Source organism: Crassostrea angulata, chromosome 1 (assembly GCF_025612915.1).
Source record: "Crassostrea angulata isolate pt1a10 chromosome 1, ASM2561291v2, whole genome shotgun sequence".
In the NCBI taxonomy this organism is placed as follows: domain Eukaryota; kingdom Metazoa; phylum Mollusca; class Bivalvia; order Ostreida; family Ostreidae; genus Magallana; species Magallana angulata.
Window position 1 is genome coordinate 38,137,381 of NC_069111.1, and position 60,853 is coordinate 38,198,233.

General features: G+C 33.8%; 1 protein-coding gene and 1 long non-coding RNA gene across 7 annotated transcripts; one reads left to right on the forward strand and one right to left on the reverse strand.

Moving 5' to 3' along the window:
* Window positions 1-2,957: 2,957 nt before the first annotated feature.
* LOC128184818 (beta-1,3-galactosyltransferase brn-like) lies at window positions 2,958-23,841 on the reverse strand. Of its 6 annotated transcripts, none has more exons than XM_052854424.1 (3): window positions 23,682-23,841; window positions 11,687-11,832; window positions 2,958-6,577 (listed from the first exon to the last, which is right to left on the reverse strand). In XM_052854424.1, the coding sequence occupies exons 2-3, from the start codon at window positions 11,779-11,781 to the stop codon at window positions 5,578-5,580; spliced, it is 1,095 nt and encodes a 364-aa protein (XP_052710384.1). In that variant the 5' UTR covers window positions 11,782-11,832; window positions 23,682-23,841; the 3' UTR covers window positions 2,958-5,577. The 6 variants fall into 6 exon arrangements, with proteins under 6 accessions (XP_052710384.1, XP_052710388.1, XP_052710397.1 ...); XM_052854428.1 differs by lacking the exon at window positions 23,682-23,841 and adding an exon at window positions 18,819-18,992; XM_052854437.1 differs by lacking the exon at window positions 23,682-23,841 and adding an exon at window positions 15,998-16,194.
* LOC128184848 (uncharacterized) lies at window positions 19,613-35,135 on the forward strand. The gene is made up of 2 exons (XR_008243782.1): window positions 19,613-19,673; window positions 34,884-35,135. It is a non-coding gene; the product is annotated as an uncharacterized LOC128184848 (long non-coding RNA).
* The last annotated feature ends 25,718 nt before the right edge of the window (window positions 35,136-60,853 follow it).

The window sequence follows — 60,853 nt, forward strand, 5'->3', positions numbered from 1 at the left end:
GTTTATCATTACCCTAAAGTAAAAAAATCAAAGTACTGAAAGTACTGTTAGACGGTTGCGCCGTTTGAAAGTGGCATATTACATGTATGATAATTATTGTTGTCTAAAATCCAAAGCCAGTATCTCATTCATGTACTATTACTTAACACTTACTCCCACAACTGGTCGTGAGTTTCCCACATGGATAATTCTGTGGAAATCGTAGTTGTGATCACAATCCACACTTTACAAATGTTGTGTCTCTTTATCGTCATCTTTTGGGGAAAACCCATAGATTTATCACAGTAGCCTTTGTAGTATAGAAGTTTGTATCTATATGTTTGTATCTATATGTTTGTATCTATATCAGTTGACATTAAAACTCCGTTTTCGGTAATACATGTACTACATGTATGTATTTTGATTGCCCCAGAATGACTCATTAAATAGGTGGGTTGCCACCACATATTGAATGAATAAATCAAATCCAAAGCGATTTCATCACAGTACGCACGAATATTTGATTGTATAAAGAAGGGGATTTTTGGGGGTTTTTTTCCCTTTTGACCTTTGGGTTAACCCCGTAAAGGGGAACAACTTTTGAAAAGTGTGGATTGGATATAATAAATGGATAAAATACTTATCAGGTTTTTACTAATTATTTGGTAGACATGTAGTATCTTTATTGTCCCTCTCGACAGCATTTTCCGTCAATTTCTTCATGGGGAAAAAGTTGCAGTCTTGTGGACCAACACACTTGCTTTTGTCCTCATAGTCAGTTAATACATTTAGGTGTAAAGAAAACGGAATGGTTTACAAGAACCTGTTTGATAAAACTGGTATTGCTTTTGGAATGCACGTCATCATAGAAAAGAGTCAATCAATATTTTATCTTCGACTTTAGTGGATTATTTCCATTTGCTCACAGCGAAAGTGAATAAAAATTTGAAAAAAAATATCATACAATATTCAGTCGCGACAGTTTCATTAATTGTATTAATTAGCTATAGATTCATTTAAATCATTTGAATGGATTTGGGAACGTCACATGTATGTTTTATCGCTTCTCAGTACACTTTAACACGCAGAGTTTACTTGCTACAAATAGCCACGGTCTATTGCTACCGTCCTGACCGGAAGAGTATTTCTCACGGGGACCCTAGCGGATAAGGAACGATAACTCTGTTAGGTATGCAGTGTTACAGACAATGTTTTATCTATGTGTCGATTTCAGTATGAGAACTAATTTTAATCTTATCAGATATTTTAAGCATTATAGCTGCTAATTATTTTCTACAAATATTTAAATAATTTATGAAATTGTGTTTTATTCTAAATTGGCCGTTAGCTTGTCTGCTTACGCTGTATCGATAATTTATGCACCAACTGCCAGTTGTGACGTTAAACTCTGAACTCTGTATCAGGGCTGCATAAACTATATCACTGCGATAATTTGCTAAGAGATCTCAAAATAATCGCTTCTTGGTTTTTTTATGATGTAAACAATTGCCAGAAACACACTATTTAAACAGGTTTGCCATTTCATATTTCAGCAATTTTTCAACGCATTCATTTTAGTTGAGGCAGAATATTTATTTTGTTGTAGCTTATTCCAAAGAATTCACAACAGATAATGACAATGAATATTACATAAATTACATTTTATTAAACTTCAACCGATCAATGGCACTCTTTCCTCTACAAGTGTGCATGTGTTTTCAAACATACAAAAAACTTGAAATTTACGATACAAATGTGTTTAATTTTGGACTGACCTGTGATTTACATGAACCTTATTTTGTAACCCACTCAGTCTGTAGGAACATTAATTTTATTACAGGAACCTCAATATTCATCAGACAATATTTACTACTGAATTTGACGCTTTACTTGCTGCTGACTTTCTCTCAAACACGCTAATCGATCGACCTCGGATTGTAAAATTCACGTGCAAATTGAGTCGCCATTTTACAATTTTATAGTATACCATTATATAGCTTCTGAAGATTTTGAAATGAAAGCGCTTAAGCTATATTGAACGTTTTTCGTGTTTTCTTATTTAATTTTTATCTATATATATATATATATATATATATATATATATATATATATATATATATATATATATATATATATATATATATATATATATATATATATATATATATATAAATATATATATATATATATATATATATATATATATATATGATTCACCTGTAAGTAGGAAAATAGTCACTGCCAATCATAAATAAATAGTGCCTGTTTTGGAGGGTACATGTAGCAGTTGAAATTGACACCCCGAGAAAACCATTGTCAACCGACGCGAAGCGGAGGTTGACAATGGTTTTCGAGGGGTGTCATTTTCAACTGTTATCCTCCCAAACAGGCACTATTTATTTTATTATACTGAATGTCTTAATTTTAGAGAAATTTTTACTGCTTTTGTATAGAAATGACGTGAATTTTACGGCGAACCGTACGCGCATAATTTAAGCGAATGTAACAATTCGTTGTGTTACCTGTTGCCAAGTGTGTTGCTAACGCTAAGGGTATCAGCTGCGTCTAAACCAATCAGATTTCAGCATTTAACATGAAAGTATAATAAAATAAAATGGTGTTTTAGATATTGCTTACAGCCATACGCATAGCAGTCACCTTGTTTGTTTGTCACTGGAAGTATTCAAATCTCGCGCGATCTTGTTGACGAGCTTACAGTCCCTATATGTCTCAAGTTCACTTTGTAATCAAAAGTATTTTTCCTTTGGACATTTATTTTTCAACATTAAAAACTCTTAGTGTCAGGATGTACCTTGCCTACATGAAGCATAAAATACCAGTGGGTATTTATCAGATTTCTTAACAAACCATCAAATCATCTTTTTCGATTGTTTGTAATACCGATATAGGAGAAGAGCTCAGATCAAGAAATGTGATTTCCCCTCGAACATAAAACAACACCAAAAACAAACACAATACACTTGTAGAAAAATTTATTGCACGTAAATTGTTCAATACCATAATTAGGGCCCTTAATATTTGGGACAAAATTAAGACAATCATTGTTAATAATCACATTCTGTACATGAGTACACAAAAGTTGAACTACTCACACGGATCAATACATCCTCATAACAACCGCTTTATTATGCCTAATAACCGTTAGCGTTGAAGCTATCATATTTACGGACAGACCGGTGTTCTTGCATTTCAAACTGGATCTCAGAAAACTGGCTCCCCAGGAATATGTTTTGAAAGATTTCATGCACGTGCAGTTTTCAAACAGACAAAAGTGTCTAAGTACATATTAAAAAAAAATGTTGTCTCAGAATGGATCCCATCTACACAATGTCAGGGTTTTGTGAATTGTGTGGAGTTCCGTAATCACAAAACCTTGACATTGTGTAGATGGAAATGAGTGAATTCCCATTCGATATCTTTTTCGGGGGGGGGGGGGGGGGGGGGGTGGCTAGGTTGGTTGTGCACCAAAACATACATGTTTTCACTCTGTATTATCCATAAAACCTTTACCAATTTTCTTTTCCACAGAGTTCTCAAATGATAAATTGAAACTTTAAAAAACAAGTTTTAAATCCCTTTCATTTGATATTTTGTTTGAATTTATTCTATTAAAAAAGAGATAAGATGGAGGTCGATGAGGAAAGTATGCCAAATAAAAAATTTCAAAATTATTGCAAAACTTAAAATATCTGGACATTTGTTCATGTTTATTTACTTTTTCTTATAGAATATTAGATCTACATCTGTTGGATTTTAAAAAGCAAAAAAAAAAACGTTTTTTATTCCTAGCCAGTGTAAAAAATTAATTATGTTATTTAGATAGAACTGTAACATTATAATTTCATAATCTTTATATGAACAGTTGATGTATAATATATGTAATACTACAATGTTGTATGCATAGATAAAAAAAAACTGTTTTTATTTCTAGCCAGTGTAAAACATTATAAATTATATCATTTAGATAGAATCATATCATTAAAACTTCATAATTTCTATAAGAACAGTAGATGTATAGTTTATGTAGTACTACACAGTTGTATGCATAGACAGAATATTTAGATTTTAAATGCAGTTGGAGATTAAAGTGTTAGACACTCATAATGTACACAGACCCACTTACCTAATGCAATGCAATATTATAAACACAAGATTTAGAATAGTTTTGTGTTCTCTATTACTAATATAATATTATACATTTTCAATGTACGATATTGGGTCTAATGTGTAGTCAACGATGACGTCATCGAGTGCAATAGCTTAATCTGAGCACTTAAAATACGGGCGTAGTTAAAAAGGGATGCAGCTATTAGTATATGGAGGCAAAGAGGCGACATATTTAGAAGATTATTCAACAACCAAAAGAAAACAATTTTTGTTGTTGTCTTCTCAAATCACTCTTTGAACACCAGTAGGAAATGAACTAGGTATGATTTAAGAGTTCCATGAATTAAATATAAAATCAACAAAATGCGATGGTCAATATACTAGCAATAAACCCGAATTGCAGTAACACCGTAAACGTTTATATATATAACAGTCAGGCGTCATGATCATGACGCAATTTCAGACTGAAGTCAAAATTTCCGTCAGTCATAAAATGATTGTTTATCATTATTATGACGATCAAAATTTGTAACTGTAAATTTTGTATCAAGACCCTTGTCATTGCATTTCAATTTTTTCAGTCATTTCAATCAAGAGACATTAAGACAGTTTACAATTTTTGACTTAAGTCTAAGTTTGCTTCATGATCCTGGAAACGAAGGTTCAAATGCCTGAAGCCTTTGAGTATTAAATGGACATACTCTAAAACTTTCAGTGCATTTACAACAACACTGTAACAGAGGACTAATAATAGGACTAATAATTTAGCTACAGACAGCATAAACTATTTGGCAAGTATAAAAGAAGTACATGTATATATATTATTTTTGTAAGAAAAAAAATAAATACAAAAAATATTTGCATGCAGTGTAGTCTCCCGTCATTTTGGTATCGGGGAAAGCAGACAGGCAATTCATGTAATACATATAAAAAATAAATAATAAAAATGTAATAAAAATATATGCAGAGATCTTGTTAGACAATTCATAAACTGCTGTAATAAATATCATCTTCTGAGCTATAAATGCTGTTTATATCACTAACAAGCGAATAATAATTATTAAAGAAATTTAATACAATGGTGTAACATTTCTTTCGCGTATTCAACTTTAAGGAAAAATCCTCATTTGATCTACAATTGTTTTTCTGAGAAACTTTATGTGAGGATTTCCATATTAAAAACTGCCCTTCGTTAAATTATACAATTCACCATCTAGAGAATGTATAGAAATTTGTCACTAAACTAATCATCATTATGATTGCAAACATTTTATGTAACGAATTTTGAATAAAAAACAATGAACAATTGCTTGAAAAAATATTTCACTTCACAAACTTTAGATGTATTGACACGTTTACGTTTATCAATCCACTAGATAGTTAAGTTAAAACCATATATATTATTTTTACAAATAAAACAAGTTTTCTAAAATACCCAAGAAATTCTAATATCTTAAACTATACATGTCGTCACCTAACCTCAATGAATCTATTGTGAGTAACATTATATGCATACATAAAATCTTGTAGAGTTTTAAAATCATGTATTGCTATAAGACACTTCACTTTTTCGCGCGCTGTAAGAGACCTGCTAACATCTAAAGTATTAATATTGGACGGAAAAATGTCTAATTTCTGGGAGACGATACCAAAATAGACATCGTCAAAAGGTAGGGGTGGAATGTACGGAATGATCTTCTGAAACTCTCGAACAGTTCGACTATTCATCAACACATATCCCCCGGCTATATAGGGAGGGAAACAGTCAAACGAATAGTTGCTGGGAGAAATATACCACTTAGATTCAATGACTCTATCTGGGATCGGCTCGCGTATAAGATATCCAGCGTACAGATTGAACCTATCACTTTGTTTCTTGTCCTCAAGAAAGCCAAGAACATTTTGAAAGTTAATGTACATATCGTCGTCCACAATCTGAATAAATTTTGCATGTTTGCAGAAGGTGGTCACCCAGTTAAGCGCTGACGTTACCTTGACAGTGTTGTTGTAATAGTTTTCGTGGAAATCTTGTTGAACAATATCTCCGTGCACTCTATTTTCATATTCTACCATAAACTGGTTATCTACGTCGTATCCTAAAAGAAATAATAATTTAAGTCTCTTTTTCCGAGCGTCGATACCCCATGTTTGACGTATGAAATGCCTCTGTTTGAAATTTCCCGCTGCAGATTTGACAAGAGTGATGACGTAGACTTCCGGGATGTCAGCACAAGTGGATGACGCGTTCGTTATGTATTTATAAGGATGTGGATTAACAACTGTGTCGTTCAAGGGATATCCATACTCTTCATGACATTTGTAGACAAATTGATGAACGTGTAATAAACTTCCCCATACATGAATAGCCAAAAGTAATAGGGCTGAGATTAGGATGGTCAGAAAAAGAGCTCTTTTGGGACTTCTGAAGTATATAGACAACACGCTTTTGATTCCGGGTCTATTCCACGTGCTGAAAGGGAAAAATGAAACTTATTTACAAATCATTTCATTTCAATCACACAAACTTTTAAAAAAGCCTGATATTGAAATATTATCTTCATTGAGTAATTCAATGGCGAAAAGATCTGGGATTTTACAACGATCGTTCTTTTAGAGAAGTCGCTTAAAACTCGATTTGAAGACTTGTTACAAGGAATCATTCTTTGAGTATTATGGGGTGATAATTTCGGTCGGGCGCGGTAAAATCCAGTAAAGCCCGAAGGCCTCTATGATAGATTTGACCACGCTCCGACCGAAATTTTTACCTCATAATATTCAAAGAATGATTCCTTATTACTTATATTTATATTATTTCCAATTTGTACACTTTAAAACAACACTATTTTAAAACCACTATTTTTATGTAGCAAACGTATGTATTACTACGCGGCGCAGCCAATACCGTTCTTCGGTTAGGCTATCAGAACCACGCCCATTTTGTATCACTCATGTTTTTTGAAGTTATTCGGTTTTAGGGTTCAAAATTGATTCGTAATGTTATCACAGACAAAGACAATTGGAAATATAAATATATGCTTGTAAAAGAAGAAGCATCGGACTTAACTTGTTTAAAGGATGTATAGTTCCATAACATTTGCTGTGTCCCGTTTTACAAAATGGGTTATAGGTGATATAAAAACTCCTTCCGTAACACGTGTCTGTATCGGTCAATAACATGATCATTCATTTTTCCATAAAAGGGAAAAAGTCTAATTTGATTTTGTATTTCATTCATAATCTAATTTTTATGCCAACAATAATAATTTTTATTACCTAATCAAAGGGATTTTATTGTTTTATTACAAATTAAATATTTGCGTCTATTTTGAACTGCCGGTCAATAGACTGTGATCTATTAGACCGCCGGTCAATAGATTTCGATCTATTGGACCGCCGGTCAATAGACTGCGATCTATTGGACCGGCAACGTATTTCAGACGCGGGTATGTTAATGTTACATCCTTTCGATAGTTCTCAGGGAATGTATATTCCTTTACATAGACGCTGTTTTTAGTACTTGGTGAAACCAAATACAATGTTATCAAAATGGAGTATCAAATAATCAACAGGTTTAAAGCTTTACATGAGGTAAAAGACTAATTAAAATCTATGGGTTGAAGACTCCCCCTTCTTTAAATAAACTAATATTAAATTGAGATGTTGTAATGCATGCAACAGGCTTTGTGCATGTAAAAGATGAAAAAAAATCTGAGTATATTGAATAATGGCACGAAAACCATCTGCAATATGCAAATTGTAAACCCCGAAAAACTAAAAAAGGAATTAGGTAATAAAACAATTATTTATTTTATTGGCCTCGGGCAATAGATCATACTGAGCTGTTCCCTGCACCTCGGGAAAAATATTCTGGTCTATTGACTGCTCAAGCATTAAATAATTGTATACTATTATTTGTATATGCTTTTTTTGTACTTATTGATAAACAACTTTTGTTGCCAATAATTTTTAAACGTATACAGATCTCTGCAAGTATAGTTAAGTTACTTTATACCTATAATTTGTTTCTACACATATATGTATTTCAAATCTGCATTTGTGAAGAGTGTTTGTTAGCAGTGCTCCTATTCAACGACTTGAACTGTATTGCAGAAGACATATATCACCCAAAATAGGTATTCAACGCACGTCATAAATTTTCAAACAAACATAGACAAAAAATTCATCTTAATTATTGTAAAACATACTTAATGTTAAAGGGGCACATCTAATGCAGTTATTTATTGTGAATTGGGCAGAATGCCTCTGCAATGTATCAGAAAAATACGTATTTTCAGATACTGGATGAAACTTTTATCATCAAAAATTGCATTTTGAATTCATGTTATGTTATGTTAATATGTATAATGGAACTTTAGGTAAAATCAAATGTAAAAACTGGGCTGCGGAGATTAAGAACATGTCAACAAGTATTGGGCTAATAGACTTATGGGAAAATCAACGTTTTGAAAAGCCAGAAATTATTTTAACAATCGCCAAGCAACGTATTTTTGATAATTTTAAACAGTCTCTACTAGCTGACATAAATGCCTCTTCCAAATGTACAATCTATAAATATTTAGTTGATCATTGTACCTTGCAGTCATATCCAACAAAAGAAATTCCTTTACAATATTAGAAACTTATCTGTAAATTAAGGTCTTACCATCGAAACTGGCAGATATAACAATGTTCCATTACAAAGACGTTTATGTCTTCTATGTACTTTAGATATAGAATATGAATATCATTTTTATTGAAATGTCCCTATTACGGGAAAATTCCTTATGAAGTTTTATTATATTAAACCCTCTGTCTTTAAATTAATTCTATTATCGTTAACACAAAATGTAAAGGATTTGTGCAATTTAGGTAAATATATTAAGAATGCTTTTGTTATCAGAAAACTTCGTTTATAAACTTGCCTTTTTCAAGTGACCAGTATATGTATTGTAACATTTGTATATTAATTGTATATGTCTATGAGCTGTACAGCTGTTGACTAATAAACAATGCTACAGTAAGAGGCAGGTCATTAAGATAATTTCATTATACGTGGAATTACTAATATTCAGTAGGAGTATATGTACATAATTTGTACATAATTATGAAGAATAACAATACTTGTATACAGATAAAGGAAATTTCTTTGTTACACATTTGAGTCATTTCTCAACGCAAGCTCTAGGGCTTTAAATGTAATCCTCTGTAAATTGCGCAATTCTTTGATAATATCGACATTTAATAAGTTAAATGCATATTTTTTTTAAATAGACCAACAATAAGCTTTTTATCATAGAAAATATTAGTAATGCACCGTGCAAACAATTTAATACAACGTGCATTATAAAGAAATTTAATAAATTTGCCTTGGTATAGTTCATCACATTGAAATACAATTTCAGATGTACCATTAACCAGTCAAGATTTTCATTGCATGTTATTTCAAATCAAAGTTTGATTAATTTTGCCAATGATATCCTCATCTTCTCCCTCTTGAAATAGAGTGGATGCTCATGGACAGGGATGTTGTTTTAAACAAATGAAGGGTAACCAAGAAGAGTATGCTTATAATTCAAAGTTTCAAAACCTTAACACGGTCCATACATATGGGGGTTTGATGGGCTGAATTGTGTACTTAATACACGGAAAAAAAATCTACTCTTGGTGCAAGGTAATAATCCCTACAAAAAAATTCCTTTTGATCAGTGTCAAACTTTGATGTCATATTTAATTCCAGGTGCCTGGTGCTCGAGAATGTATAGTGCGATGACAAACATTCCGTTCAATGCGCCAAACCTATTGAAAAAGGGAGATTCGGGAAGGAAAACTAGATCTCAATTGGAAGATTACGTCCAATACAAAACGTCAAAACCAGATGCCAAATAAAATGGCGCATTCTGTGGACCAAATGCGTTAAGTTTATCGGGTTTTGGATGCCATTTTGATTGGTGATTTCCTCTTATAGATCAACTGCGAGTGTCAACATGTACTTGGTATTATTATTTGTTTTACAGAATAAAATGTTTATAAGATTCTTTGACGGTCTGTGGAAAAATTTAGAAAGTACACAAGGCATGAAATTGTCGTTACCTTTCCTTACTTTTATTTTGTGTGTGCTTCCACTTTCTTTTCATTTGGAATTCACAAAGATTTATCAACAAAAAATATTAATTCAAAATTTAACTTTGTGTCATAGAATATCAAATGTGGGGGAAATCTAAAGCATGAGAAATCTTTCAATACCTGGTTTATCGATGTCCATATCTTTACTTTATTTATTTACATGTATTTAAGGTATCCGATCCATAATAGCCTCAGATTCAATGAATCTGGGTGCATAACAGATTTGTATGGGCTTAATGCTTAGTATACTTGGGTATAATTTCCCTATTTTAGTATCAATATGTAAGTGTGGAATGTGTCCTAATCAATGACCTTTTTCTTTTTTTGAAGAGGTGTCCCCCTTTGTTTTTATTCTATAAAAATTAATTCTAAAAAAATCTACACGGTATAAAATTTATTTTCAATAGTTTTGTATTCTTAAAGGGACTTGGACATAATTTGAGATAAAAAAAATTATTTTTATTTTTTATGTCCAAAATGGTTTACTGGTGCATTTTAAATGATTGATTAAATATTGAATGTTAAAATTAAGTTACAAACGAGATACAGAGGTAAGAATTGATTGTTATGTAAAAAAAGCTCAAGTCTTATAGCTGTTAACAAAAAATGTAATGTAGAGAATTACCATTTCTTAGACAAAATGACATGTAAAAACAATTTAAACTAATTCAATATCTTCATAAATACTATTATCAACAAAAGAAATATACATTTGATTGAAACTTACACCAATACAACACATATGTAAAAAATGACAATATTCGAGCTTTGTTTACAGAACAAAGAATTATGACCCCTGTATCTTGCTTATAACTTGGTATTTGGCTTTCAATTTTTACGTAGCATTATAAACTTTTATATTTATCAGTATAAACATTGAAAATGGAAAAATAAATTTTGAAAAAGTCCCTTTAATGATAAAATACATCTTTCCACTAAAGCAATTTTCGATATTCCTAGTAATTACTTTTTTATCTTAAAAAAATGTGCTTGTCTCCATAGACCTTAATCCAGTCTTCATTAATTAATTACTGCTTAGTGAACATTACCATCGGTTAATCTTTTTATACTCTTAAATGCTTTAAATAAAAATCAAAGTATTAAATACATGATGGATATTTAAGGTTAGAAAAATTTGATCCTAATATGGATCGGATAGCTTACCTTGTTATCATTTTTTATGCATGTAGTGCACCTATATTTATCTATGTTCATTTTGAATTGCATTTGTCTCTACACTATGCTTGATGTCAATTTGTGAAAATAAATTCATTATTGTCATTCCATCTACATAAACACAAATGCACGATGATGACAACAACCATGACACAATCAATGATTGTATTAATACAATTTACGATGAAATTGGACATGCTAAAGTCAGTGATGATAATCGTGATGAAGCTATTGTGATGACAGTGATAATAATGTCACTGATGGGAGTCTTTTGAATTACCTTTTATGCCAGAGACTAGACGTGTACAGTTCCATACTCCCTACAGTCCATGCAGCTCGGTCCGAAAATTTCCCAGCGTTCGTCAACATGGACATTCACGGACAGACCTTGGACATGTCCGTCTTGATTCCACCCCAACTGTAGTTCTGTATGGAGAGAAAAACCAAAACATTTAACCTGATTACGAGAAATATGTCAATTTACAGGTTGATCTAGTCGGAAGGGGCTTGTAGTTGTAGCCTAAACTTAATACAAACAGTGGAAGTGTAGACAAGACGTTTTTTAAACTAGCATCGTGACTGGGTAGACCAACTGTTGGTTTAACTTAACTTTTCAGTACTTAATAAAGGTTTTATGTAAATATTTATCTACATTTATTCAAAACACGAGGTGTTTTAAGAAACATACATGAAGGGTTGTCGGCATGTAAACCTCTGACTTCTAATTAAAATTTTTCGGTCAAGTATATATCAATTTGTCCTCATTGTGTCTTACCGCTCTCTCTCTCTCTCTCTCTCTCTCTCTCTCTCTCTCTCCACTGGCGTCGGAAGCAAATTGAAAGTGGGGGGGGGGGGGGGGGGGGCTAGACTGATCCTCAGAAATATTGAGAGAAAAAACCTATAATTCCCAAAATCATGAAAATCCTTATCCGTGGGGGGGGGGGGGGGGGGGGGGGGGGGGGGGAGTAATCCTATACATCCAAAAAAATCTTTCCGGCCATAACATTTTTTTCCCAAATCATGAAAATCCTAATCCGGGGGGGGGGGGGGGGGGGGCTTTGACTCCAACTTCTCAATCTTTCAAACGTACAATATGGAACAATTACGTTTCATGCGAAAAAAAAGTGGGGGGCTGAACCCTCTATTCTGCTATGTGCCTAATGGTTCGGTCTAACTTAGCAAAAACAGTGGGGCCTCACTGTAACCATTACAGCAATGTTTAACAGAACAATCTGGGTGTTTTTTTTGGTATATATATATATTCTTTATGTCAATAGGATTTACTTCATAATTCTTGAATTTGACTGATAAATTGTTGAGTGTTGACTTTCATTTAAACGGCACGAAGTTTTCCTCAAATTCATGTCAATACAAGCTTCATTATGGTATATGTACTGAAATCTCAAGTAGAAGAAATAAAAGGAACTCTTTAGTAAGAGGAGACCTGATAAGGACCCACAGTCACCCGCTAATGGGTAAACATAGTTTAAATGTCTTCGAATGCTATCCATGTGAAAGTCTCATTTAACGTCAAGCTCGAATGACATAGATATTATTTGACTGCTAAAAAAAATTTATTTTTCATTTATCTCTAGCTCCGATTAAAGAATGTCATATGATAATTTTTCTCCACATTTCCCATTAAACTAAATCATTCTTTAATTTTTTATGTGGTGCCTTTAAATGCGCTCAGACAGCCATCTGAAGATAATTGCTAGGCAGTTTATAAATATTTTTCTGCATCAAAACGCTTTGTATCATAGCAATTTTATCACAAATTATATACCGTCTATCTTTTTTTGAAACCTTAAAAGAGAGAGAGAGAGAGAGAGAGAGAGAGAGAGAGAGAGAGAGAGAGAAGAGAGAGAGAGAGAGAGAGAGAGATTATAACTTAACAAATTATCAGACTCTTAATCCTTTTTTTAAACACCTTACCTTCAGTCAGTCAAAAGATGTTTATTAATTAAAAGTACATTGGACATGTATCATCTAATTAAATTCTTTTGTCTTTTCACGCCCTTATAGTTACCATAGTTACGTATGTACACTATTTTATGAATGTATACCTTCTGTCCAGGTAATGGACATCTGCGACCTTTTATTAGTTATCTTAAAATAATAATGGACTCTACCTAAAGACGTATGAATTTTAAGTATATTATCATAAAATCCTGATCTACTGAAAATTAAACAAAGCACGAGGTAAAAATTCTTTGTTAGACGACATGCTAATAACATATTGAAAAAATTCTCCGGTCTTCAATTGAAACTGTTTCCAGTTTGTCCAAGATAAATGTTGATATTTACATATTTCTCCGTCAAAAAGTTTCCCTATGAAACCGAAGAATAGGAAGAGGACCATGTTTATAAAAATCTCATTTAAATTGACACTGGAGGAGGGATGTTCATTAACTTTTTGAACGCATGCTTGTTTCAATTTAAAAAAAAACTATTTTATAAACAAGAGTTCCAAGAGCGGTTACATAACATGACAGTAATTGGTATTTTAAAACGAAACATGGTTATTGATTAATCAATAAAGTACACAGTACTATTTTTAACCCTAGAGTACGTCAATCAATGTCACGCAAAACAATTTGCATCCGGCAACACAGACGACGTTACATAACAAATATTTATTTTTGAAGATAATTCGATTAGGGTAGAGTAGACTGTTATCTTTTTTCTACTTCAACAAAATGGCTTCTGACAGTAAATTTTGAATTCTTTCAAGTATTATATGATAACTCTTTAGAAATTAAAAGAAGAAAAGAAAAATAATATATATCATCCATTCATATCTTGTGATAAAAAAAAGAATTACATTGAAGCAATTCATATGAAACCTTCAACATTCTTCTTGAACAGACATATCGGGCGCCAGGCTTTCATTGCAGAATGCACGATTTGCAAACACGTGTAGTAGTTTTATATATTCATTAATCAGTAAAAATAAAGTTGGTATGTGCGCTAAGCTAGGCTTAAAAAGGGGTTCCAAGATAGAATACCAGGTTTTGGCAAAGAGAGAGAGAGAGAGAGAGAGAGAGAGAGAGAGAGAGAGAGAGAGAGAGAGAGTCTTATTCGCCATAACAAACTACGAATTGCATAACATAAACGGCGTCTTGAAACATTCCGAGCATACCTTGATACCACGATTAAAGCTGTAGGCCCACACAGCACAGAATGCCATGTAGCATTATTACAAGCATGTTACATCCTTCTCAATCCGATCGGAGGTGTTATAACATCAGGACGCTTGTGTACGTAATCAACTGTACTCGTACAAAGTGAAAGCAAAAGGAGTTGGTCCTTGTGCAAGTGGAGGTGGGGTGGGGGGGGGGGGGGAGTTTGGTCAATATCAATGATCGATTGTGCACAAACTACTAATATACTAATATAAAAATCCCCAAAGTATACCGAATATTCCCATTACCACGTAGAACTGAAAATCCTATGCAGAAACACTAATGATGAATGTACAAAGAACATGCTATCGACAGATTATATATTGGATAATGCTACTGCTGTCAACATGGTCAAAGGCATATACAAGGAGAATGACGAAAAAAAACTAGGGTCGTAAATTGTGATGAATATATATGGTAATTAATTATACATAGACATATTAAATCCACAGGCTAGTAAAAAAAATGACATATCATTCTTGTTTTCAAATTATTTTGTTCAATAACAGCCTTCGGAAAGCGCTAGACCAGACAACAAATCCTCGACAAAGCGATAATTAATGGCTGTGGTTGCCGAGAAATCAACATTGCTTTAGGTGTGCACGCCTTAGCTGGAAAGCTTAATTACCGTCTTTAGAGGAATTTCCTTCCTTCTAGTTTTTAGTCTCCATTCATTTGCACATCGACCATATGCCGTCGCCATGCATACATTCAACTCACCTTGTATACAAAGCAACAAATTTTAAACTACACAACTCAACAACCAAACAACTTACAAGGAATCACACACACACACACACACACTGTGTCCGTTGTCTAAGTTATCACACATGTTGCCTTCCATCGATTTCCCTCCATACAGTACAATGTACCTCCGAACCATATATATTACACAGTGTATCGCATTCAGTTCAAGGGTTGCAATAAGGCAACGCTTCACTAAAAATGAATGCTTTGCTTTTTTGCCAGATGATAGCATGCCACCTGATAGCATGGTTTGTCATCTGTATTCATGGTTTAAGCATGAACAAGAAGGGATACGGTTTGAGGTAAATAAAAAATATACAAACATGGTGATATCGTGCCAAAAATTTTGACCATGTTAAACAAACTAAACGTTGATTTCTTCAATATTCAATTTTTTACTGGCTCATACATTAATTACCATATTTACGAGATGAGCGGTTTTTCAAAATCACTGAATGGGTTTCACAAATCAATGAATCGCCGATACGTTTTGAATCATCGTCTAGCATTAACTGCAACAATATCAACATATCGAAGAAAAATATTAAAAAAAGAAAATAAAATTTGGAGGATGTAATAACCAGGATCAAGAGTTGGCGAGATAAATGATTATCAAATGCCATTAAATGTAATCAGAATATACTGTAGCTTATCCTTACCTGACAAACGCTGTGTTAACTTTCTTGAACTACGATATTTGACGAGCACCTGTCACACTTGTAGTCCTTATATATATATACACGTTCCACACACGCGCACACACATGACTCGCGCAATGAGTGTCAACCTGAGAGACTAGTCTAATGGCCACGGCCATCGATTGAGGACATAGCTAATTCAGCTCGGGCAAAGAAGAAAAAAGGACATTTGATGAGACGCGCTCATTGATCCTGGTTTACTGCGGATTTGGCGCTTCCGTCTAGAAGATCATCCCTGGGACCTGTATTAATCTTTTTTTTTTTGGCGTTTGGGGGGGGGGGCGTTGAAGGAGGGGGAGGGTTTGTGATAGGGGTAGTAGCGATGGGATATGGCGTAGGGATGTAGCTATCACAGAGGTTAGTGTTGTTTAAGGTACAAAATCTAAGTTTATGTTATAGATTGTTCTATCCTTGAATTGCATTATATCCTGTTTGTTGCAGTTGTTAAGTAAACTTTACCAAAACATTCAAGCAAAACATCAACTACAAGGGCATGATCAATGCCCCTATCTCAAATGAAGATCCTTCCTTTCACCATGGCGTCTCCAGTTTTAGCGTAGATAATGTGCATTTAACCTGAATATTGGATTAAAATTAAATTTTCAAATCATCTCAGACAGAATCGAATTAAAGTCTGCAGAAATTGATCGATTGATGTATCCAAGTCGGAACACCTTGATGCTGCCTTTAGAATGCGTTTTCTGTTGTACAAGACTAACTGTCCATTTCTTATTTGATGTCAATATTTATCCCAAAACGCTTTTTGAGACAAAAATTACTGAATGCCAGTTCTTGTGTGGATATACTAAAATCATTATATTTCACCAAAATCTATATTGATGAATTTTTCATTTTAAAATTGCATTTAATTTGGAGGGAGGCGATGTTTGACGCTGATTCTTTGTTTGAATTCTTTGCTAAAAAGTATTTTTTTAATGTAAAAATAATTTTGTTTGAGCATTTTTTTTTAAAAGAATCACTTACAATAGACCCCCTTTCCCTGCAAAATTCAAACTCCTTAACCTTACATGGTAAAGTTACCAAAAATAGGACTCGAACCTCCTCTGGCTAACAAAATTATCCTCCGATCCCAATCACCATCATTTCCCCGAAATATTTCTGGATCCGCACATGGCGTATTCATACACAACAATACTCGGTATGAATACCAAATACAGCATTATATTCCATAGAGAGAACCGATAACTTAAATCAAAATGATTCACACAATCCAGCAACAATGAAAGGAGCAATGGGATGTTCAATAAAATCAGCCGGGTCCTATAAATTGCTCCAGGGTGAATTCGTCTTTATCATGTTTATATTGAAAAAATGTAAGTACATGTACATAAAACTCGACAAACTTGAAAGATAACATCTCGGAAAACGTCGTATTAAAAGAATAATTACCCATGGCGCAAATGTAATATTGGAAAAAGGAAACTTGTATATCTTTATAGTGAAAGATCCAATGAAAGTTCTTTGTATTTGTATTCTCATGTTGTCAATTTTGTTTTTACTACCACTCGATCGTTAAATTCAAAATTTACAATAATTACGGTACTAAACAGTAAATTACTACTAAAAGGTAAATGTAATTTGCACTTTGGGTCATCTGTACTTTTGGCAAAGACAACTTGACATGATATGTGGAAGCTTTAACGGTATATTCTGAGGACACAATAAAGGTATTCAATGAGTATTTTTAGTATTAGAAACACTGGAATGCCAATAAGGAAAAGTATTTAGGGGGGGGGGGGGTCATGTGCGGATTTTTTGGGCCGCTTCGTAAAACCAAATCTGCCTTTAAATCAATTATCCCAACTTTGCGTCGGAAATAAGCGAAAACTTGATGGTTAAAGACAACTGACAAGTATTTATATGTTAAGAACCACGTGAAAAGAGAGCAGTTTTATGTCTAATTGGATTTTAAATATATACATGTACCAGCAAATTTAACATCCCATTTTCTTTATCCTGTGGATTCTATCGTGAATATGAAACGGCAGGGGTACAGCAGCCAGGAACATTTTGTCTATAAATTTCCCAATTGATAATTCGGAAGTACACTTCAAAAAACAAATTTTTGAATCAGGCACTTTGGTAATTTCAATTATATTTTGTCTTGAAACCTCCAATTTAGTCTTGTTGAAATCCTTTTCGAAAGTAAGTGTTGTTGATGTAAGAAATATCGTGAAGCGTTTTAATTGTGTTTACAGAACTTACACAGTAAATACATTTGTTCTGTTTGACAAATACTGTTCTATCATCATGTATATGTTGTGTATACACGCTACGTATTGACCTCAAACTGTTTATCAATAACTAACCTCTAAGTTTGAATAACATATTTTGGCTCTCGGAGGATTCTTTTTTCACTAAAGATTTGAATACACAATTACTTTATCAATGCAACATGTACAAGACTTCACAAGGCATTCCACTGCGTAAATCTAGGTGGATTGTTATCCATAGTGATAACCCCCCCCCTTCCCCCCGCCTCCCATGCACCCCGACCCCATCACACACACACACACACACACACACACACACACACACTGAGGAGAGGGAGTATCTTTGTGCTCTCAACCTTTAGTATCAATTTGGAACTATAGCTCTTTAAAAAAAGGACAGCTTAAAGACGCGTTCAGGGCAGTGTTTCCTTTAAATTTTAAATTTCATAGTCTGACGTTTAAACCCAGGCAATTAAACACCAATCGACACTTTCCTGAAATAGTTGTTAACAAAAGCTACAATGATAAATAATGCCTATCTGACTTACCTCTACATCTATGTTAAAATCATTCCGCTAGCATAGTGTGGACGTATAATTATAAATCAGCAACCGCATACTGAATCATTTCCCTGTGCATACGTATGTCTACGAATACAGTCCCATGTAAATAATTGTTAAGTTAACATTCTATCGGCCCCCTTTGAAATTTAAAGTTGCCTCGTTCACTGACCAAACCCAGCCATAAAGAAGCGGGAAAGTGCCATTGCGGGGACAGTTACAACTTAATAACCTCACTCATTGCTGATAAGCTCTCTCTCTCTCTCTCTCTCTCTCTCTCTCTCTCTCTCTCTCTCTCTCTCTCTCTCTCTCTCTCTCTCTCTCTTACTGAGTGCAAACAAACGTTTCAATTGAATATTCCGAATGTGGACTTGGTAGACCGTTTACAAATAGTGATAACTATAATAGATTTTCATTCAATGTAAATTCTTCAGATAATAGAAAAGAAAGCACCATTGGAGACTCTACAGTCCACATAGACTTAGTTATCAGGTGCCCGGTCAATTGAGGTGTTGTGTCAAACAGCATTGTGACGTAGGCCTGTCTATTTTATTGCTAGCCATTTAGTCATTGCTCAATTGTACAATCATAGCAATAACATCAATGAACTCAGATTTTTTATTGTAAATTTTTAATTTTTTGGGATTCATTTCCATTGTTTTGACAATCTAATGTCACTATTTCTTCAACTAAGATCTTATTCTAAAGTGTTTTGGGTCTGCCTTTTTGCCAGCATTTCCGGTACTTGTTTAATTATAGATGCAGTCTTACATGTACCTGGATGACAATGCTTTACACAAGGAAGTAAAGTTCACACTGGGATGAATCAGGCATCTTAGCAAGGTACTTGTTAGTATTATCTGTCTTGAAAGACGACTAAATGGATGTAAAATAATACTTATTTTATTGAAAATTTGTGATACACGCTTTTGCTTTATATATAAACATCGGGGAGATTTATTGCCACAGTCTGCACGATACCGTTTTTACAACAGTAACTCTTCTATGCACAGTTTGCACGATACATTTTCTACAAGTCTTCAATGTACAGTCTGCACGATATCTTTTTTACAACTCGATGCATCGTTCAACATTAAAGGTTATGTAGCAAATAAATTCGTTTGTTCATTTCCAATCACGGGTTTACGTACACGTAATTTAGCCCGAGAAAATAGAGGCTCCTTGCTGATAAGACACGGAAAACTGATATAGGTATTTGCATTTCATTGAACAAATCCCGCGTAAAATGCTTCCCGTTCAAAAGTAGGTCTTGGACGGGTCCTATTCGACCAATGCGCTCAGCTTGATCTATGTATTTCAGCAATGAAATGTTTTCTTCTAAAAACATTTTTCAATGATCAAGTACATGTAAATGTTTCATAATTATAAAAGTTTAAATTTTAACTTAACAAGGGCTTTAAAGCCCTATTTTAAATGATTATCATAATATTGATTGAAAATTTCTAAGCTTTAGTTATTAATCATAATTTCTTAAGTGCACTGACAATCCAGCTATATGTGACATCAGTGGAATATGTTCTGTTCAAATAAACGGTTTTGTATAGCTCTGTAAACGATTCTTATTTATTTGTTTTTTACTTTCAATATGCTTGAATGTGGTTTCCTCTGTCCAAAAATAATGACTCGAATAGGATGATAAAAAAAGAGATTAAACAGTCAACTTTTCGTACTTAGCTTTCTATCCACATGCTTAAGTCCATTTAAATAAAAAAATACGATAACAAAGGAATCGGTTTGAAAATGTGTGTAATAAGAAAATTCCTACTTTAACTCCAAACCTCAATACGTTCAGTATATAGTGAAGGTTAAAACCCTCAAAACCCAAAACTAATCGCTTAAACGGGCATTGACATGATATATTGAGATACATATACCAGTATAAATAAGTTATTCACCTGGAGTTAAATTTTTACATTGTTACAAGTTTATATGGATTCAATATGTTTTTCATATGGTTTATTAGAATTGGCAAATTGCGACTAGCCATAAAAATATAGATTTCCCATATGTATATTGGATTATTTTCGCCCTGTTTTATTTTCGCCCTTCTACACTTGCAAACAATTTTAATACGCGTAGACAAAGTTATGTTTAAAGAGAGATAATATGACAATGGAATTCGAGCGGTCTTAAATTCCAATGCCACATATTAAGTCTGCTGACTTTGAGGGCAAAGGGGGGGGGGGGGGGTTAAAACAGAGACGAATATTTTCCTATATACAGTATAATTTAATTAAGTGTATATCAATTGTAATTCTGATATTGTTTACCTAGACTAAACTTGAATTAGACTGAAAAGTAATTTAAACATTCCCGTCAAACACTTTTGAAACAACTAGCGTTTGTACACTGTACACGATTTCGTTTAAAATATAATAACATTGTGTACGCAATTGTAAGAACTTGGTGGCATTAATGGCATAAACATATGATTTAAAAAATTATGCACATTTTTTATCCTTAAAATTGACAAAATTCTCCATAATATATTTCAAAAAACCACGAGAATCACAGAGAAAAATAAAATTAATTGGATCATGGTTATTCCCCTATTCTACTTCAAAGAATCTTAAGAAATGATTCATCAAATTACTTGCCTTGTTTTTGAAAAGCTTTTTTCATATAAGCGTATAAGTATTTTCTGATATTGAATAAAAACGTATTTAGTTCAGTTTGAAACTTATCCAGATATATTTTTTTTTTCATTACAGATCGATTTGATATTATATCTAATGTTTATGAAATAAAATTATGGTTTTACGGAAATATCCAATTGAGGTTGAATCAGTTGTTTCCATCCACAACGAGATTTATTCGTTTATCGTTAGTTTAATTAAATAAAAAATATTATGAATTCATATCATGATTATCTTGATAACTTATTCCAAACCGAGAAGTACTCTTTTATAAAATTGGCAATGCAATGAATTTTGAAATACTGATGAAAACAATATTGCAGTGAAATTCTTTATACCGGTATTGTTTTGATTTGTCTAGTTTCCCTTTCGATGTAACGGTGTTCAATACCATTCCAAGTTAAACGGGTCCATTTGCAAAGATCAGTCGGAATTTTAAGTAAAATTCTGGGTGCATGCAGCTGCACTTTTCCTCCATTATTGATTTCAGATATAAAGGTCGCTGCACTGTTTCTGCTTCACTGGTTTAAAGCTGCAGAACCTCGCCAGCCTAAGCACGTGTGAATTGGTTTACGGTAATGGTTCACATGTCTTTCAGTAAAAAATGACAACGAAAATGCTGATTGTTGCCAACATAAGTGGCCATTAATGAAACTTGGTAACGCCACAAATATCAAAATGAAGTATTTTGTTCTAAAAAAAATTGATTTTTTAGAATAAATACACATAAATATTAGACCAAAACAAAGATGTTTTCTGCTATATTTTCATTGGTTCAAATATGTCTGTGATTTTTCAAAGGGTGAAATTAGACGCCAAACCTAATTTGATTGGGGATTTGGGTTTCTAATTTAACGTTAGCTTAATATGTACGCCTTTGATTAAATGTATTATCAATGAAAAAAGAATAAAAAAAAAAACGTGACTCATTACACATGGCAATGAAGGAATCCGAGTCCTCATTTAGCCATTTCCGCAAAAGCACTTCATTTCACAAACGCTTCAAATTACTTAGGTCATGATAAACGCCAATCGGTAAAGTAGACACAAATTATTAATAGAATTTCACTTATTTCGCTAAATAAAATTAATTAACTAATTACATAATTATGTCGTAATAAAAACACGAGCTCTCAAATGTCTTGAGCTATGTTTCATTCAATATCCTACACAGTATGTAAATGATCAGTAGATCACTTTCTAGCATAATTTCTGGGATTATTCTTCAGTCCTTTTATTGAATGGAATCCCCAACCAAACAACAAACAGACTAATAAACATTATAAACTGGACTACAATGGGCATTTAACCTACCTATGTAATATTCTACCAAGACCCCCCCCCCCATCCCCCCAGGTCATTCGCGATGGGTACCGTAATATACTTGTAACATTGCAAAATTAACTCATGAACTGGGACGTCTTAAAACCCACAGTGACCAGAAATATATAAACGAAGAGTTTGTGAATTTAATCTTCGAGTGAACACCCATCCGAAACAAAAACAATTCTGACAAAATCGTATCTAAATGCTATAAGGTCAAGAAAATCTTTCAAGATTTAAAAGACAGCTCCACATCTGGTCATTAAATCCCCATACAAATGAAGAGACGGGACGATACATACATGTACACGATTGTATAAAACATGTAGAACACATGAACACACCATTGCCAATTGCGATCCGATTAATTTATTTTTTGCAAAAGTTTGGATTTATGTATGCAGTCTATGGATAGACTGTGTGAAACAAAATGTGTTTTCAACATGCTCCATCTCGAACATTTAGAAACATTAAATGATCACAGCTGACTACTTGTTTTAGGAAGAAACCAAAAAATCATAATTTTCTTTTTTACGATTTTTGTGTTGCATTTTAACACAGTTCTGTGGCGTGAATGTCAATTTAACCCATCATAGCCTCATGAACAACATACCTGTATCGATGTACATGTATGTGCTGTATAGATATACTGCCACACTTCTTACGATTATTTATTAGAAATATTTGAGGTGTTGTGGGGGTTGAATATGATGAATTAATGCTTTCATTTACACCACAGAAACATTACATCGTAGCTGAATAGTCATGTCAAACGAGCAAGAACTAAACCTTCATTCTCCCCCCCCCCCCCCCCCCCCCTTGTATCTCCCAAACAAATTACATACATCCAAATTGAATAGAAATGTCTTACCCGATTTGACGAGGCTTCACATGTAGACATACATCGACTAAACAGGAACTCGATCTCAAGCAGATGAACTATGGCCCCGACCAATGCACTTCCCTGTCAAGAATGACGAATGAATATCCCCCCTCTCTCTCTGATTGCGACATCTTCATAGAATCCATAGGTAATCCTGACTGCTTTGGTCCTGTGAGCTCTTTGGGTTTTAACAATGGGGTCGTTGATTGGTCATCAAGATTTAACTTCTTATTTAATGCCTAATAGTAAGAGGGTGTGCTGTAATACTAGTATCTAAGCTGCCTTAATCAACTACATTGTAGTTGAAAGTAAATATTACCATCTTATGCTCTCGATCATTTTTTATACCCCGCAGTTCAGTTCAGTTCAGGTTTTTAAAATTAACTTTAAGCTGTACAGCTTATCAGTGCAATAAGTATAAGAATATATACGTACAGACAGGTTAACAGGAGAATGTGGCAGAAGTGTACATATGATATCAACATCTAATTTGCCTTAAGTAAATCTGTCATATTTTTAAGCTAAAGTAAATAAATGTATCTAAATTACATGGGTTTTTTTTTCATTTTCAACATTAAGAAGTTCCAGAAGTTAATTATTGAAGGATTTTTTTTTTCAATAATAAGGCTTAATGTATTTTTTGCGACAGCCTCTGTACATGGGACATATTTTAAAAAATAATGTGAAATTTGTCTTCAATAGAATTTTACAAAGAAAACAATTTCTGTTGCGTCTTTCAATATTATAAAATCGACCCGTTTCTATTGCTTATTAAAGTGAAAACAACCTGAATCGTGAAATACACTTTTGATATACGATCGGAATAGATTTCCTTACATAAAATTGTACATTATGGGAATTTATTGGAAATTAAGTCAATTAAGTATTTGAAAAAAGAGCATTTACTAGATCTATCTAGTTAAAAAAAACACAGTCAGTGTAGCTTGGTCAAATATACGTTGTTTGACAACAATGAGACCTGTAGCTGTTATTTTTTGTTTTTCCAACAATTCAAACATACCCATATTGTATAAAAAAAAATCTTTAACATGAGACGACCAGTTCTTTGCATTATGTTTTCGAAACATTCATAGTGTGTATGATAGCAATGTTGAAAAATACAATTATTATGGAGCAGTATTTTTTCCAGAACTTAACTATGTTAAACATTCTTTGGTACAGCAGAGGAAAGCGTCCTAATTCAGACAGAACAAACTGCTACAATACAAGTTGACCATTTAACACACAGGATATGTTTACAGAAATCAAAATGAAGTTTCTCAATATAAGGTGCTTTAAGTGAGTCTCATACTTTAGAGGCATAGTTAATGACACTGCCAACAAAACAACCAAACAATAATAGCAAAGTACATGTATCATTATTAAAAAACAAGTCTCTGATATTTTTTTTTTCAATACAAATATTGCCTTTCTAACTCAGCAAGTTGTTTCTCAGCTCTAGAAAATTTATTATTTAGTAAAAAAAAATAAAGCATATTACTTTTCAACAACAAAGTGAAATGCTTTTTTGAAATCAATAAAGACACAGCAATTTTGTTTTTTGTTTTTTGTTTTTTGCCGACGATGAAGTACCGTAACTAAGGTCTGTAGAGCAAAAAATTGAAGATCACTTGTTGCACTTTTAGATTTAATACGAAATTGTGCATCAGTAACGAGATTTTATTCATCTGCCCATGTTATAAGTCTGTTGTTTAGTACAAAAGTAAAAATTTTATTCATGTTGCTAACAAGACTGATTCCCCTATAGTTATTAGGATCAGATTTATCTCCCTTTTTAAAAATAGGCACAATAATAGAAGAAGGCCATGATTCAGGGAAGAATCCTGTTTGTAGTATACAATTAAAAATCTATGTAGGAAAGGCAACAGATATTCTTCAAATTCAATAAAATATTCATTAAGTAAGCAGTCGTCATCATGTGATTTACCTTTTTTTAATTTCTTAATAGCTACTTTAATTTCTTCAACATCAATATCCTTATCTCTACAATCCTCAGCACAGTTGGGGATATCAGTATTAACAGACACATTACTTTATCCGATCCCTTCAGGTGTTTTTTCTGGACAAATTCTAATTACAAATTATGTTAAAAAACCACGGAATTTATGGCGGGAAATAAATGCCTTGAAAACACCAGAAAAAGGGTTTGGGAGGAACAATGAAGAGAGGAAAAACAAATACAGAAAAAAAATAATCAAAGACTTGGCCAACTGCTAACACAATCATGTTTTTGTTTTGTTTTTTGATTAAATTGCTTTACAAATACTGATATAATAATAAATGTTGATATAAGGCCCCAATGAGGCTATGATGGGTAAAATAAAAAGATAAACTAGACTTTATCATACGCTGTACGTACCATTTATTTATCAAAGCGCAGACAGAAACATAGAACCATTCGAAAATTTGGTAAATAAGGTTGCATATAAAATAAATTATGTATACATAAATACCCTGAGCCTGAACGAGACACCTCATTCTAAGGCGTCAGCTCTTCTTGCCCGTCCCCCGAGGGCTACCAGGTCTGAAAGCATGACCGGTGTCCGGGACCAACATGTAGACCACCCTGTCGTTGCCACGGAGACATACACCAGTCTGTAGAACCCCCCCCCCCCCCTTTCGTTGGGAGGAGAGTGTGGCACAAGCAGAGTACTAGATGTGCGCCACCCCCACCCGCGATAAATTTACATACATGTTAATATGAATGCTGACCCTTGACCTTTTAAATACCTGACCAACTTGAGGGTAAACATCGAACCTTGAAGTCCTCCCTTGCTTTATTAGAAAATTGAAGAAGAAAACGGGTTTTAGAGCAGAATTAGTGATCAATTACCACTGTGAACTCCCCGGCTCCACCACAAACATTGAAAAATACCCCCCCCCCCCCCAAAAAAAAAGCCCCCTTTTCCAAACTTAATCGTGGGAAGAAAGGGGGGGGGTATCTTTTATTTCCTTGTACATGTAGGTATTTGGTGGTTACTTGTCGGAAGAATATAACTAAACAGAAAAGTTGTGTCATGATAATCCCAAGAACCACTTCTTCTTGAATAATAATGAAGTCGTTCAAATTGCCGACGTCTTCATGGTCTTTGTAATCAAATCAGGAAAAGCGATGGGAAAGAACAACGAAAAGAGGAAGAACAAACCATATAAACAATAAATATATCTAAAAGTACCCATCGTGATTTCCCCTTTCTCAGATTAAAAAGGGGGAAACGTTTGACACTACAATAGGCTGCGTCTACGAAAAGGAAGATTTCTCAGGTTTTTCAGATCAAGTGTCTGATTATTTAAACGGAGTGAAAAACTTAAAATTGACAAATTTTGTTATGGTAAACTAAAACATTTCAAACAGATTGAATTAAAACGCACGTTAACTGATTTTCCAGCGGCAAAAATATTATGCAAATATGGAATGTTAAAATGACGTGAAAAATATTTTGCTTTTATCTCAATTGTAAAAAGACATTTCCTCCTTATGTGACAATTTTTTCTTTTAAAGATCTTAGAATGTAATACATTTGATCAACAGGGATTGTCTATATACTAAGCATTTAAAACGGCATTACATAATCATAAGTCACTCTGACATAAAAAAAAAAAATAACAATTAAAGGTAAAGGTGACCAGTGTTGGAATTTGTAACTATTCAATAATCACAATCGATAATATATAGACCAAGCACGGAATTATCAATGAAGTACGACGGGTGGACCTTTAATTGTACGACACCGGACCAGCGTAATAAACAATCCAAAAGGACATCGCTCAGCCTTTTCCGTAGCTGCAGGACTGTAGCTCCCGGTCTGAAAAAATTCGGATGGACGACCTGGGAGCTACAGTGCCTCCCATAGTAAAAAACTGCAATTTACGGCGCACAAAAAATTGCGCTAGTTTTGGACTTATTAACCTTATTTTCACACAAATTCTGTAAAAATAATTAGTACCATTAAATTCTTCAGCAAATTTACTACTGATATCATCACTTTACTTGCCTCAGATTTTTTCTTAAACATGATAACCGACCTCGGAAAAAGAAGTATATTAATTTACGTCGAGATCGAGAGTCGCCATTTTTAAATGTAAACAAACTTGCACCACTTTAGTTTACAGGGCTGTTGATGGTGTTTAAAAGACTATCAGAAGCAAGTGAAGTGACGACATCTGTAGTAAAATGTCCGAGGAATTTTTTGGGATCGAAGATTTGTACAGAATGTGTTCGTAAATGAGATTAATCAGTCCAAAACTAGCGCATTTTTTTGTGCGCCGTAAATTGCAGTTTTTTACTATGGGAGGCACTGTAGCTCCCAGGTCGTCCATCCGAATTTTTTCAGACCGGGAGCTACAGTCCTGCAGCTACCTTTTCCGTCAAGTTTAGGCTAGACTTGAAACGACTGAAGAAAATGATATTTAAAAACAAATTACTATTGCCGAATCATGACTAGACTACGTAAAGTGAGACCGAACTTATTTTTGTCAGACAGAAATAAAACCTTCTTTAAACGGTGGGGCGACGTTTCCAAGTGACATCTGACACGTTCTCTTTTGTATAACCAACATGAAGTGCTTATTGCTATATTTCAACACAGAAATTTTGGATTTAATGTGAAGACATACATCTAGTAAAGGCTTCCTCCTTTCTTTCTTTTTTTAGCGGAGGGGGCGGGGGGAGGGGGGAATAATCAATGGGAATCGGGCTTTATTGGATTTGATCACGTGACCTACCGAAATGGTCTACCCATAAATGTCAGAGAATGATTCCCTGTTCCTGTATTAAATTTGTAAACTTTAAAAGAAATGTGAATTAGATACGAATTTAATCCGAAAAGTTGTCGAAAACTCTGTATTGTTTTGCTTTTAGACGCGCTCTTCTCGATTTTGATTTAGTTCAACATTGTCGAATTATCTCTAAGAATTATGTTATCACTCTAGAATTTATGACATTTTACGGCATCAGAATGACATCTGGAAGGGTGACAAAAAGCCGTGAGATTCTCAGTTCTTCCCAGGGACTTGAATCCAGAGGTACAACCTTTCCTGTAATATCTAATTCAAAAATCATAAAACAATTGAGACTGAGGCATTCACATTTACGAAGGCAATAAAACGTTTAAACCCGTGGGATCCTTTTTTCATTCTCTTTGCCCTGATTCAGAGAAGTCAATCTTTACGGAGGAAAGCAAATCACCCAGCTATTGCCGAATTACAACGTTCAAATGAAACATTCTTGGGCATGAATGTTTCCCTGCTAATAATTTTTTTATCAACCATATATTATTTTATATCGTGTACGACGTTCAAATGAAACATTGTTGAGCATGAATGTTTCCGTGCAAATATTTTTTTTTATTATCCATTGGTATCAAAGATAGTTACATGTAAATGTATTTAATATAAATAAATACCAAAATAATGACGACCCGATTCATTTGTACAAAGAAATCGCTATGAGATCAGTTTTTTTTTCGTAACGGATACATAAGATAATCACGGAAGTAATGAACTCTTTCAGCTAACAAATAAGAATAAAAAGTATTATCTCAGAGATTTCAAGGAAAACAAATAAGATTTTGTAATTTATTTATTGGCGATAATAGGCACGGCTGATATCTACGTAAATGTATATATATTTTTTTAAAATTAGAATTACGTCAAATACAATGTTCGTTCAAAATTCAATGTGACCTTGTTCCTGTGAGTTACAGGACCCGAAATGGCAGCATATATGACCTTGACCCAGGGATGTGCAGCGGTAAAGGCCAAAGTTTTCAACAACAACAAATAGTCATTTAAGAGAAGGGCCGCTCGATACACTTCCTGGTTGTCAGCCGTGCCAGGTGATATGATTAATGGTGGATAGTCTGCAATAAAGAATTAGAACCAACAGTATCGTGTTTCAATGAATAATCGCATACAATCATAAGGGAAAAACAGTAAGGGAAGGGTGGTTTTGGGATTTTAAAAAACTAATGTTTTGCATAAATATTTCGCAACAAATAATGAAACAACATACTTCTTGCTGTGGATTTATGGAAAAAGGCGATTGAAATGCGAACGTAGGTTAGTATACACGACCGGGAAGTAAATTTCAGAAGGGGGGGGGGTTATAAATCTGTTAATAAGGAAAAAGAAAATCCCTAAAATTGCATTCCTTCGATAACAGCATCGTATTCCTATATCGACATAGATGCATAATTATTGCAAAACGCTTGGGTGGGGTCCCAAATGTATTTTCATTTAAAGGGTACCTGCAGTGCCTGTCAATTTTTGATATAATGGAGATCTGAAAATTTTACAGCAATCGCATAAGTTTGGGGGAACCCGATTTCACACCTAAACGAGTTTTGAATTAAGCCGATTTGGCGCGAGATGAACTGTGACGTCACGGGGTCAACGCCGCTGTATGAGAAACAGGAATATCGTAAAAGTTTAGCTTTTTTTTAAAAAAGCTTACCGTCTTTAGATCAAACCCTAAACAGCAATAAGTCAAAGAAAACTTAATTCTATTTTATAGAAATGTCACCTTCCTCTACATACCATATGACGTATGGAACTTTATTTATATGTGCCCTTTAAAAATGTCCAAAATGGAGAAATGCATATAATATGCTTGTAAGCTGAGATTGACTATAGTAGGGAAAAGAGATCTTAGGAATGGTCATTTATTTTTTAAAAAATCAAAGTTAATACAACTGTTTTCAGCATTTTGTTACTGATATTTGTTTTACCGTATTTGATAGCAAACCTCCTTACTGATATTAGCCATACCGTATCAAAAATTTTCACATTTTCTTCTATTTGCTTAAACAATACAAATAGAAAAGAACAAGTAGTTTCTATAGATATTATAAAATATTGCTTTCAACAAGTTGTACTGAACAATTTCAGCCTGAATTTTATTTATAGATATTTGTATTGCTTTTTCGTTTGCTCACTTTTTAAGATTTGAAATGTAAGAAATTTGTTAAGTCGTACCTTAAAAAAGATCATCAGAAAATTATCTCCCTTGTGCCGAACAATATTTCAACCAATGAAACAAATGTAAATTTTCACATCATGTATTTTCTACCAATCACAAAGGAGAGGAAGTGCGAAACCCGGAGACTGTAAATTATTTCAACTCTTTATACCGTCTTCCAAGGAAGACGGTAATGAAAACTGTTCGTTTTTCTTGCATTGTTTTATCGATATATGAACATTTTTTCTGTTGTTTTATCAACCCTGGATGACTAAATATACTGTTGTTTGAGTTTAAACCCGTATTTTATCGAACAAATATGCCGACTTCGGAAAATTGTTTGCTTCATGAAATTAGTCAAATGTGTAACACATTTTGCATATAAATGCACAGCATATGTAGCAAAATGACAATTAATCAAAGCACTATTGTTATAAGAAACATATTCTGTTAAGTAACATGGGACAGGGTGAAATAAAGAAGACAAACTTTAAGCGAGTCAAGTGGGCAATTTCATAGGGTTATGGTTAATTCGACCCATGTTCAAAGAGATTTTAGTCCACCAGTCATTGGGTGGAAGCGTAATCAACCAAATTTCAGGAAGAACCGGGAAAGAATTTCAACAACTAAGTGTATCTCAAGAACCCGAGTAGGAAGGCATGGGCGGATCTAGGGAAGGAGGGTCAGAGAGCCGGAAGGAGATCCTACCCCCTAAAAAAACAAAGAAGATGGGGGAATAAGACGGCGCAAATGCCCATTCGGTTTAGTAGTGAAATACAATTTTGAATTTATTTTTCCCCAATTAAATCTATTCAAATATATTATAATACAACTTTGCAAAAGCAAAATTTCCAACTATAGTCAGTTTTTAATATATTTAACAAAAAATAAGAAGAAAAAATATTGTCAGAAATTTTGGTGGTATCGAACCCGTAACATTAAAACCCTAGATATATAAGGTTAGCTTATTCTAACCACTGAGCCATTTCAGACACAACAAATTGGGCTTTTTAAATATTATGTGTGCCTTAGGCCACGAACTACCGGACTGTATTATTTTTTCAAGACGTTCAATTGTTAGGATACAAAATGATAATTTTAATGTATAGTGGGTCATCTCTCCACGTTTTTGTTGATTGAAAACGGTTTGTTTTCCAATAGACCCTATTTAGATTATGAGAAAAACATGGAGCACAGACCAACTATATAAAATAAAATGCCTTGAAGTTCTAAAAAATGACAGTATTTGCAGGTTTTGATACGTATACGCCTGTTTGAGTCAACATATTCCAAGTATTGAACATACCTACAGGTTAAAAATCAATGATTCGTTAAATATATATTGTTTTAAATGATTTAAAAAAAAAACCATCAGATTTATTGATACTTTAATTTTTCAGTAGTCTGTCCGATCGCGTATGGGCATTTTTACACGCCTTATCCACCCATCTTCTTTACTAAATTCATTTAGTAAAATTCCGAAAAATAGGCCTCAGAACCCACCCCTCTAGAAAACAAAATTACCCCTTAGACTCCCTATCCCTGTGGAAAATTTTTCTAGTTCTGCGCATGGTAAGAGGCAACTATCATGCATGTGAAATGTTCTTTCTCGCCTTCTTCCCTGTCCTAATCGTTAAGTGTCTTTGATTAGGACTCTCCAATTGACATTCTGTTTATCTAACTTATCCTTGGATTTAAATGGCTCTGCAGATTTACTTTCCTATATTTACATTCCCTTGTATTTGTATTTCTTCTATTTCATTAGAAAATCGACTGTGATTCATATAGAAACCGACAAAACTGAAATCCACATTATCCAGGTCTAGCCAGTTTCAAAACGTTGTGTTCATGTCTGCATGGATATGTATGAACGCATTCCTCTAACTTTTAAAAACTGTGTCAAGTGCTTTACTTAGATAAAACTTCATGTAAAATAATGTTACATCGTTCAGGCAGTGCAACATATCTTGTGAAACGATTTCACAACGTTGCCGCAATATTCACGGGTCACAATGTTATCTATCAGTGTAATTAGAACTTTGTACTTCCTGGACGACACAGTAGAAGCCTGTGTATTCCTGCCAAATAAGTAGGACTCGCCTTGTCAGTACACCAAAAAAATGTTTCTATCATGTAAAAACTATAGCTTGATTAGATAACGTGATGATTAGATATTATATAAAATAAAACACCCATTTTCACTAATATCTTTTCTGCATACACAAACACATGCGAGTATGTTTTTAATACGCACAGAATTTCATAATTTTGAATTTACAACGAGAAAACTCCAACCCCATCCCACCGATCCGCGGATTATTGTGTTCCAAAGGTTTATATGATATCAAATATATAGCTATCATTTGAGTCCTATGCCTACAATATATTCCACAAACGTTTAATATAATAAAGGAAGTTTTCTAAAAATTAAAAATACTTTAAATTTGTTTGGAAAAAACTTCCTCATAACTACAGAAAAGTAGGTCTTTAACTTCCTGCGTCACCTTTCAATGTCAGTTTTTACAAGAGGCCCAGGGGCCACATCGCTCACCTGAGCAACAATTGCCTTAATTTTGATCAAATGAGCATTACAGTATCAAAATATCTTGACAACTAAGTACAGTAGATCTTGCTAAAAAAAAAAAATGAAAATCTGCCAATTTTTATCCACCTCTTTTTTTTTTGGTGGTAAATACCAAGCCCCATTTGTTGTTGTACCTGTAAGAAGATTTTTCTCTATTCCTATGTACCCACCCCCCCCCCCCCCATTTTGTGGCCCCACTTTTCTCTAGGGAATCATGATTTTACCAAACTTAAATCTGCATAACCTGTGCTTTCACACTAAGTACTGATTTTTGGACCGAAAACTTTCCCAGAATATTTTTAAAGATTTTCTCTATAAATTCCTATGTAAAAATTCAAACCGCCATCACGGCCCCGCCCTACCACTAGGGACTGTGATTTTGCAAACTTGAATTTATACTACCCGAGGATGCCTCTACACAAGTTTAAGTTTTCTGGCCAAATAGTCTTTAAACAGAAGATGTTTAAAGATTTTCTCTATAAATCTATGTAAAAATTCATCCCCCATCGTGGCCTCACCCTACCCCTGGACTATTACTTAAACAAACTTGAATTTATACGATCTGGGGATGCTTCCACTCAAATTTTGGCTTTTTTGGCCTAATAGTTTTGAGAAGAAGATTTTTAAAGATTTTCTTAATATATAAAAATTTATCCCCCATTGTGGCCCCGACCTACCCCCTGGGACCATGATTTGAACAAACTTGAATCTACAATATCTGAGGATGGCTACACGCCAATTTGAGCTTTCTTGGCCTGATAGTTTTTGAGAAGAAGATTTTTAAAGATTTTCTCTATATATTCCTATGTAAAACTTGATCCCCCTCTTGTGGCCACTCCCTACCCTCGGGGACCATGATTTGAACAAACTTGAATCTACACTACCTGAGGATGCCTCCACACAAGTTTAAGCTTTTCAGGCCGAATAGTTTTTGAGAAGAAGATTTTTGAAAAATACCAACAAATTTTCAATAAGTCTCAATTATCTCCCCTTTATAGAGGCCGTGGCCCTTCATTTGAACAAACTTGAATCCCCTTCACCAAGTGGTGCTTTGTGCCAAATTTGGTTGAAATCTGCCCAGCGGTTCTTGAGATGAAGATGAAAATGTTAAAAGTTTACAACAACGACGACGACAACGACGGCAACGACGCCAACGACGACAACGACAGACAACGGACAAATTGTGATCAGAAAAGCTCACTTGAGCCTTTGGCTCAGGTGAGCTAAAACCGGAATCATACTTAGTTGTACACGAGGAACACATACTACGTGTACATGCACTTGAAAACAATAAGTAGCAATGTCAATAATTTACGAAATAAAAAGACTCACTTTAAAGTTTTCTCTGCTGGTTATCTTTAGGGTATGACATAAGTTCGCCAACCTTTAAGGCATTTGTTTATTGACAGCATTTCATGTCTATATATTTTTTTTCAAATTTCTACTGAAAAGAAACAATTCTTTTAAAAAATGTAGTGAAACTTTGGTTAAATACCGCATGTGAAATGTCCTTTGCTACATTGCTACCGTATGATACAAGCACATGTAGACGGTGTTGATACATTTTTTGCTGGCTGGATAATGCAAGAGCAATAACTCGCTTAAACTCTATGCTTTATGGATTCAGATGAAATGATGGGGAAGAACTGAACACGTAGACAAGTCACAAGAAAACCAGCATGAGGGTCTCTGGTGGCGGTCTCATAAGCTGACCAGCACGAAGAGGACTGTAAATAAAATTCATTTAAGGAGGATGTCCGGCCGTCTTATACATTTCAGGACCAAAATGTAAACATTTCTTGAACTGGCTTTTTCATGTCAAATTCTGACCAAAACTGTTGCCAAAAGTTGTCAAAAGATAAAAAGCAATAAACATGAGGTTTAACATGTTGTTTTGTATTCAGATTACGCATACAAGGACAGAACAAAGCATTTATAATCACTTCAAACTGCGCAGCCGCAGACTTCAATTGAAGATATAAAAAATCTGAAAAAATATGAAAGGAGATTATTTGTGTCCACTTTACAACTATTTGTTGAGAAATGGAGTTCTCCAATATTAAAGGGCATTGTTTTGTACTTATGCAAGATATTTGCATACAAATACAACACGTAAAACATCATGCATGTATTTATTGATTTTAATCTTTTGAAAACATTCATATAAGCCATTTTCGCAAGTAAAAAAAATAACTTATTAAAGTTTCGCAAATAAACGCTGATCTTTCGCTATATAATGCGTAACTTTGGCGAATAAACTAGAGGTTTTCGAGAATAAACGCGTAACTTTCGCGTTAAATTTTTCACTTACGAGATATATGTACAAAAAGTGCATTTCCAATTAATATCAGTTCAATATCGCATGCTTTCAAAAAAATTAGCTATTGATGAAAACAGATTATAATGTCGCTATTTTAATTCTTTTGACAGTTTTACCTATAGAAGTATATAATAAAAGATATATGTTAAACCATTGATACTTATAATCATATATGTTCCACAGTGATGATATCTAAATATTTGCACGTGCTTTTAAAATTTTTAAAAAAGTTAATCGTTGAGATAAAATGATATGTGACTTTGTCTTTATACATGTACAAATATATAGATATAATTCATATACAGAAACCAATAAAATAAACGCGAAACCTTCGCAATAAAATGCGAAACTTTAACATAAATATTGTCATATCATACAAGAACCCTTATGAAGAACAATGATTAATTAAAAATTAAAATAGATACATATTATTCACTATTATTATTATATCATTTGTTTTACGTTGAATTATCAAAACAAAATATCTTTTTATATATTTAAGGAATAAGGATCATTCTTTGGGTATTATGAGGTGATAATTTCGGTCGGGGCGTGATCAAATCCAATAAAGCCTTTAAAGGGCTCTATGATAGATTTGATCACGCCCCGTCCGAAATTATCATCACATTATATTCAAAGAATAATTCTTTATTACTTATATTTATATAATTTAAAGCCATTGTACGATTAAATATTTAGATATAAAAAAGCAAACCCCGCTGGCGCCCCAATTATACGTCTTTTGAATTTATGGGTTATATAATACAAAATCGATACGTAGTGTTATCACAGACAAAGACATTGGAAAATGTAAATATATAGCTATAAATATATCGTACAATACTCCATAAAACTCTTCGATAAAATGTTCAAGTAGATAAGGAGGCAGAGCATCAATTTTCATTAATTCGCCGACCCTGTTTCGAACAGGCATTCATGAATTATCTTTTTTTTCTAAGATAATATAAATTCAAACATTGGACACATGTGATAAATTGAGAGGACAAATTTACGTTATCTTTTGAAAAATGGCTTTAAAAATGTATATATTAAACTTATTTCAATTCATAGGTTGACGTATTTTTCTAAAAATAAAGCCGTCAAAGTAGACACTTATTTATGTCGCGACCATATAACATATATAACCTTTTAACAATGATAGCCTTTCAATTTACAATAATATTGAATAAAACATTTTTATTTCGAATTAAAATTGTTATAATGCAAATATTGATGCATCATTTTCTATAATACAAGCTCATAAGAATATAAGAAGCGCGATGCATTATGTCTTTTGAAAATCAGCAGGCATGTTCACGAAGCTATCTTAGGACTGTGGTTCGTCCCAAGTACATCTTAGATTACGTCTTAGTCTTAATTAAGTCTGTTTTTTGAAGCTCTCCTAAATTTAGGAACCGCCATAACTTTGTCCTAACTTTAGAACATCACTTTCCTTGTCCTAAGACCAACTTAAGGTTGTAAAATCACATTTTTGGGAATGTTGGGACTGTTGTGAAGATTTTTCTTAATTAAGACCGGTAGTATAAAGCAATATTTTCTACAGTTCCACCATTTCCGACAAACCTCAAACTCCCAATCCGGGAGGAGGAGGGGATAGTCATATTCTATCATGTATGTCCATTTTAACAAAACTATGTGGAGAGAGACCCCAAACTCTCAACCCCCTCCCTTCTCCGTTGCTACATGCCTGCCTTTAGGAAAAATTTTTTAACGCAAATACTGTCTCTGTTTGGCGAATGAAAATCATTCACTTATTTTTAATATCTACATGTACAATGTACACTACGTGAGATACATTCCTTGTTTTGATTCTTTTGTAAATTTTTCAAATATCCTTGGCTAAAAAGTAAAGAAGATTGGCTGATAAGGCGTGTTAAATGCCCATACACGGTCGGACAAGCTACTAAAATATTAAAATATCAATAAATCTGATATATTGTAACCAAAAAAAATCATTTTAAACTATATACATTTAAAATATCATTGATTTTAACCTATAAACATACTCAATACTTGGAATATGTTGACTCAAACAGGTGTATACGTATCAAAACCTGCAAATCCTGTCATTTTTTTTAGAACTTCAAGGTATTTTCTTTTATAGAGTGGGTCTGTGCTCCATATTTTTCTCATAGTCTAAATAAGGTCTATTGGAAAACAAACCGATTTCAATCAACAAAAACGTGGAGAGATTACCAACCACATTAAATCCAACAATTAAACTTTTTGAAAAAATAATACAAGTCCGTAAATTCGTGGTCAAAGTCATAAATAATATTTAAACAGCCTACTTTGTTGTGTCTGAAATGGCACAGTGGTTAGAGTACCTGATATAAGCTAACCTTATATATCTAGGGTTTTTATGTTATGGGTTCGATACCGCAAACATTTCTGGCAATATTTTTTTACTTATCTATTATTTTTGTTTTATTTTTAGAAATTGTGCTTTTGCAAACTTGTATTATAATATATTTGAATAAATTTAATTGGAAAAAAATAAATTCAAAATTGTATTTCACTACTAAACTGAATGGGCATTTGCGCCATCTTATTCCACCATCTTCTTTACATCGGCTAATTTTTAACACTTCATTCTGAAACAAATAATCTTGAAAAAATTCGTAATGTTAAAAAAAACTGTATTTATGTATTTTCGAGGTATATTTTGACTTATACGTTAAATTCTAAGACAAGAGCGTGTTTATGTATTCCATGTACTAGAATGACAAGATTATCAAATGTTAATATACACTCAAAGAATGCACGCGTGTTGTTTAAATAATTATTTGCTTTGTAAGCCAATTCTGTCCTGATACATATTTTCTTTAAAAAAAAACCCCACAGTCATTTGGATATCGAAAGGGGCGGGGGTGCTTTATTTTTTCTTTTGTTTTTTGGTTTTGTTTTTTTTTAATCTAAATTGTTATCGGACACTGATATATATTTAAGTATTTGTAAATTTAAAAAATGTATACATTAAAATTACTGGTTTTAGGCATATTGTGTAAACTACCGACACGCACACTTTTCTCTGGCAAACTGTTTAATGATTTATCACCACAAAAATCTCTCAAAATCGATCTGTATGAATAAATATGAAAAATAAGAATGGTTGTAGAAGGTTAGGATATCCTAACTTAAGATGTTCCTAAGTTACCGTCATCTTAAGAAATGCCTTAAGTTGATCTTAGGGTGTTCCTAACTTTCTTCCTAAGTCATATCTTAGGAACACACTTAGGTCATATCTTAGGAAAGTTTCGTGAACATGACTGCAGTACTATATGTAAGAGTGTAAAGATTTGAATTCATATTAATTTTTATGAAGTTTTATCAGACTTATTTATATCTAAACATTAAAAAATGATTTATTTGTTTAAAACTAAAATGTGTTTAATTTTAGTCATTGTGCTTCAGAAGAGTTCTTGAATGAAATGACCATTTTTTATATTAACGTTTTGCGTTAATACGCGTAAGTAACGCGTTATATCGCGGAACTTACGCGTTTATTTACATAGTTACGCGTTTATTCGCGAAGATTCGCGAAAGTCACGCGTTTATTCGCGAAAGTTACGCGTTATATCGCGATAAAAATACATGTATTATTTTTACTTACGAAAATGAGTTCATTCGGCTTTCGTAAAATCTTCTAATTTAAAACATGCAGAAAAGTGTATGTATACAATGCTCTGCTTCTAATGCAACATCATTACCACAAAGTATGTATAATAATTCTGTGATATTCCAATAATGACAGCTACATATTTTCAATGCAGTGTATACAAAACTATCAATGATGATGTCATTCGAGTAGGGACCCATTTCAATTATAAAATCATCTTTAAAAAAATCGACAGTTTGAGGCTCAAGGACCAGACAACATCTGCGGAAGCACCCAAAACAGCCATCGATACGGTAGCCTGGGGCCCGTTTCACAAAGCTGTCATAAGATTTATCATAAGACATGTCTTAAGATTGTCATAAGATTTGACTTATGATTATCATAAGATATGACATAGCTGTTTCACAAAGCTGTCATAACTTTAACTTATCTTAAGATAATCTTAAGATACATGTAATTATTATAGGAGCGATTGCAGTAAATTCAATCAGTAAATTGTTAAGTAAAGAATTTATTTACGAAATCTGCAGTATAAATATATATTTAATAACATAATGATTACTGGATACTTTGTAATGTACCGTATATATTTGTACTTTCTTTTGATAAGAACAATAAAAACAAACCAGTGAATAAAATAGTCTTCTTTTATTGATTGATGATTATTAAGGAGGCTGAATGTTTAAAAGATAAATCTATAAAAATATAAAATGATAATTTTGAAACCATAGAATCTTAATTTTTTCTATAGTAATTCAAAACTGTAATTTACAGACCATTTGGCCTCCTAAATACCTGTATACAAATGCATGTCTCGCATTAAAATGATGAAATATCTTTAAATTACTATTACTTTATCATTACCCGTATGTAAAGCAAAAGAAACAATTTTGAAATTTTAATATAATTTGAATGAACACAATATTCAAAGGAAAGATGGCAATTACTTAGTTCTCAGAATCGAGTTGGAATTAATCTTCTTCTAACTTCAGCACCGTCATTGTTTACTCCTTGGTATATAACATTGTCTGGTTGTTGAAAAACACGATAATTATTTATGTTTCGGGGCCCATGGACGTTCTTTTTTATGCAAATATTATGTAGCACCACACAAGCAGTCACAATTCCACAAGCTTTCTGGGGCGGAAAAGTAGGATCCCTCCGGAGCGATCGATGCATTGGAACCTCATTTTAAGGACACCAAACGCTCGCTCAATGGGGGGCCCTGGTTTTAGTGTTGACATCATTGTATGCCTCCTCATGGGGGTTCAAGACGGGTGTTATTAAGTGATTCTTTAACGGGTACGCACTGTCACCAACTAGACAACCTCTGTTAATGTTGCCATTCTCAAACATTTGACACAAAACAGAATTTGAGAACACAAATGCGTCAGGAGATGATCCAGGCCACTTTGCTACCAAATTCAAAAATTTCAAATTGGAATTGCAAACTGCCATTACATTTATTGAATGAAAGTTTTTTCTGTTAACAAACAAATACTCATGAGTTGAAGGTGCCTGAATAGGAATATGTGTCCCATCTATTATCACTTTTGGGAAATTACATATATGAGCGAAGTCCAGTATAGTATTGTTTATATCTCTGTCAGTAAAAGGAAATTTACGTAGACAGGACTTAAGGCAACTAGAGTAGATGTAACAGCGTAAACAATTCTGGACACACTTGCTTAACTTATACCATAAAGATCTGCACATACAGCTTGAAAACTTCCACTTGCATAAAAGCGAAGCGCAACCATGACTTGCAATGATGTTGGAAGGGCATATGTGATTTTTTTGGTTGGGTGCTCTAAGCGATCATTAAGCTCATTACATAAGTCAAAGATAACATGTCGTGGCAAACGGGGCTTCTCTAAGATGTCACAATCGTCCATACAATCTAATGGGTTAATTCTGTCCCTGAATACACGCTCACGCCTTTTAAGTTGCCTATTTCTTATCCAAACATAGGTTAAGAGAAGTATCTGGGTGTCTTAAGATTTTGAACAATCTTAAGATTATCATAAGTTAAGACACTTTTGTGAAACAGCTATGATAAAAACTTGTGACAAATTTTGGTCTTAAGACAGATATTTGTCATAAGATAGCTTTGTGAAACGGGCCCCTGATTAAGAAAAGAAAAAGTACCATCAGCCTTAAAGAAAGGACATTTCGAAAAGCTACCGAAACAGGAAAACCTTACGATTTCTTCCAATTATAGATGCTTCTATCTGTTTCGGAAAAAGTGACTAACAGTCATACTACAGTGACTTAGAGCAGCAGGTTCCAGACTTCGCGACAATTGAGCATGATTCAAACAAAATAGATCATGCACTGCAAATTAATTAAAACATTCTGAATTATTCAAGTCATCTCTCCATGTCGCCTTCGTTGATTTTGAGAAAGCATTTGACAGCCTGGACAGAGAAACACTTTGCAATATAATGTACTGAAGCACTGTGGCATTCCTACGAAAGACGAATAGGGCCACTTAAAAAAAAAATTTTATCTCGTAATTACGAGAAAAGATCTCGTTATTACGAGTTAACTATCTCGTTATTACGAGAAAAGATCTCGTAATTACGAGAAAAGATCTCGTTATTACGAGTTAATTATCTCGTTATTACGAGAAAAGATCTCGTTATTACGAGTTAATTATCTCGTTATTACGAGAAAAGATCTCGTAATTACGAGAAAAGATCTCGTTATTATGAGTTAATTATCTCGTAATTACGAGAAAAGATCTCGTAATTACGAGAAAAGATCTCGTTATTACGAGAAAAGATCTCGTTATTACGAGTTAATTATCTCGTAATTACGAGAAAAGATCTATTTTTGAAATGGCGCGTTTCATTATTCTATTCTTTTTATATAAAATGTATGAACTACTGCAATGTCTATTAATATACACTTACTTAGCACATGTGATCATCGTTTAAAACGCATAATTTGATATAAAATCGGACCAAGCAGTTTTAAAGAAATTTTAGAAGAATTAGCAAAGCAAATTGATCAAAAAATTCATTGAACTATATGTCAATAATTAAGAAGGATACGTGTTGTTTTTTTTTCAGACTCAAAAAATGTTTATATAAAATCAATTATTTTCAATATACATGTAGGTTGTGTATGAACATATAAAACACAAATTCGGGTAAATCCTGTGTATCCATATCCATGACTGAAACTATATAGTCATTAAAGTGATCTGTAACTAATAAAACTGTGTTTTTACGACTATAGGACTACCTGGTATTTACTTCGGAGTGGGATTATAATATATATAAGTTGAATAGAAAAATTAAATAAAGTTCTTTCCTTTTATTAATACCAGATAAAATGTCAAATCCAATCATTTTGATATGTAGAAATTAATGAATAATGATCGTTGTTATTTTTAAATATTGATCAAAATTGAATCAATGTTTCTGGAATGAAAAAGATAGACTTAAAGTGTGATCCAGTCGAATTCTTTTTCAGAAACGCACCATTTTATATAGATCTTTTCTCGTAATAACGAGATCTTTTCTCGTAATAACGAGATAATTAACTCGTAATAACGAGATCTTTTCTCGTAATTACGAGATAAAAATATTTCTTTATGTGGCCCTATTCGGCTTTCGTACATTCCAGACAAATTCATAAAAATCATCAGAAATACTTTCACTGGTAGCGTTTTACACAAAGAACAACCTACAGAAAGCTTCGACATTGCCACAGGGATAAGACAAGGATACGTTCTTTCACTTTAGCTGTTCCTCTTAGCATTTGCTTTGATCACACCAAGCCACCCTAAGTAGGTACGAAGGAATCTAGTGAATCCTATATCTCACAGCTCAGCTTGATGACCTGACTTTCACAGATGACATTGCCGTACACATCCGACAGTCATCAATAGAGGCAGAAATTGATGCAGAAAAAATTGCTGAAGTAGACAGACTTTAGCTAGTACAAGACAGAACGAGGTGAAGGGATATTGTCAGTGACCTAACTTTGCAAAGTCCAAGTTGTGGTTAATAATCAGTTAAAGACATTACGTCCGCCATGTTGCCATCTTTTGTACGCTGTCGTCTAAAGAAAAGACGGCATTCACGTGACGCGTCTTATCCAATTACATAACGTCGTCCAATGACTAGTCAAAGAGCAAAGGCCACACCAATATAATTTCTTGTTCATCGGAGATTCAATGAAAAAAGTACGAGCGGGCGAGCGATAATATAATAAAATTATTTTTGTTTGTAGCCAACATTGTTATGGCGGTACATAAATGAATTTATCGGACGGTTATATCTTTTCTACTTGTTTCTAATTTATAAATTAAAACTATTTAAAATACGAAAAATAGAGCGGAAATAGAACAGAAAATGGCACAGAATTTCCTGGATGCAGGAAATCATAATGATATTATTTGTATAGTTTTATTTTGGTGTGGCCAAGCGTGAAATATATAGAACTATGCCTTACAAATTTCATTGATTCGCAGTTAAATCATAAAGACACTTGAATTAAAAATGTGACGAAATTAAAACTATCTGAAACAGCCTCGATCGGAGTAGTGAATATGAACTTTATCCATCGTATTTGTTTTGAAGTTTGCAATGATTTTGACAACACTCTCTGTCTTCTTTTGGTTAATTTAAATTTTTTTTTATATGTTTCAATCAGATGAAGGTGAACGCGAGTAGATTATTGAGTGTAGAAGAGACCCTTCTGTTCCGGCGTTGAAACATGCATTTATGTCAATATCAAAATACAATGGTATATACATCTCTTTGGTACTTTGTGGATTACTCTTGTAAAGAGAGTTTGTGGCTTTTATCCCCAACATAAAATCTACTATATAGAAGTTCAAAAGTAGGAAGTAATTGATGAAAAATAAAAAGAAAGATGGATTGTCCTACTTTGATCGCTTTAATGAGAGTTATCTTTCTTTTTATTCATTGGCCTTAGAATACATGTGAATTCAAAAATTCACAAATAGGACAGGAGTGTTTGATAACAAGGGTATGAATATAATCTTATGTATAAAAAACAACAATTCCAAGTTTTAGGAAAGATGTCTTTGTAAAGAGTGTTAACTTTGATAAACCTTTTTAATTTAAATATAAAATAGAAGTAAGATACTAGTATCAATGTTTAAAATGTTTAAAATAACACCATTAACTATTTGTAGCCCCAGTTTTTAGTTTATGCCATACATTATTAAATTACATGCATATTATATAATCTAAAATAATAACAGAATTCGTCGCGATGGAGTGAGTGAAACCTGTATTAATTCGATAAGACTTTACTAAACGATAAAAAAGTTCAGTACATTTTACATAGATATGAATAGCTTTTAATGAATGTCGCTATTGATTTTTCGCAGTCAGAGTGACTTTATCCATGAAGGGAATCTTGTATATATGCATAGCAGAGCCTGTAATTGACAACTCCACGGCCATACTCTGGCGAGAATAAACTGTATACATGCTTTTATTCATGATTATAAAGTCGTTATTTTTGTCCCTGGGGTGTGACAACTCTCCGTGCTGTCTGCGGATTTATCGTTGATGATAAGAAAACTTTGCAACAACTGCATGCACGTATTTGTTGTCAATTGATCGACTGTTAAAACATCTAATTTTAGTCCCGATAAGTCTTTGAAGATCACATAAAAACCTATAAAAATGCAATAACGAAATTATATTTCGTTTCATCAGCTATACTGTTACATGAATAAGACAATGTGATTGTGTGTGAATGCAATATATAAATTATATAGATAAATCAAGGAGATCCTTAGTGGACGTAACAATACATATAAAAACTCAAAATCGGTAAATTAAAACACAAAAGATGAGTAAAACATCAGAGTTTACATTTTCCTCAGATGTTTTACAAAACAAACAGGGTAACGTGACCTGGTAACTGTTTTGATGCACATTTACGCACCAAATGGAGAATGCATTTTTTTTTAAAATAAAAATTATCAATATAATGATTACATATATATGAATAACATTATTTATAGTTTGTCACAACATTGTATTTGATTGATCTTTTTGCTTAGTGTGAAATCCAAATAGTGAATTCATTGTCAATTGATTACAGTTATGTATAACTATATGAATAACACATTAATTGTATTCAACGATTAATACGATAGTTTTATATCGTGAAATTTTTAGTGTGAAATTTAACATCGCTCTCAGACTACGTATTTCCTTCCCCAAGAATTCCGCTTTATCCTTTTAACCTCAGTTACAATCGAGTTTGGATATTTGGCAGAAACTTTATTCTATAGATAAAGAGGCACACATAATAATGTCGGTTGATGTCGAGTTATAGAATATACTATATGCTACTCCAGTAATACTTTGAAGTGTTGACAAATCGCACAATCTCTATCATGTTGTATTGTCTCCTAAGTTTTTAATTTAAAAAATTAGATTTCTTATTGATTTTAAATATCACGACCAAAATGCACTTTTGATTTACGTTTACTATTATTTTTTTTCAATTTCAGCTCGCAGTATACAATCAGAGAGCTGAAATGTCACCGTTAAGGAGGCTAGGTGTCAACAAATCAAATATCAGATCTACCTATAGTTTTAAGATATGATTTGATTATGTATAAACTATTATTTATTAAAGAAAAGATGCATATATTTCACTTTTTGCGTTTGGGTTTTTTCCTATATATTTATATATAGAACTCTTCTTCAAAAGGAGGTCAATACAGTCTAAAAATGGCCACGACCATCAAGCCCTCTTAAAGGGATTCGGACACGATTTTTGATCAAAAGTTTCTTCTTTTTAGCTCACCTGAGCTGAAAGCTCAAGTGAGCTTTTCTGATCAAAATTTGTCCGTTGTCTGTCGTCGGCGTTGGCGTTGTTGGCGGCGTTGTCGTTGTAAACTTTTCACATTTTCTTCTTCTTCTCCAGAACCACTTGGCAGATTTCAACAAAATTTGGCACAAGGCATCACTAGGTGAAGGTGATTCAACGTTGTTCAAATGAAGGGCAGTCACCTCTTAAAAGGGGAGATAATTGAGAATTATCGAAAATTTGTTGGTATTTTTCAAAAATCTTCTTCTCAAAAACTATTCAGCCAGAAAAGCTTAAACTTGTGTGGAGGCATCCTCAGGTAGTGTAGATTCAAGTTTCTTCAAATCATGGTCCCCGGGGGTAGGATGGGGCCACAATAGGGGGATCAAGTTTTACATAGGAATATATAGAGAAAATCTTTAAAAATCTTCTTCTCAAAAACATTTAGGCCAGAAAAGCTCAAATTAAAATGGAAGCATCCTCAAGTGGTGTAGATTGACGTTTCTTCAAATCATGGTCCCCGGGGGTAGGGTGGGGCCTGAAAAGGGGGGTGAAGTTTTACATAGGAATATATAGAGACAATCTTTAAAAATCTTCTTCTCAAAAAAACTATGAGGCAAGGAAAGCTCAAATTAAAATGGAAGCAACCTCAGGTAGTGTAGATTCAAGTTTGTTCAAATCATGGTCCCCGGGGGTAGGGTGGGGCCACAATAGGGGGGTCAAGTTTTACATAGAAATTTATAGAGGAAATCTTTAAACTTCTTCTCAAAAACTTTTAGGCCAGAAAAGCTCAAATTAAAATGGAAGCATCCTCAGGTAGTGTAGATTCAAATTTATTCAAATCACGCTAGGGGTGTGGTGGAGCCACAATGGGGGGGGATAGATTTTTACTTGGGAATATATAGAGAAAATCTTTTTCTCAAAAACTATTAGGCCAGGAAAGCTCAAATTTGAGTGGAAGCATCCTTAGATAGTGTAGATTCAAGTTTGTTACAATCATGGTCCCTGGGGGTAGGGTGGAGCCACAATTTGGGATAAATTTTTATGCAGGAATATAAAGAGAAAATCTTGAAAAAAAAACTTCATTTAAAAACTATTAGACCAAGAAAGCTCAAATTGGCGTGTAACCATCCTCAGATAATGTAGATTCAAGTTTGTTCAAATCATGATACCTGGGGGTAGGGTGGGGCCACAATGGGAGATAAATTTTTGTATATAGAAAAAATCTTTAAAAATCTTCTTCTCAAAAACTATTAGGCCAGGAAAGCCCAAATTTGAGTAGAAGCATCCCAATATCTTATAGATTTAAGTTTATTGTAATAATAGTCCAGGGGTAGGGTGAGACCACAATGGGGGGTGAATTTTTACATAGGAATATATAGAGAAAATCTTTACAAATCTTCTTTTTAAAGACTATTTGGCCAGAACAGCTTAAACTTGTGTAGAGGCATCCTCGGGTAGTGTAAATTCAAGTTTGCAAAATCACAGTCCCTAGCAGTAGGGCGCGGCTGCGATGGCAGTTTGAATTTTTACATAGGAATATATAGAGAAAATCTTTAAAAATATTCTGGGAAAGTTTTCGGTCCAAAACTCAGTACTTAGTTTGAAAGCACAGGTTATGCAGATTTAAGTTTGATGAAACCATGATTCCCTAAAGAAAAGTGGGGCCAGAAATGGGGGGGGGGGTATATAGGAATAGAGAAAAATATTCTTACAGGTACAACAACAAAAGGGGCTTCGTATTTACCCCAAAAAAAAGATGTGGATAATAATTGGCAGATTTTGAATTTTTTTTTAGCAAGATCTACTGTACCTAGTTGTCAAGATATTTTGATACTGTGCTGCTAATTTGATCAGAGTTAAGGCAATTGTTGCTCAGGTGAGCAATGTGGCCCCTGGGCCTCTTGTTTATGTATAAAATGCTTTATTTGCTCATTTTGAATGATTGACCAAAATTTGGATTTTAAAAGTCAAGTTATAAGGGAGATATAGACGAAAGAAATCATTGTTATGTAAACAAAGCTCGTCTTATATTTCTTTACAAATAAATTATTTGTAAAGAAATATAAGATAATAATGTAAAGTATGGAATTACCATTTTTTTAGCAAATGACTCGTGGCAAACAAGGTAAACTGATTCAATGTATTCATAGATAATATAAACAAAAAAAGCAAGATTGAGACTTATACCAATAAAACACATATGTAAACCATAACAAAGCTCGGGCTTTGTTTACAAAACAAAGATTTTCAAGCTCTGTATCTTGCTTATAACTCAATGTTTGACTTTCAAATTTTGTTCTTGTTTTTGAATCTTTGAGAGGGGGAGGAAGGACACGGCAATTCAAAAAATATTTTGAAAAATGAACTCAACAAAGACGATAGTCAAATATTACCACCCAAAGCATCCATCTTCATATAAATAATCATTTGTTGATACAAACATTGTGACGGCAATGGTTCATGATCGTTTGTCTGCATGCATTACATAAAATAAACATGGTTGAAAGTAGTCGTTCCGTTATACATGTGTCTTTTACTTATTTAACAAATTTTAATTGTCAATGAGTCCATGATTAATGAATTAGTACATGTAATTGACCCACGTCTAGTGTTTGTTCATTTTATATAGCTTTGCGGAAACACCCCTCCCATATTCTTCCATTGAATCACAATGGCTCGTATATTTAATTTTTGTTTTGCATGGTCAAAATATTTAGAATGTTTACAAGTACAAACTTGTACTTGTTTTATTTCATTCTTTTCCTATTCATAATTCTTTCACGCGTGAGTAATAGTGATAGGACCAATGCCTCGACTAACGTTACAGTGTAGAAGTCACCAACATTGCAGCCCCCACCCCTCATAAAACTGTTATTTTTCTGCTGCATTTTTTCATGTAAATCATCTCCCGATATTTATTAATTATTTATTTTTTGCACGGGGTTTTCTTTCTCGAACTGAATCATACATATTTACGTGACTTAATAGGGCACTATATATGTCGTGCAATGTGCGGGTGAAACAATTTACACTTAATATACTACTTGTCTTGATTCAAGTAAAGTCTATATGGGTAAGTTTTCTTTATGGTATAAGGGGTATGGATTTGTACTCTATGCTTGAAATGCATACTGAATCTTTCTACTTGTAACAATGAAATTTTAAAAAAAGTCTAGAGAAAAAACTGAAAGATGCCAAAATGCACACTTTATGGAATATAGACGATTTAAACAAATCTATTTCAACTTTATCAAAACCTCACAAAATACAGGAGTTTTTGGAGTGTTCATAAGATACATTTATTTCATGCTAAATAGACCCCCCACAACCCCCACAACCCCCATCCCCACCCCCCCCCCCCAAAAATAAATAAATAAAATAAAATAAAAAAAAATTTAAAAAAACCAAAACACACAAATCTGTGATAAAAACAAATTTCTGAAAATGAACGTCATAATCGCAGTCACTCTCATGACTAAGGTATGGAGGGTAATCGTGTTCAAAAATCCAGACATGTAAACTTGTAAATCCGAATATGCAATCGTGTTGATGCGTGAGCCTGAGCATGAATATGTGTAATTCTGATCGTGTAACCTATAAAACTCGGGCATAAACACGTGTAAGATTTGACTCAGTTCCTTCGCATGATGCACATTTTGCAACTTTATTGTTTACATTAGTTAATTAAACCTTCAACTTTGCACACTTTCAATCCGTAGTTTCTGCATTTGTAACTTCAGGCTCGGCAATAGCACATCTGACATGATACAAATTGACAAATGTAAAGTCTACAAGTTTGTCGAATTTTGACATGACCTTATATGGAAACAGTGACGTCACTGATAGAAAAAGGCTAGCTGCAGGTAAAGGCATGCCGTAATCGCCGGAATAGGGACGGAATAATTTAAAAAGAAATATTAGGTAAGCCTATGATCATATTATCTCTGGATAACAACATTTCATAGAGTATTATTTTTCGGAAAATTAAATTATGAGATTGGTGTACATTTTATCAAGAGAATGTATAAAAGATGCGAGTAAAGAATTCGATCGGCTTCAAATATCCTCTTAGAACTGAAAAAATTACATTTAATGACTTTGTTTGAATACACGTGTATAAAGATATATAAGCATTTTTATTCATAGGCGTCTGAACCGGGAGTGGGGGGGGGGGGCTAGCCAAGTTAGACCTAACCATTAGGAACATAGCAACAGGGAGGATTCAACCCCCCCCCCCTACTTTTCCCGGCCTCGCAACAAACAAAATTGTTCCTTAAAAGACCTTAATGAGAATGAAATATTAATGGTGATATTGAAAATTAGAGTCATAGTAGGTATACTAGCACCCCCCCCCCCCCCACCACCACCACCACCACCACCACGGATTAGGAATTTCATGATTTGGGGGGGGGGATTGGGCAGGTAAGATTGGAGTTATTGGTATACCCTCCCCCACGGATTAGAATTTTCATGATTATGGGAATTCTTGTCAATATTTTTCATGATTAGTTTAGCCCTCCCCCCTTTCAATTTGCTTCCGACGCCACTGTTATTAGAGTACATGCAACAAATTGTTAAAGTATAGGCCTCGGCTGAATTAAGAAAATATCTCCAAATGCATCCTTATCGCTACCACAAAGTTGTGACAAAACAAGACCCCCCCCCCCCCCCCCACGCGAAAAATTACACGGGGTCCGTCAGCTGAGTTGCAAAGTTATCGATAAGTAAAACAGACTATTTAAAGACATTGGTTTTGAGATTGTGATTACCCGGTAATATGAGACATAAGAAGCGACACCCTCTTTAAAAAAATGAATAAAAATTCCAAAGATAAGGTTAACTGTCGTAAAATTAAAATATGTATCAATTATTTAAAGAAATGTTTCTTTGCATTGTCGGCAATATATAGGAAAAAAAGCCTATCATGCAGGTAAAAATTGACATTTTTTAAAAATTATTTTAAGCAATTATTACGGGATTGTACGAAAGACGAATAGGGCCACTTAAAAAAATATTTTTATCTCGTAATTACGAGAAAAGATCTCGTTATTACGAGTTATTATCTCGTTATTACGAGTTAATTATCTCGTTATTACGAGAAAATATCTCGTTATTACGAGTAAATTATCTCGTTATTACGAGTTAATATCTCGTTATTACGAGAAAAGATCTCGTAATTACGAGAAAAGATCTCGTAATTACGAGTTAATTATCTCGTAATTACGAGTTAATTATCTCGTTAATACGAGAAAAGATCTCGTTATTAAGAGTTAATTATCTCGTTATTACGAGAAAAGATCTATTTTTAAAATGGCGCGTTTCATTATTCTATTCTTTTTATGTAAAGTGTATGAATTACTGCAATGTCTATTAATATACACTTACTTTGCATAATCATCGTTTAAAACGCATAATTTGATATAAAATCGGACCAAGCAGTTTTTAAGAAATTTCGGAAAAATCAGCAAAGCAGATTGATTAATAAATTCATTGAACTATTTGTCAATGATTAAGAAAGATACGTGTAATTTGTTTTCAGACTCCAAAATGTAAATATACAAAATCAATTATCTTCGGGTAAATCCTGTATATCCATATCCATGACTGAAACTATATAGTCATTAAAGTTATCTGTAACTAATAAAATTGTGTTTTTACGACTATAGGACTACCTGGTATTTACTTCGGAGTGGGATTATAATATATATAAGTTGAATAGAAAAATTACATGAAGTTCTTTCCTTTTATTAATATCAGATAAAATGTCAAATCCAATCATTTTGATATGTAGAAATTAATGAATAATGAACGTTGTTATTTTTAAATATTTATTCAAAATTTAATCAACGTTTCTGGCATGAAAAAGAAAGACTGAAAGTGTGATCCAGTCGAATCCTTTTCAGAAACGCACCATTTTATATAGATCTTTTCTCGTAATAACGAGAAAATTAACTCGTAATAACGAGAAAATTATCTCGTAATAACGAGATCTTTTCTCGTAATAACGAGATAATTAACTCGTAATAACGAGATCTTTTCTCGTAATAACGAGATAATTAACTCGTAATAACGAGATCTTTTCTCGTAATTACGAGATAAAAATATTTTTTTATGTGGCCCTATTTGGCTTTCGTAGGATTGAGTATGACGTCCTGAATGTCGGTTCAATACAGACTCACTTTGTGAAGTTGGCTGATAAAAAATTTCTGGAGAGCTGGTATAATACAGCTTTACAGCCACTTGTGAACTAGCTGCAGGTCTGTAGCTCCCTGTCTAAAATTACAGATGGACGATCTTTGAGCTACAATGCCTCCCATGGTAAAACTTCGATTTACGGCGCACAAAAATATGCGCTAGGTTTTTTTTATTAGTATTGAAGATTGTGTTATTATTTATCTTTCACTTACACAACAACAAAAAGTATAAATACATGTAAAGTAACATAAATTTTTCCGCGAAAAATTACCAAATCCTTGCAGGTCGTTTATTCTAACTAATTCAGAAAAATAACAAGAGTAAAAATGGGGTACTCTATATGCAATGTTTTTGCCCAAAAATGACTAAGTTCAACAGCTGATAATTTTATAAATTATCAGAAATCAAAATCCTAGCAATTTGCATACTTCTGATATATATGTATAAATGATCTGCAAAACAACAACTTCCTATCTTGAAAACTGTTCGAGGAGTTATCGGTACAATAAGGGTACCTTTTTGACAGCCACTCGCCCGTCTGCAATTTTTACTTTTTCAATAATCGGAAACCCGGTTAAAAATTCACTCTCAAAATTCTTAGAATTCAGAAGCAATGGAGTTACATGGGACCTCACGGCGGTCTTCGAACCCCATGTCGCTCAAAAGATATTTACCCCCTTAGGAAATTTCTTGATCCGTCTCATTTCTAGAAAAGAGTACGCATTTACTTATATTCCAGCTTAAATTACATGTCAATTTTTTTTAGAGATATAAGATATTAGGCATTTCCTTTTATAATACCATAAGAATTATATTACGGAAATTAGCGCATTCGTCACATTGGCAACGATTTCTTTTCTACATGAACCTCTTCCTGTTTGGTCCAGTTTCAATCATACCTCAATTTTTTTCTTCTAAAAATAATACCGGTGTTTTCGATAGAAAAGGTGTCGTTCATTAAAAGTTTAGCTGAATATTATGTTTATTTAATTTTCGTTCATTCCGGTCCGGCGGTTACGGCATGCCTTTTCCCGCAGCAAGGCAGTTGCCATATAAGGTCATGTCAAAATTCGACAAACTTGTAGACTTTACATTTGTCAATTTGTATCATGTCAGATGTGCTATTGCCGATTCTGAAGTTACAAACGCAGAAACTACGGATTGAAAGTGTGTATAGTTGAAGGTTTAATTAACTAATGTAAACAATAAAGTTGCAAAATGTGTATTATGCGAAGGAACTGAGTCAAATCTTAGACGTGTTTATGCCCGAGTTTTATAGGTTACACGATCAGAATTACACATATTCATGCTCAGGCTCACACATCAACACGATTGCATATTCGGATTTACAAATTTACATGTCTGGATTTTTGAACACGATTACCCTCCATACTAAGGATGCATTCGTGATTGCCCTAATTTAAGGAATGGAATCAATTGTATCTTCACTATAATTGACTCTTGGGATAGAATTACCAACTTAAATATAGGCTGAATTTATAGAAAGCAGAAGGACTAGTATATTCTTCTTTCTAGTATTCATTTGTCCTTCGTTCACCCCTATTAGCCAAGCTAGCCCTTCATTACCGGCCAGAGCGTCTGTTTAAATGCTACACTGGTGCTCTTAAAATAGTTTCAGTATCGCCTATGTTTGATAAATCACTCGAATTTAGCAGCTCGTTGCATACGATTCACATGCTTAATCCAAACTGAACCGTTCAGCAGTGCGTATATATATTAATATTTCAGAAATATAGGGCGTTCACGCTGCGCTTAACACAACAACACGGTATAAGCGTCGACTTCAGCGAAGCGCGACCGAACCAGCCATATCGGCCAGAATCGACATTCTATACTGAGTGTGTCAGGTGTGAGACATCCTTGGAGTTTACTCTGTGAATTTATCGAAGATATCGGATTAGTAATTTAAAAGGAGGAAAAATGGCTCTTGGAAGTTGTCACACATGCATCAAATATTTGATGTTTGCCTTTAACTTTCTGTTTTGGGTAAGTGGTCTTTAATCTATTTGTAGTTTCGCTACTCCGACCCTGACGCGCTGTATGAGTGTGTGTGTTTATATCCCACCGCACATCATGCATATTCATATATCTGATGCCATTTTCTTCGGGTTTCGTTTAGTTCTTGGGCAATGTGAGGCCTCGGTCAAACTATCGTAAAGACTTTAAAGAAGATGACAATAGGTGCGATTTATATGCACATAATAGGTCTTAACTAGTGATCAATGTGGAATTAAATAACCCGGTCCCGTATTCAGACAGGTTAAGTTGGGTATGACTATGGAAGAAGTTGTCCTCTAAAGCGGCGGCGAAATCAATGAAAGAAATGCGCCGATTCCACACTCTTTTTCGTCGAAAGGGAGCTTTTAAAGACGTTTCATCTAAAGAACGCATTTTGTAAATCGATGGACAACAAGGTTCCAAGAAAATTATAAACATCGAAATGAATGATCCTGCTATGTATTTGTGGCGTTGTCTTCGTTAATTATCTTAGGAATGGCATGCACTCGTCCCACAATGTAAATAAATACAACAGCATTGCAAGCTTGTAATATCAAGAGGGATATCGGTACCCATCATTCAAAGCTTTCGACAAAACAAAAAGGAGCAATCACCGAGATCGCCACTTAGAAAGTTAGCTTCGAGAGGATGTAAGGTACCCACAATGGGATAGGTTTGGGATGCTGCAAATCTTGATCTATAAATAGGTACCCGCCCCGGTAGAAGAGGAAGCACACTGGCGGTAGTATAGACCTGAGTTTGGCTGCAGGGATAAGAATTTGTGGCACGATAAATCCGGAAACTCTGATGGTTATCAGGTGATGATACGACCCCCGCAATAGGTCGCCGCGGGGATGCCTTCCCCCCGGATATTAAACACCTCTACACCTCCGATAAATGAACATGCATGTTTGCTCGTTACGACATTGAATGACAGATAGGACATTTATTAGCTCCCAAACAACTAGCATTTCAACAACCTTGGAATGTATGTACTCGAGCGAGCCATATCAGCCGAGCAATGCATTTTTAGGAGGGATTAGATACACACACACACATGTATACACACCCCTTACACACTACATGTAAGGGGATCAAAAGATGAGATTATCTCTTAACAGAGTTTGTGGCTCCTGACAGTTTGTGCCGTGTTCCCCCCCCCCCCCCCCCCCCCCACATTCTGATAAGTTTACATGGATAGTTAATCAGTTCACGGAATCCCTATACATGCAGATATCGACCACAATATCTGTAAAGGGTAGTCGGCAATAAATTGTACACAGACTTAAAGATGTAAAAGTTATACCCAAAGCAACGTTATAAAACGCAATAATTTTGTGATAACGAGGAAAAGGTTTGGTAACTAAATAAACACCGTCCTTTCTTTACAAACTGTGATTTTGGATTTGTATTTTTTTGTTCTACACTATACTATGCTTAGTTTAGAACATTTTATTTTTTTCTTCAAAATATATACTCAGCATATACATGTACACGCACCTCTTTATGCAATACGAGTAACATGATTTTCTCACAAAGTCTACAGAATTAAACGTTTTTCATTAGTGTAAATGTACAGCGGGTCCGAAATGAGGGCGGGTTGATGGGTCCCGTCTCCTCGGGTCACAGCAGCCACAGGCTGGGATGTCATAACGAGACCGCTGCCATTATCGCTACATCTGGTCCCATTTAACGCACCATCCCTCAGGAGCTAGGGGGTCATTAAGGTCCCGTTGACCAGGAGCAATGTTTGTACAAATTTCGCCGCCAAAAAAATTCTTCTTTCTATATGCGAGTTGCACTGACTCCACTGGTTGTAAAGTGTATAGTTTGTCATTATGGTCTCTTGTCATTAGTGAAAACCACAGAACTGCGAAAAGTATTTTAAGTGCGCAAGTTGTCAGCAAAGTTAAAGTCAGTGAATTGGACTTTATTTTACAATGAATGAACATTGGGGTCACATGGGAGAAAATTTGTAGAATTTTTCTTTTCACGAAACTGATCGTTTTTGCCTTATTTCCAAGGTTTTCTATTTCAGAAGAAAAATGAATATCGTTTGTACACAGCACAATGTAACAATGACCTTCAACTTTGTGTAAAGACGTTTTGATCAATTACAGAAAAAACCTAAATTTGAATGACTTGGTTTTATTTTAAGAACATGAAAATGCATAGTAATTCTTATGCAAAACTAATTTATTCAGATTATGTTGCGTTCTAATGAATTTTTTTTTACAAAGGGCTTGCAAGCTTAATTTCTTTCATGATTTGAATAACTCCTGTGTTTTGTATGTCTAGTTTCTTTTTTTACCCTTTTCACTTATTATAAAAGCGACGGTCGGTACTTTCATTCAGCCCCGTGTGTTTGTTAAACCTATAACTTGCCAGCAGGTACAACTGTGCGAAATAAAGCTAACTATATGAAGTTACAAAGGTGTGACCCACGGCCTTTTGTGTGCGGGCATTCAGCCGAGATTATCACCTTGTTGTTTTTCGTTTTCGCACTAAATTCCTCTTTGGTATAGACCAACAAAAATCGAATTATAATTATATATGCAGAAAAAGTTTCAGATTGTTATATTGCGAGCAAAGGAGCGTTTATACTTGTATATTTCATTGGGGGCGGGGGGGGGGGGTTGCAATTTTATGCTTTTATGTCATGGGTCCTTGATGAATAAGGAGTAACAAAACCTTAACGTTGACTAAAAATTTATTACGATGATTGCGGGGGCCGTGTTGTTATTTGTACACATGCCAAGTCAGAGAAAACAAATTACACTCTTGCTTTTCTTTTGATGAAGCCTTAAAAATGTACGTTTATCTCTGTCCCTAATTTAATTCATTCGGAGGAGAAGACATCAGGGTTTAACGTGTATTTATAAAACTACTGTTAGTCTTTAGGAGTCTGGACACAGACTTATCAATATCAAACTTAAACAATTTAAAGATATTGCCGAAGCTCGAGGGTTTTAAAAGATAATTTCTTTAATATTTTTTTCGTTCTTTTTCCCCTTTAGGAATTCAATTACACTTGTAATTCACGAAGGTTTAATTGTGTAGAGAGGTGACACCGCATATCCCAATAGTAGTAGAAAGACCTGTCCTGTTTTCTAGAGAATAACTTCCTTAACTATAAACTGAATTATTGATACGGAAGTTTTACAACAAAGTTTGACAATTCCAATTTGTGACGAACTACAAGTAATCTTAGATCACCATCATACCAGAGTGTGGGAATTTTGACATTTTATTTAAAAAATTGTGGGTTTATTGCCAATTGTGAAAAGATAATGTCCACTTTATTTACTTTTATTTGTACTGCGTTTAAATCAGATCAAAAGTATCACCCAGAGTTTAATGGTTCGTTCAAACAAAACTTTCCCAAAATTTTCTCCTCTGAATCTCTGTTTGGCATCTTTCAAATTCTTTTGTAATGGAGTTTCTGGGTTTCAACATGCTCTTCGGTACACAGTTGAAACAGGTGCTCTTAAGAACCCCTGCAGGCTTGGTTGAGTGCATTCTTTCTTAATGAATCAATGGTTAATTAAAGCATGTATATTATCTGCACAAATAGTCAAACGACGGTTGCATATCCCCATTGATCAATGCTATAAAAAGACAAATTTCGTTTTCGCTTTCCGTTTCGGTTTTTTTTTCTTGCTTTTAAAATAACGAAGAGTCAATCATTAGGTAGCTGTTCCTTTGTTAATATATATTCCTATATACCGGTATCCCACTACAACCACCGCAAAGGAATGCCTGGCTTGTTCAAATGCCAACTTACTAAACGGTTTCTCCATTCTGTTTTATGTTGTTGTGTTGAAACGTTCAAAAAACGACCCCTGAGTGTCATACCACGGCTCTCTCATGGAACTACATCTACATGTACTTGTGAGAATTCTCTTGTAATTGTGTGAACACAAATTACACTCCGTGGGTCACACTGTCAACTGTGTACGAAATGAGAATCAAAAGGTGCAGCTGTTTTGAGGGTGGTTATCTTTTACTTCTTCCCCCTGGGGTCTCAAACAGACATGTATGTTGGCTAGACATCGATTGCATAAGTCTGCACGTTGTTTTAACAAGTTTGGATCTAAAAGCCTCTGCTTATTTCATATAGACCTAAAAATAATTCCCCCAATGAGTTACGTAATTTGTTGTTTGCCTTGACAACTATTTTTGTTTTGTTTTGTTTTTTAATTCATTTTTTTTTCTTCAGCAGACAAATAAATTCTTATCAAAAATCTTTGTACCAGAATGTGATGATATTAGTTAGGTTACTCTGTTGGTTTATTTATATACTTTTATTTTTTAAGTTCTGTTTGTGAAAGTGAAGACGAGTTTTTCTTTCGATATGCAGCATCCCTTTAATAACGCTCAAGTACTTCGAAAGGCAATGCACGTGCCAAAACTTTTGGCGTTTCGTTTAATGTACTTGACTAAACAATTTAAACTGAATTAAATACTTGAAAGAGGAGGCCAATTCATCGCCTCTTGTTGTTTGTGACCAAATCAGACGCTTTAAATTGATTCGTGAATTATAACAGACGCACAAAATGTTTTGAATCACCGTCAAATAATACTGAAAAGAAATGAATGATGTAGAATTCTATAGGTGGGTACTGTATACAGGGTTATTTTCGCCCCGTGTTATTTTCGCCCTTCTTCACTTGCAAACGGTTTTGCCCCGTCTTAAATTCGCCAAGATACGCTTGTGTACTAAAGAGATAATTTTGAACATTAAAATTCACCCAGTTTTAAATTCGCCCGCTGACAACGAGGTCAAAAGGGACGAAAATAAAACGGGGGCGAACATTTCCCTGTATACAATATATATTGGTCAAATATAAAGAATATTTTCATTCTAGCTTATATTTAAAAATGAAATACCTGTTATCTTCTTTTTTTTTGTATATTTTTACGGATGGATTTGTGCGTTTTATTAAGATGTTTGGTTTACAGAACACACTGTTTTTCTGCTATTTGTGCAAGGCTTGGTATTTGATTTCACTATTTTTAATGTATGCATGCGGTATAATATGATGTAATGTCCTTGGTTTACACAACAAATATCAAGGTGTTTTATTTCCGTTTTTTACACAACTTTATATTCAGTTCTTCTGATGGGTATTTTACGTGGATGTTATAACGATATCAAGTGGTACTATACTCTCTATTATAACAATTTAAATATCAGATACGAAAGAACATGTAAATACAAATGTGACACGTGTTTCATTAAATTATTCAAAGACTCCGTTTAACACCACCTATATCGATTACAAGTCTTCGTCTCCGATTTCAAGCTAATGTCTTTTGATTGCGTATGCTTTCTGTGCATTGTATTTTCCCGCACACATTCAAGATGGCGCCGTTTCATTTCCAGATATTTCTCGAAAACAATAGTTTGAACTAGACCATGCAGTTTGAACTATAGATATCGAGTAATCGATATCCAAGAAACGACCAAATGATTGGAGAATAGCGATGATGAATCATTAATTTAGTGAAACAATTTGTCGTCAAATACTGGTAGAAGCAGACGACACGCCGTTACCTGGCATTTTGTTGACGTAATAAAATTTCGATACGGTTTATATTGTCAGGCACTCTTTAAGCGAAAAAATAAAATGTATCAAGGATCTACGGACAAATTTCTTGCCGACTACATTTTTCGCCTAAACGGTTAGCCAGATGTGAGCAGCTTTCGGTTTGAAGTAAAAATAACCCTTGACTTTGGATAGTTTACTGTCCGAACACAAACTCCAAGGCAACATTATACACAATTTATAGCTAAGAAACGTGAAATAACAACATCGCCCTCCAGGTGTGGGATCTTGTTTATTTCTTCTTTATACCACTGCAGGTAGATTTAATATCAAGTATTACGTAACCGAAATGTTAATTTTTTCTTGTGGAAAAAAGTGAATTTTCTATTTAATTCAAATTTTTCGTGTGGGCTGGAATTTTAACCGTAGACGATGGGAAACATTTCAAACACCACAAGCACATTTAAATATAACCTCGGAACTCTGACAGTAAAAAGCATTCAATACGAAGAGTGGGTTAACTGGCCCTTTTATACACTGTAGGAGAAGACCAATGAAATAATAAAAGAATTTGCATGCAGCGGAATTCCTCTAGATTTGAGTTCCAAATGACCAGTTAAGTTCGTTGTATTTGGCATGCATCGGAAACCATCCATACTAAGTTTCTCGCCTGAGCTTTGCATAGTCAGTTTAGTCTCGGTAGTACCTCTTACATTGATGACAGGGAACAGTACAGATCTAACAATCACGTATAGCTAGCTATATTCTACTTAATGCGGCCTTCTTTTGTTGTAGCAAATACGCATGTTCGGAATTAAGGAAAAGAGTAGTGATACCCTGACCAAGTCGTGTGTTGGTCAATTACAGCTTTTCTTAAAATGTCTTTATTGTCCTAAAGTGATAGAAACATATTGTTAGTAATAATTGTGTATACCATTCCTTCCTACGTGTATGCATAATTATATATTACGATGGTAGTAAAATGGAAAGGTTATTAAAATAATAATAATTCGTATAAAAATGCATATTTTTCTTTTTTGATATTGATATGCAATTTG

Excerpts from the sequence above, each read along its gene's own strand:
- LOC128184818 (XM_052854424.1), bottom strand. The coding sequence starts at position 11,781 with ATGTCCATGTTGACGAACGCTGGGAAATTTTCGGACCGAGCTGCATGG. Across the intron at positions 6,578-11,686 it reads TCTAGTCTCTGGCATAAAAG|CACGTGGAATAGACCCGGAA; the intron begins GTAATTCAAAAG and ends TTTCCCTTTCAG.